The sequence below is a fragment of the Triticum urartu genome, chromosome 3A (assembly GCF_056163025.1).
Source record: "Triticum urartu cultivar PI428250 chromosome 3A, HENAU_Tu73, whole genome shotgun sequence".
NCBI classification, from domain to species: domain Eukaryota; kingdom Viridiplantae; phylum Streptophyta; class Magnoliopsida; order Poales; family Poaceae; genus Triticum; species Triticum urartu.
In genome coordinates this window covers 23259066-23331154 of record NC_141875.1, presented here as the reverse complement: position 1 = coordinate 23331154, position 72089 = coordinate 23259066, and the positions used below count along the sequence as shown (strand labels likewise).

The window sequence follows — 72089 nt, the reverse complement described above, 5'->3', positions numbered from 1 at the left end:
TACTTGTGGCACTGCCGCCTTGGTCACATAGGTGTCAAACGCATGAAGAAGCTCCATGCAGATGGACTTTTAGAGTCTCTTGATTATGAATCATTTGACACGTGCGAACCATGCCTCATGGGTAAGATGACCAAGACTCCGTTCTCAGGAACAATGGAGCGAGCAACCAACTTATTGGAAATCATACATACTGATGTGTGCGGTCCAATGAGTGTTGAGGCTCGCGGTGGCTATCGTTATGTTCTCACGCTCACTGATGATTTAAGTAGATATGGGTATATCTACTTAATGAAACACAAGTCTGAAACCTTTGAAAAGTTCAAGGAATTTCAGAGTGAGGTTGAGAATCAACGTGACAGGAAAATCAAGTTTCTATGATCAGATCGTGGAGGAGAATACTTGAGTTACGAGTTTGGCACACACTTAAGAAAATGTGGAATAGTTTCACAACTCACGCCGCCTGGAACACCTCAGCGTAACGGTGTGTCCGAATGTCGTAATCGCACTCTATTAGATATGGTGCGGTCTATGATGTCTCTTACCGATTTACCGCTATCTTTTTGGGGCTATGCTTTAGAGACTGCCGCATTCACTTTAAATAGGGCTCCGTCGAAATCTGTTGAGACGACACCGTATGAATTATGGTTTGGGAAGAAACCTAAGCTGTCGTTTCTAAAAGTTTGGGGATGCGATGCTTATGTCAAGAAACTTCAACCTGAAAAGCTCGAACCCAAGTCGGAAAAATGCGTCTTCATAGGATACCCAAAAGAAACTATTGGGTATACCTTCTACCTCAGATCCGAAGGCAAGATCTTTGTTGCCAAGAATGGGTCCTTTCTAGAGAAAGAGTTTCTCTCGAAAGAAGTAAGTGGGAGGAAAGTAGAGCTTGATGAAGTATTACCTCTTGAACCGGCAAATGGCGCAACTCAAGAAAATGTTCCTGAGGTGCCTGCACCGACTAGAGAGGAAGTTAATGATAATGATCAACATACTTCTGATCAAGCTCCTACTGAAATTCGAAGGTCCACAAGGACACGTTCCGCACCAGAGTGGTACGGCAACCCTGTCTTGGAAATCATGTTGTTAGACAACGGTGAACCCTCGAACTATGAAGAAGCGATGGCAGGCCCGGATTCCGACAAATGGCTAGAAGCCATGAAATCCGAGATAGGATCCATGTATGAAAACGAAGTATGGACTTTGACTGACTTGCCCATTGAACAGCGAGCCATAGAAAATAAATGGATCTTTAAGAAGAAGACAGGCGCGGATGGTAATGTGACCATCTATAAAGCTCGACTTGTCGCCAAGGGTTATCGACAAGTTCAAGGGGTTGATTACGATGAGACTTTCTCACCGGTAGCGAAGCTGAAGTCCGTCCGAATCATGTTAGCGATTGCCGCATTCTATGATTATGAAATATGGCAAATGGACGTCAAAACGGCATTCCTTAATGGTTTCCTTAAGGAAGAATTGTATATGATGCAGCCGGAAGGTTTTGTCGATCCTAAGAATGCTGACAAAGTGTGCAAGATCCAACGCTCGATTTATGGGCTGGTGCAAGCGTCTCGGGGTTGGAGCATTCGCTTTGATGAGATGATCAAAGCGTTTGGGTTTACACAGACTTATGGAGAAGTCTGTGTTTACAAGAAAGTGAGTGGGAGCTCTGTAGCATTTCTCATATTATATGTAGATGACATACTATTGATGGGAAATGATATAGAACTCTTGGACAGCATCAAGGCCTACTTGAATAAGAGTTTTTCAATGAAGGACCTTGGAGAAGCTGCTTATATATTAGGCATCAAAATCTATAGAGATAGATCGAGACGCCTCATAGGTCTTTCACAAAGCACATACCTTGATAAGATATTGAAGAAGTTCAATATGGATCAATCTAAGAAGGGGTTCTTGCCTGTGTTACAAGGTATGAAATTGAGCTCAGCTCAATGTCCGACCACGGCAGAAGATATAGAAGAGATGAGCGTCATCCCCTATGCATCAGCCATAGGTTCTATTATGTATGCCATGCCGTGTACCCGACCTGATGTAAACCTTGCCGTAAGTTTGGTAGGAAGGTACCAAAGTAATCCCGGCAAGGAACACTGGACAGCGGTCAAGAATATCCTGAAGTACCTGAAAAGGACTAAGGAAATGTTTCTCGTTTATGGAGGTGACAAAGAGCTTGTCGTAAAGGGTTACGTCGACGCTAGCTTCGACACAGATCTGGATGACTCTAAGTCACAAACCGGATACGTGTATATTTTGAATGGTGGGGCAGTAAGCTGGTGCAGTTGCAAGCAAAGCGTCGTGGCGGAATCTACATGTGAAGCGGAGTACATGGCAGCCTCGGAGGCAGCACATGAAGCAATATGGATGAAGGAGTTCATCACCGACCTAGGAGTCATACCCAATGCGTCGGGGCCGATCAAACTCTTTTGTGACAACACTGGAGCTATTGCACTTTCCAAGGAGCCCAGGTTTCACAAGAAGACAAGGCACATCAAGCGTCGCTTCAACTCCATTCGTGAAAATGTTCAAGATGGAGACATAGAGATTTGTAAAGTACATACGGACCTGAATGTAGCGGATCCGTTGACTAAACCTCTCCCTAGAGCAAAACATGATCAACACCAGAATTCCATGGGTGTTCGATTCATCACAATGTAACTAGATTATTGACTCTAGTGCAAGTGGGAGACTGTTGGAAATATGCCCTAGAGGCAATAATAAAAGCATTATTATTATATTTCCTTGTTCATGATAATTGTCTTTATTCATGCTATAATTGTGTTATCCGGAAATCATAATACATGTGTGAATAACAGACACCAACATGTCCCTAGTAAGCCTCTAGTTGACTAGCTCGTTGATCAACAGATAGTCATGGTTTCCTGACTATGGACATTGGATGTCATTCATAACGAGATCACATCATTAGGAGAATGATGTGATGGACAAGACCCAATCCTAAACACAGCACAAGATCGTATAGTTCGTCTGCTAGAGTTTTCCAATGTCAAAGTATCTTTTCCTTAGACCATGAGATCGTGTAACTCCCGGATACCGTAGGAGTGCTTTGGGTATACCAAATGTCACAACGTAACTGGGTGACTATAAAGGTATACTACGGGTATCTCCGAAAGTGTCTGTTGGGTTGACATGGATCAAGACTGGGATTTGTCACTCCGTATGACGGAGAGGTATCACTGGGCCCACTCGGTAATGCATCATCATAATGAGCTCAAAGTGACCAAGTGTCTGGTCACGGGATCATGCATTACGGTACGAGTAAAGTGACTTGCCGGTAACGAGATTGAACGAGGTATTAGGATACCGACGATCGAACCTCGGGCAAGTAACATATCGATTGACAAAGGGAATTGCATACGGGGTTGATTGAATCCTCGACATCGTGGTTCATCCGATGAGATCATCGTGGAGCATGTGGGAGCCAACATGGGTATCCAGATCCCGCTGTTGGTTATTGACCGGAGAGTCGTCTCGGTCATGTCTGCTTGTCTCCCGAACCCGTAGGGTCTACACACTTAAGGTTCGGTGACGCTAGGGTTGTGAAGATATGTATATGCAGTAACCCGAATGTTGTTCGGAGTCCCGGATGAGATCCCGGACGTCACGAGGAGTTCCGGAATGGTCCGGAGGTAAAGAATTATATATAGGAAGTGCTGTTTTGTCCATCGGGACAAGTTTCGGGGTTATCGGTATTGTACCGAGACCACCGGAAGGGTCCCGGGGGCCCACCGGGTGGGGCCACCTGTCCCGGGGGGCCACATGGGCTGTAGGAGGTGCGCCTTGGCCTAGATGGGCCAAGGGCACCAGCCCCTATAGGCCCATGCGCCTAGGGTTTCCATGGGGGAGGAGTCCCACTAGTGGAAGGCACCCCTAGGTGCCTTGGGGGGGGAGGGAAACCTCCCCTTGGCAGCCGCACCTAGGAGATTGGATCTCCTAGGCTGCGCACCACCCCCCCCTTGGCCCTCCTATATATAGTGGGGGAGAGGAGGGACTTCATACCCCAGCCCCTGGCGCCTCCCTCTCTCCCCGTTACGTCTCTCCTTCGTAGTATAGGCGAAGCCCTGCTACTGTGACACCCTGCATCCACCACCATGCCGTCGTGCTGCTGGATCTTCATCAACCTCTCCTTCCCCCTTGCTGGATCAAGAAGGAGGAGACGTCTCCCGTCCCGTACGTGTGTTGAACGCGGAGGTGCCGTCCGTTCGGCGCTTGGTCATCGGTGATTTGGATCACGTCAAGTACGCCTTCCTCATCCCCGTTCTTTGAACGCTTCCACGCGTGATCTACAAAGGTATATAGATGCATCCGATGACTCGTTGCTAGATGAACTCCTAGATGGATCTTGGTGAAACGAGTAGGAAATTTTTTGTTTTCTGCAACGTTCCCCAACAGGGAAAAGGCTAGCAGCAGCGCGGGTTTTAGGCCTATCAGCAGCGCGGGTGCCCGCCCTACCAATAAGGAGCTACAACTAACTCTTAGTAGTAGCGCTGCCTGTACCCGCGCTACTACTATTGACTATAGCAGTAGCGCTTTTCAGGAACGCGCTGCTATTAGTTAGCTATAGCGATTTCCTGGTCTCGCGCTATTGTTATATCTTTCACCATTTCCCCATTCCAGCTTCGATAAACTGCAATTTCCAGATATAAGGTACTACTAGATATCAATTTCATAAAGCATTATAGGTACTAGGTAAAACCACGACGAGTAATTTCGAACCGAGGGAGTACTAGATAACAATTTCATATATACTCAACATGCATCCTCAAGCAGTACAAGGTGACATCGACGACAATCATCATATTTAGTTCTAGATGATATCGACGATGATCATCATATGTAGTTCTACATGATATCGACGACGATCATCATATGTAGTTCTAGATGATATAGCCACACACACATATGTAGTTCTAGATGATATCGACGACGATCATCATCCTCAAGCCTGGGCGGTGGGTGTTCCTGATAGTAATTAGGATGGCCTGTCCAACACGAAGATTCTTGCCAACGAGGAATCTCTTCCACCCAACCGAGTTCAAGTGTGTGCGACCATCTGTGTCCATGCGGTAAGTACAGGTGGTGACGGAGTCCCTTGCGGTAAGGCGTAGTCCAACTGAGCCTTCTTCATCAGGATCGATACCACAACTCATAGATAGGTTCTTTGGCAATCTTTGAATAAGAAAAACATATCAATTAATAAATAGCCTCACACATACTCTTACAAATATATTTCTATTAAGTCTAGATTTCTACACTATCAAAAGACACAGTACTGCGTATTTGTACTAATTAATCATGAATTCTACTAATAAGTATATATGGATTATCTACACTATTAATAGTTCCTTGGATTCTACACTAATAAGCATGTGATCAGACTCTATACTAAAGTATATCATCGACTAGATTCCACAAAGCATATCATTGGACTCTACACTAAGCATATCATCGGATTCACTAAGCATATTATCGGATAATTTGCATTTGTAAGTATAACAATAAAGCATATATATATATATATCATCGAATTACTACATGCAGTACGTATAACATACCATTTCATGCCGATCGACCATGGTACTTGTCAGGCGGGTCACGAATGGCACCCCGACAAAGTCATCACGTGGCGGAATTATGTCCCATAGGTTGCACACCTCCTCCTCGCTCAGCCTCATTCTTTGAGCTATGATGGCTTCATGAAGTGGGTTCTCATCATCTTCATTGAGTGGGTCCTCATTATCTTCATCATCTTCGCCATCTTCATCATCTTCCACCAGGTTGATATAAATGACAACCAGCTTGGGTCTTTCTGCTCTGAAGGAGAATCTGATCAACTCACCACCAGTAAGACGCATGCGAGCAAGGAAACGGGCCCATCCATCTCCTCCAATCTGCGTCATATTGCGTCCTTTCTCGACCTCCATAGTGTATGGCCCCCCAGGAGCCTCAAATGTCACAGTGTCTCCTGTCAGCTTGTTGAATTTCAACCTCACATTGCATGGGACGATCTGTGTAAGAAAAGCAAAATGACACAATGCAGTAATGCCAACACTAAAAATAAAATAGTTGTTACATTTCATCTAATTTCTTACCGCCACATGACGAAAACTCGGATGGAAGTAGATGCCGAACAGCTTGCCAGTTGCAAGGCTGCTGGCGCACCTTGACTTGCACAATCGACATAGTGGTGCTGGTGGTGGCGCCATTTTCCTAAAACAATTTTATGGACAATTATAATCCTAATTTGGCCCCTATTGCCTAAGATAATTGTTTAAACAAACAAGTGGCAAATTTAACTAAATTGGCACCTACATTTTGCCAAAAAATAACTTATTACAAAAAAACTAAATCGAGCATACTAAATCAACTAAATCAACTAGCATACTAAATCCACTAGCATACTAAATCAACTAAATCAAAATGTTCTAAAGCAACTAGCCTACTAAATCAACTAAATCAACTAGCCTACTAAATAAACTAAATCAAAATGTTATAAATCAACTAAATCAACTAGCCTACTAAGTCAACTGAATCATATCAACTAAATCAAAATGTTACATATGAAAGCCTACTAAATCAAAATGTATCAGGGAGGAGGGACAAGGAGGGGCGACTCGAGGAGGGAGAAGATAGTAGGACGGAGGAGGAAGGCAGAGCGAGGAGGGGGCGGCCGGCGGCGAGTGGAGGGATGACGGATCGAGGAGGAAGGCAGAGCGAGGAGGGGCCGGCCAGCGGCGAGTGGAGGGAGGACGGAGGAGGAGGCCGGTACCGAGTCCAGCGAGGAGGATGAGGCGACAACGGCGCAGATCGGGGGAGGGGCGACGGGGGAGGACCGGCGGCGCGGGGGGTGAGGAGGAGACCGAGTGAGTGTGTGTGAGTGTGATCTGTGGATGAGGCTAGTGAGTGGGGGGGGATGGAATGGCATAGCAGTAGCGCGCTATAGGGAAATGCGCTACTACTAAACGACCTATTAGTAGCGCCTTTCGGCATGAACGCGCTACTGCTATGTGTCAGTATGTAAAAATAGACATAGACATAAAAAATACATTGATCATCAATGGTATTTTTGTGTACAATCTGATTTGTCAATAGGAATCCTTGCCGGTTGGTTTAAGAACTGGCGAGGATTCCTATTGCGGCCACAGATCCTACACATAGAGTTCAATGAAGACCAAGTGCTTGTGAAAGTTGTAGAAGAAACATATTTAAGGTGGGTAAAACTCTCTTCATGGAGCGAGGTGGGACTAAATTTTTGTAGTTAATTTAGCAGTAGTGATTATTGCCTGAATGCGCTACTGCTACATTATGTAGCAGTAGCGCTGTTTAGTTTAACGCGCTGCTGCTATAACTGGCCTCACGGCGGCGTCGTGGGAATTTTAGTAGTAGCGCTTGTTGGAGTGCACGCGCTACTGATTAACTTGTTTCAGCAGCGAGTTTCTATGGCCCGCGCTACTGCTACTTAGCAGCGCCTGATTTTAAAGCGCGCTGCTGGTAAGATTCTGTGTATAGGCTTTTCCCTAGTAGTGCCTGGTAATGCTTGAACCCGCTCTACCCTCTTTCCCTCCTCCTGTTATCTTGAACTGGTTTGTATTTCCGTTCTTAGTAATGGAAAGGGGTAATGCCCGGTTCAAAAAAAATATTATTTCTAGAAGCAACACAACAGGGTTAAACACCAGAATCTTGAGTTTAATTTGATTAAGCTGCATTGTCTTGAGGCCTGGCTTACTTGTCTTTGTCTATCAGCCAGCTCATGCATGCATGGGCATCTAACTCACTGGTATCAGATCTGGTTATTAACAGAACAACAGGAGAAAAAAGAAAAAAAATCATATAGAAGCACATATGAGAAGATTCATCGAATCTGATGACTTCACAGAAAAGATACCGTTACCTGGCACCATCATGTTTGTTGGACAGAAAGAAGAAAATCAACCTCTTGTTAATGTTTAATTATCGTGCAGCTCTGTTAGGCATGCAGTGCTGCTGTACTACTTAGGTACACAGACAGTACGATTCTCCTTAAAATGCACCTATTTTTTTCCTTACAAAAGTAACTAAAACATTTTTGTCAAAAGAGCACTACTACTGAAATAAGATGTTCTGCATGCATAGAAAATGAGGATTAAACATACTCAAGTCAAGCATTGTGACAGGTTCTCAACATGAACATGAACATGCAGTGACAGTCATATCACCTGGGCTGGCCACCATGCCACTGCCCTAATTAAACCCTAAAATAAACATTTCTCTTTCCCCTCCCCCCTCATATCCCTCTCTCTCTCTTTCCCAGCTCCAACCCCAAACACAAATTAAACCCTATATTTACTTGTAATTAAGATTCAGCCCTGGATAATCAACATACTCATCTTGAACCCTATATTTACTTGTAATTAAGAGTCCATATCTCTTGACTAGAACCACACCAAACCCATCTTGTGTTATGTATCACAGCAGATGCCTCTGATGTGTGGTGTGCCAACTGTTCATGTTCCACTTCTAGTGCATGTATTGAATTTGCAATGTGGACTTCCCAATCATGGGATGGTTGAGTTTCTTAGACACAACTGTATTAATTCCTTGTGGACAAGTTTCTTTGGGACTTGAGGGAACGCCTTTAAGGCTACCTCCTTGTGGACGTGTTCATCATCGAGTTGTCCAGCTTTCTGTAACCCCTTTGGTTCTGAACTTGAAGTAGTTAAGAGGACATGTTCTGGTTATGTGGGGCTTCTAGGCACATCACTGAGTTTGTTCTAGCAAGCGACAGTTTTATGTGAGCTATATGTGGTTCATAGCTGAATGTGGTTCAGTAGAGGCAGGTGCTCATCTGATAATGATCACCAGCTAAAGATGCCACTGCTCAAACAGACCAGCAACTGAATACTGGGGCTTTAAGTTGCTTGCAGAGACTAGATAGCTCTACTCATTCTCAGGAGCCAGCACTACATACTTTATCCTATATTTTATTTTACTGGGATATAATAAAGAGCACGGTTTGCAATTAGTCTGTATCTAGTTGCAAACAGGACTGGGTCCAGTTTTAGTCCTACATGTCTCTTACCTTGCAGGACAGTGGTAGCAGCACACTGCTTGCAATGGTTAATGTCCAACAGAGTAGCAGAGAAGATGGAAAACTCACAGGTGTGAAGATGCAGTTAAAACAAGGTTACAGCATACACAACTATATTCTCTAGTGCAAAATAACTCATTTTCATCTATAAACCATGGACAAATACATGATACAATGCATTTTTCTTCAGTGTGTCCAGTGCATTTTTCCGTCTATAAACCATGGACAAATACATGATACAGTGCATTTTTCTTCAGTGTGTCCAGTGCATTTTTCAGTGTGTCCAAATCTTGCAGGTACCAAGTACTCCAATGCACATGGAGTACTAATTATTCATGTTTGCTAGGCACTACTCCCATAATTTTTTGAACCTAATTTGACCTAAATTCGAGAGGGATTTGACCTAAACCTAGCAAAAGAGAGAAGAAGAGGGCATGGCCGGGAGGGAGGAGAGGAGGAAGAGAGGAGAAGAGAGGCACAGGGAGGAGGGTTACCTGACCACGATGAGGTAGTGGCCGGAGCGGAGACGGCGAGCTTGGGGAGGCGGGGATAGATGGCGGGGAAGTCGCGGGCCTCCTCTCCTGGTGGACGTGGGGCGGCTCCGAGGCTCCAAGTCTCCGGCGGCTCCGAGGCTACAAATCTCCGACGGGTTTCTAGGGTTTCGAGGGAGGCGGCACTCGGGGGGAGGCGGCGCTCGAGGGGGGGGAAGGGGAGAGGAAGGCGGCGGGGGCGCGTGGGCGGCTGTGGCGCAGTGGGTCGGGGCAGCGGCGGCCGCGGCGCGGTGGAGGGAGGGACGAGAGAGGGAGCGGCGCGGTGGAGGGAGAGGGACGAATTGTCTGGCGAGAGGGAGGGACGAGGGAGGGACGTAGTGTATGGATGGGGGAAGATTACTAATGGCGCACCCCCTGGCGGTGCGCCATTAGAAAGTTTTTTATAGCAATGGCGCACCAGCGAGACCGTGCGCCATAAGTATTCTTTTTTTAGATAGCAATGGCGCACCAGCCAGCTGTGCGCCATAAGTAAGATTTTTTTTTATTATTATTTTGTTGCATCTAATAATTTTTTAGAAAATGAATATGAATATGAAACAGTAATAAATTTTTATAAAAACAGTAATAATTTTATAAAAAATATCATCAGATTTGTTATTTGAAAATATTTATGAATATAAAAAATATCATCAAATTTGTTATTTGAAAATATGATGTTTTTTGAAAATATAATCAAATTTGTTTTTTTGGATTTTTAGTTGCATTCATTTGTGACGGTGGAGCGGGGGAGGGTACGGGGGTCGTCGGCGGTGGTGGAGCGGGGGAGGGTGCGGGGGGTGCTCGGTGGCGAGGGGGATCTGGCAAGGGGGATCTGGCGAGGGGGGATAGCGATTGAGATGGAGGGGGATCGAGAGTGTCCTCATGAATATTCAATATTTTTTCATGAATTCAAAAAGTGCCCATGAAATTTAAAAATATTCATGATAGTTCAAAAAGTGCCCATGAAATACAATCGAGAAATGAAGACTACAATTTAAATACCATCGATCTTAGCTAGCTAGCTATATGTTCACAATCTTCTTGCCCTTCTTTTTCGCAAATGGAGTTCTTCTGTGGAACGGACGTCCTTTAGGTAGGGTGGTCCTGCTTCTTCTTGTGGTGTATGCTGCTACTTCATCGTCGTCGTCATGTTCGATCTTCGGGTCGCCGTACTTGTCGAAGTCTTGCTCATTGGCTACTCCATCCATTCTGATGATCTTCCTTTTGCCTCTCCTCACGACAACACGACTGGACTTTGACGGGTCGGTAATGAAGAAGCATTGGTCCACTTGGGAAGCCAGTACCCATGGCTCATTTTTCGCGGTGACGTTTGCGCCCGCGGTCTTGGATTTGGCTTCGGGTATAACCATGGTGGTGAAATACCGGTCTTCTTTTGGGACGCTCTTGGCCCATCTGACACGGAACATCGGGACCTTCTCTCCAGCGTAGCTCAGCTCCCAGATCTCCTTGATCCTTCCATAGTATATGTCCTTGTCGTTACCGGTGTAGGATTCCATCGTTACCCCGGAGTTCTGATAACCATCGCTCTTCATGTCCTTGTCCTCGGTGTAGAATGTGTAGCCGTTGATATCGTACGCCTCATAGGTCATCAGGTTGTGCTCGACGCCCTGTGACAAGGCGAATATGAGTTGTTCTTCCGCGGAAGAATCCTCATGTAAAGGGTACGACAGAAGCTTCTGCTTGAACCAACGCGTGAAACATGAGTTGTGCTCTTTGATTATATCTCCGTCCGTCCTCTGTTGGCCTCGGTCATTGTACATCTTCTCAATAAAGGTTTTGTGCTCTACCACCCAAGGATCGACCACGTCTATGTGTTGTAGCGCGACTAGGTTTGCTCTTTCAAAGTCGGCGAGTCGACCCTCGAAGTCGACATGCATTTCGCGGCAACCCTCACGGTGACCCCATCCAGCGAGCCTGCCGAGGTGCCTGTTGACGGGCAGACCAACGGGGTTCTCGATGCCTAGATAATTCGTGTAGTAGGAGATGCACTCTTCGGTCAGAAAGCCCCTGGCTATACTTCCCTCTGGACGTGACATGTTGCGAACGTATCCTTTGATGACACCATTCATCCTTTCGAACGGCATCATGCTATGCAGGAACGTCGGCCCGAGTTGGATGATATCCTCCATGATATGGACCAGCAGATGCACCATAACATCGAAGAATGCGGGCGGGAAGTACATCTCAAGCTCGCGTAGTATCATCACGATCTTTTCCTGTAGCCTTCTGAGTTGCCTCACGCCAACTGACTTCTGAGAGATGACATCGAAAAAGTTGCATAGGACAAATAGCGTTTCACGGACGTGCGCGTCCATGATCCCACGGATTGCAACTGGAAGTATCTGCATCATCAGCACGTGACAGTCGTGAGACTTCATCCCGCTGAACTTCTGCTTCGCTGGGTCTAGGTATCTGCTTATCTTCCCCGCGTAAACGTAAGGAAGTTTTATTCCTACGAGGCAGGTGAAAAACTGCTCGATCTCCTCCTGACTTAGAGTGAAGCACGCGGGAGGGTAGTCATTTCCGGTCTTCTTGGCCTTTTTGCCTTTGCGACGAATTTCTGTGTCCTGCTTCACCTCATCATCATCATCATCATCATCATCATCATTAGCGTGAAGCTCCTGCCTGATGCCCATTGATTTCAAGTCTGCCCTTGCTTTCGGCCCATCTTTGGTCCTCTCTAGCATGTTGAGCAGGGTACCAAGAAGACTCTCGCACACGTTCTTCGTGATATGCATGACATCAAGGCTGTGAGGCACACGGTGGATCTTCCAGTACGGCAAGTCCCAGAAAACAGACCTCGTTTTCCATACCTTCAGCAGTGGCTCTGACGCCTTTCGCTTCTTTCCCGGCTCTGGCGCCTTTTACTTCTTTCCCGGCAGTGGGCAATCTTTCCAATTTTTCAACAGCTCGTCTATTTCCTCGCCGCTCCTCGTACGCGGGCGTCTTCGGGGTTCGGTTTCACCATCAAACAGATCCTTGCGTTTCCTCCACGGGTCATCGTCGCGAAGCCACCTTCGATGTCCCATGAACACGGTTTTCGAAGACCCGGGATCTCTATCTAGCTGGCGATACGTTGTGTCATCCATGCACCTGACGCATCCAGAAAATCCGTGGACCACCTGCCCCGCGAGATATCCGTAACCGAGATAGTCGTGCACCGTCGTGAGCAGTGCGGCTCTCATAGGGAAATATTCTTTCTCTGCGGCGTCCCACGTATTGGCTGGCGTTTTCCACAGCGTGTCTAGCTCCTCTTTCAGCAGCCCCAGATACAGATTGATGTCGTTCCCTGGTTGTTTCGGCCCTTCAATTAGCATACTCATGTGAATGTACTTCCTCTTCATGCACAACCAGGGGGGAAGGTTGTACATCCACACAAACACAGGCCAGGTGCTATGTGTGCTTCTCTGGCTGCCAAACGGATTGACTCCATCGGTGCTCGCACCCAGCACGATGTTCCTTGGATCCTTCCCAAATTCTGGGTCTTCGAAGTTCAACGCTTGCCACTGGCTCGCATCCTTAGGGTGACTCGGCATCTTGTCTTTTTTATTTATCTCTGGATCATTTCCGTCATCTTCCCGCTTCTTCTCCTCCCTATCCGCGTGCCAATGCAGGAGCTTTGCTACCTTAGGGTCCGTGAAATACCGCTGCAGACGAGGAGTGATCGGAAAGTACCACACCGATTTTCGAGGAGCTTTCTTCCTCTTCTTGTATCGAGTGACGCCGCACACCGGACATATGGTAGACTCCGCGTGCTCGTCCCGATAAATGATGCAATTGTTCATGCACACATGGTATTTCACGTGCGGTAAATCCAGAGGACACACGATTTTCTTCGCCTCCTCGAAACTGGTCGGGCACTTGTTCCCCTTGGGAAGACGTTCGGGCTAGAATGACATGTTCTCGTCGATGCATGCGTCGGTCATTTTGTATTTTACCTTCATCTCCAGAGCCATGAGCGTTACTTTCAGGCGGGAATCCTCGGGCCTGCATCCTTCATACAATGGAGTAATCGCGTCTATCTCCAGTTGATACAGCTTGGCTTTCTCTCGGGCGGCAGCTCTTGCGTTATCCGTCTACTTGAGAAGCAGCTCTTGAATATGAGGGTCCTGCACCCAGCCTCCATCGTCGTCTGCTCCGGCATCTTCATCTTCATGATCATGCCCTTCGTCTTGATCTTCCTCATCATCATGTCCGGCATCTTCTACATGATGACTGTGTACAGCATCACCGTCGTGATCATGTCCTGGAGATTCTTCGTCTTCTCGCCCGCCCTCGCTGCGGTGGTTGTCTTGCTGCCCTTCCTCATTTCTTGCCCGGCCCCCATGGACGACTTCATAGTCATCTTCATCACCTTGCCATCGATAGCCATCCATGAAACCACGCAAGAGCAGGTGGTCCCGCACCTGCCCGGAATCCGGATCCGCAATAAGGCTCTTCAGCTTGCATCTTCGACACGGACATCTTATCTCCGTCTCGTTCTTTTGAAGCATCTCGGCCTTTGCGGAGCTCAAAAACCTATTCACGATGCCTTCGGTCATCATGCGGACCATGGTCGCCTGCGGGGTAGAGCAAAACGATATTTTAGAACCAAGAAAAAATTTGGCATGACTTTCCCTAAAAATAGGACCCAAAAAATGCATAGTGCCAAAATTCTCGCCGAAACGGAAATGAATCAACATTTCGGCAAAATATTGGCAACTATCGCATTTCAAATACCGGTACCTGCAAACACAAACATATATGGAACACCACAAACATATGCAACACCACAAACATACATAGATCTAGCTAGGCCGCAAAAAGTGCACATGCACGTTGTTGGAGCGAGCTAGGGAGAAAAAAGTAGATCTACAACATAAAGATAGCTTTCCCCTTACTTACCTATCAAAAAAAGGTAATTTAACCACTTAATTTTGATGAATCTATGGTGCAAATGAGGTGAGGAGGAGGAGGCAGCCGACACAAGCTTGGAGAAGGAGGTGGAGGGAATGAAGTGGGGAAAGTGAGTGTGTAGGTGTGGCTGTCCAAAATATTTAGCTGGTCCCAGGTTACTAATGGCGCACCACACAATCATGCGTCATTAGTAACCATACATACTAATGGCGCACCTGTTGGTGGTGCGCCATTAGTAGTTTTGCAAAAAAATAAAAAAAAAATATATACTAATGGCGCACCGTGGCATAGTGCGTCATTACTAGTTTGTGCGCCATTAGTAGTTTTGCAAAAATAAAAAATAAAAAAATACAATAGTGGCGCACTGTTTGGCTGGTGCGCCATTACTAGTTAGAACTAGTAATGGCGCACTGTGCTAGGATGCGCCATTAGTATGTTTGAAAAAATGAAAAAAAAAATTGTTACTAGTGGCGCACCATGTGCCTGATGCGCCATTAGTATATAGTAATGGCGCACAGCATGTCTGGTGCGCTATTAGTGTCAATTTCATCTATAGTTCTTTTCCTAGTAATGTAGTCTAAGTTACTTCCCACTATACAAGTAAATACATGCATATCATGGACCCACAATCGACAACAACATCTAGAAAGCTCTGTCGCTTCACTCTCCCGTCTTAGGGCAAGCCTCCACGATGCAAAAAAAAACACCCTTTCCAAATAGTTTATAATAGACAGATACTTGTACAATGTCATCAGAAATACTTCTCCCACAAAATAAAATAAGTCGTCAGAAATACTTCTCCTGGAAAATACTAAATATGACTAATTTGCAGACAAGGACCCGCCATCTGACAGGCCTTGTTTTTGGCCCATCAGTGGTATGTGCATACCACTGACAATAGTTCTTAGCCCAGCCGATGGAGATAAAGTCCCAAAGCCCACTCCATTCGATTTCCACCTCCTCGTCTCCTCCCCGAGAGAATATCACGTGATAACATGGTTTCGATGTAAACCGATGGAAGACATGTCAAAAACTAGGTTTTAAAGTTTAAAGAATTCTAAAAAAATACAATATGTTAAGAGTGTGATGTTTTTTTAGCATGTGAAATTCTACGTTCAAACTAAATTTTGTTTGAGGTACAGAAAAATCAGCATTGAATTGTGTCGAACATGAAAAGTCACCATTGTTGAGTTAGTATTTTTCATAGCTCATAAATGATTTATGTTTGAAGTTAGAACTTTGTTGGGTGTAATAAGCCGCAGCGTCGAGCCTGGCACGGCTGGTGCGTGTATGGGCGCGCACCGGACGCATCGGGCGCGCCGGATCCGTGGGTGTGTGCGTGCGTAGGTGTGTGTGTGTGAGAGTGCGTGAGCCAGCGCGTGTGTGCGCGGGGGCCATGCCATGCTGTTAGCGAGCAAACAGGAGGGGCAGACGGCGTCGGGCGCGCTGGGAGGCCGTGGCGATCACGTACGGGCGCGGTGCCTGGACGCGGCCAGAGCGCGGAGGACGTGGGAAGTGGGTGGGCGTGTAGGTGCGAGGCGTGGGCTTGCAGGCCGGTGCTCGTGGGCATAAAACCCTGGATCCCTCCTGTAACTTGTTGACACGGTCGAGTTCGTGCTCGAGGAAAGAAAAAAAGCGTTCGTGCGCTGGAAAAAACCGTGTGTCCACCACTACTGTGATCTTCTTCTTCCTCTGTCTTCTGATCGAGCCACGGCAGGCGAGAGTGAGTTGAGCGAGAGGGAGAGGAGAGCTAAGGCTAGGGAGTGGCGGTTCCAACAATTGGCATCAGAGTCACGTAAGGATCAGGGCGCGCCGGCGATGTCGATCGTCCCCTACGGTGGCGGTGCGGGCGGATCACTGCCGCAGCTCAACGGCGACAACTACATGGCATAGGCCATCAAGGTCGAGGCGAATCTCGACACGGTCGGGCTGTGGGAGGCAGTGGTCGTGCCGGAGGACGCGGCGGCGGCCGTCATCGCGAAGAAGGACAAGCCCGCGCGCGCCTACCTCCTCAGTGCACTCGCGGAGAACTTGCTGATGTAGGTGGCGTCGAAGAAAACCGCGGGGGAGTGGGCGAGCCTCAAGGCCAGGTACGTCGGAGCTGATCGTGTGCGGGCGGCTCGGCTGGGCACGCTGCACGGGGGGTTTGAGCTCCTGCGCATGGCAGACGCCGAGACCCTGGATGACATCGCCGGCAGGCTCGGTGGCATGGCTGCGCGCTACGTTGCGTTGGGCTCGACCCTGGAAGACACGACACTGGTCAAGAAACTGCTCGACTCGGTGCCGGACTGCCTGTACGCGGCGGTGGCCGGGATCGAGCAGTTCTGTGACGTCGACACAATTGCGTTCGAGGACGCGTTGGATCGGCTGAAGGCCTTCGATGAGAGGCTGCATCTGCGCGGGCAGGACGGAGGCAACCATGGCGGCGAGCAGCTGATGTTCACTGCGCCACAGTGGCGAGCGCGGGAGCGGCAGCGCGGCGAAGCTCGGGACGACGACGATGGGACGCGCAGCGAGGCGTCGGGCTTCAGCCGCAATAGACGAGGCAGGTGCTACAAGTGCGGCGAGCGGGGTCACTTCAAACGTGACTGCCCGCAGTGGAAGAAAGCACCGGCGGCGGAGCGTGCGTTGCTGGTCAACGGCGACGTCGAGTACGCTGGCCTGCTCTGAGCCGCGGCTTAGGGCGCGAATGTTGGGTGTAATAAGCCGCGGCGTTGAGCCTGGCACGGCTAGTGCGTGTATGGGCGCGCACCGGACACGTCGGGCGCGCCGGGTCCGCGGGTATGTGAGTGCGTAGCTGTGCGTGTGTGAGTGCGTGAGCCAGCGCGTGTGTGCGCGGGGCCACGCCATGCTGTTAGCGAGCAAACAGGAGGGGGAGGTCGCGTCGGGCGCGCTGGGAGGCCGTGGCGATCGCGTACGGGCGCGGTGTGTGGACGCGGCCAGAGCACGGAGGACGTGGGAAGTGGGTGGGCGAGTAGGTTGGAGGCGTGGGCTTGCAGGCCGGTGCTCGCAGGTATAAAACCCTGGATCCCCCCTGTAACTTGTTGACACGGTCGAGTTCATGCTCGAGGAAAGAAAAAAGCATTCGTGCGCTGGAAAACCCCCTGTGTCCACCACTCCTCTGATCTTCTTCTTCCTCTGTCTTCTGATCGAGCCACGGCAGGCGAGAGTGAGGTGAGCGAGAGGGAGAGGAGAGCTAGGGCTAGGGAGTGGCGGTTCCAACAAACTTCACATGGCAATATAACATCACCCACTTAACATACTGTATTTTTTGTAAAAAAAATGGTAGAAACTTGCAAACACGATTTCGATGAAGTTTTCATTTACACTATTAGGACAATTTAGATCAAACACTACAGCAATTCAACAAATATTTTTACAAACCATGAATCTGAATACATCAAATAAGCTAAATTAACAAATAATCCAGATGCAACAAATATCCCAATCAAATAAAATATTCAACTAAAATACACGAATTCAAAAGAAATATAAATACACTATCTCCCAGCTAGCTGGCAATGATGTCCAATGAGAATCTCCTTCAACAAATGATGGGAGTCCTAATCTTCAGTCTTTCCAGTACACCTCAAGAAATGTGTGAATGTGGTTTGTGTGCCTGCGAGGCCTGATGATTGGGCAAATACTTTCATAGTCACTGGGTCTTTGCATATTCCTCTCATCCTCGATAAGCATCTTGTGTAGGATCACACATGTCATGATATTTGTCAAAGCATCCTTTTTCTAGAAAAGTGTAGGCCCCGGAAAATTTAAGACCTTGCTTGTGGCACTTGAAATGCCCTCTCAATGTCCTATCTCTGAGCTACTTGCGCCTTGGTGAAATGCTCAAGTTTTGTGGTTCTAGGATTAGAAATTGACTTCAAAAATGTTTATCAAGATGGATAGATGCCATCAGCCAGATAGTAGATTTCTTCATACTAATGGCCATTCAACATAAAGTTGTAAGGTGGAGAAATACCATCAACTAGCCTTGAAAACATGTGAGCTCTCTGCAAGACATTGATGTCATTGATCCTGACAACCCCAAATGGCTATGGCAAATCGACAAATCTTTGGAAGCAACAACTTCAAAAATAATTTGTTGGATCATGGCAGTGCCTGTGAATTGTTATGCCAAGTTGCACGGGAAACTATTCCACCTTCGGTGCATACAGACAACACTCCCTAGCATCCAAGACCGATATTTTTGCTTCATGCGTTGATAGAATCCTTGTTGTCTCCCCGGCATGGATGCTTGCAAATACCGCTCTCCATAAACACTCGCCACAGTTTTAGTGAATACTTTCCTGCACTTTATGATTGCATATTTGGCCATCCAAAGATACTCCAATGCATCTGCAGGAGTGTGATATGCAATCATCCAAATTGTTGCGATCACCTTTTGACAAGGGGGGAAGTCAAGGATACCGGCAACATTCCCCCATTTCTGGAAGAAAAGTTCATTGGCTTCCATGTCGTCAGCAATTCAACGGAACAACCTTTCGGACATCCAGAAGCATCGCCGCAACACATACAATGAGAAGGTATGAACCGATAGAAAGTAACAACACATGAGCTTTTCGAGCCCTTCAATTTTGTTTCGGTGCATTGTCGCACGACCAGCCTGCGACCCTGCATGCTTCATCTTCTTTCCGATTGCCACTATCCATTAATTGAAGAACCATCAATGTACTTCGTCTTTTTCGTCATCCATGACTTCACTCTAGGATTTGGAGCTCCAATCCGACGATGAATCATCAAAAAAGTTGTGTGATTTTTTAGGAACTATTTCCTTCTTACTTGGATATTATCGGTTTAAGTGAATAAAATTTTCAACCAACTAAAATTGGAAGTGGCATTGGTCCACAAACTAGTCAAGGCAAATTAATTTGCCCAAACCATATCTGTGTATGGCATAAAATTATTTCTTTTTTGCGAGGGATATGGCATTATATATTATCTATCATGCCATTTGAAATAAATGTTTGAAAAGTACTTTTAAACATTTTTTTTCAGAAACGCCAGAAGATATATATTAAAATCATATGTATATTGTTTAGTAAAATTTCTTCAAACTTTGACCAAGCTGTATTTTTGTATTCCAAACTTTACATTGTATTGTTGTTTTTAGCGGTACTATTTTGCATTGTTGCTGTGGCGCAGATTTTAAAATTTTTATGAGGGATGCTGTGGCGCAGCAACTACAGTAAACTGGCCTGCATGTCACCGTCTCTCGAACGAGAATGGCCTGCCTTTCGAACGATCGATTAGCCACAACGTGGGTCACGTGAGGTACGGTGTGGGCCCGCAATTGGTGCATTGGATCCAGTCGATTTCGTTGTCATGTGCAATCAAGGGAGAACGTGGGTCACGTGACCGCATGTACGGCTTCTGTCGACACTTTTGTCCATCTGTCTAGTCATCAGACACGCATATGTGCACGTGTCCTTATCTGCTCGCATGCAGCGATGTCCGCTCGTTAGGTGATCCATCGGTGTCCCGAGGCTACATATACGGCTGGCTGCTATCTAGCCAGCTTCAAAGCAAACGCACGCAAGCTCAGTAAGCACGCCATGGGAATGAAGCGATGCGTCGTTCCTAGCATCCTGCTGATGCTTGCACTGCAGGCAGCCCTCCTCGTCGCCGGCGACGTGGACGCCATTCTCCTGCCGAGCCAAGGCCAAGGTACGCGTGCGTCAACTCCTTTCTTCTCTAGTTCATGGCTTCAGGCGTCCATGAAAAACTGATTAACCGAGGGCTTGGGCTTGCAGACGAAGCAGCCATGGCGGCCAAGAAGAGGCCGTGGAAGTGCTGCGACCAGGCGGTGTGCACCAGGTCCATCCCGCCGATCTGCCGCTGCATGGACCAGGTCTTCGAGTGCCCCTCCACCTGCAAGGCCTGCGGGCCGTCCGTGGGCGACCCGTCCCGCCGCGTCTGCCAAGACCAGTACGTCGGCGACCCCGGGCCCATCTGCAGGCCCTGGGACTGCTGCGACCTGCCCCTGTGCACCAGGTCCAACCCGCCGACGTGCCAATGCATGGACGAGGTCGACAAGTGTGCTCCGACCTGCAAGACCTGCCTGCCGTCCAGGTCGCGCCCTTCTCTCCGCGTCTGCATCGACCGCCACTTTGGACCCTTCCCGCCCGCGTGCACGCCGTCAGAGGCTGTTGCCGCCGGCGGTAACTAGCACGCTCACGCGTTGATCACCCGATCAACGCCGTCGAGTGTCCTCTCCCGCCCTGCTGCAGCAGCAGTGTCTAAGAATAAAATAGAAATGGATGGCCTATATGTGTGGTGGACACACAATTATGAATAAGACAACGTGGCAATGTTCAATCTTTATCTTTATATAAACGAACGGTGCTGTTTTCTTCCGCTTCACATAGACTCTTTTCCTAAGAGGCAACGTGAACATATATTTTTGAGTTCTTTTATGATCAAAGTTTTAGAAACACACTAATAGAAATTAAAAAATGCATCGAAAATCCAGGATGCCGAAGACTTTTTCCTCTTACAACCATCGATAGCTGTGTCATGAGTAAAATTTGTTGGTTTAGTCCTGGCCTCCATTTCAGCAGAGCAAACTTGTTTAGCCAAAGGATGAAGATGCACAACCACGTTATCCGCTCCGCATGCAGGCGTGTGAGCGGGCTCTCCTTTCCTTTCCACCGGTCAAACGTGTCTCCTTCCCTTTCCCCACATACAAACATTAAATACTAGTGCTAGTTTACAACCAATCTATTGTGCTAGTGGGCTTTTATGATGGCTTTAGGTGACATGGTATTGGTATATAGCTAGCAGCAGACTTTCTTATTAACCATGCTCTAAGTGGACGAATGCACTAAAGGTTGTTCAAACTATTCAGGAAAAGACTCTCATGATTACAGTCCGGATATTTATGAAGGATTACAAGCTATTAATTTTGGAATTAGGATCAAACCTAAGTAAAATGAAATATAATAATATGAATATATCTTGCTCTATTTTGAATTGACCGATTTTACATGGTGAAATCTCTTTAGAACCTCTATTTAGCATTCCAATATTATTAGGAACCTACAATAGTTATTCCATATATTTTTGAGTAATAAATCACATACTTACAGTTCAAACCCATTTAATCATTAAATGAAATTAAATTTCAAATAAAATACAAATATAATTCAAAAAAGGTTTTCAAGGGATGGCGGGGGTTGATGAGGGCTAACGGTGACGACGACCACACCGGAATGACTTCCATGCACGATGCATATATATCGTTGGTGTAGATCTCCGTAGCCGCGATTCAACATATGCATGTGATGTATGCGAAGAATCTGATGTATGTATCATAGATACACCAGCTACTTACTCTACCTTGGTAGTTAGTGGCACCGACCCGTGGGACCGTGATGTCTGGGATCACTCACCATCACAAAAGCACGAGACACACACCCACACTTGAGACATTTTGCGCTGGAATCTCTAATGGGAAACCGGATAAACAAACTACCGCCATGGCAACCAAATAGCGTTGTTGTGGCGTAAAAACATAAAAGCCTAGTATATGCCATTTTTTTCTCCTAAAAATACATAAAATCCAAATATATCACTGAACTGAAACCTCGTTAGCATTCCTCTTTACTTCTTGCAATCCCTACTCACTCAAAATTTATGGTTGAGCACAATCTCTATTTTCTTTCTTGCAAATCATAATCAAAACCATAGCCCACCATACATGAACTGTATAAGATGTCTAATCTCATTTTACCACCTATGAATGGAGTGTGCAGCCTCCTAGAAACCATCCCTTATTATAAAATAGGAAGATTGCACTTTGCACGAACATTTTCCTAAATCGGCCAGATCGGACCTATCTCATGTAAAACCTAGATCCCATCTCCTATATAAGGAGGGGGCGAGGGGGGCTCTCATTCCTATCTACATCTGTAGAACCATACTCTCGGTAGACTAATACTTCATTCCCATTGTAACCCTCGCACGAGGTACTCCACCATGAATACAAACACAAATCAGGACGTAGGGTGCTACTCCTTCCCAGATGCCCGAACCTGAGATAAAACACTCGTGTGATATCCGATCTGGTACTTCCAGCCACGTTCGCCACACTCCTGAGGGCACTGGTGGGTTTATGGCTTTATGCACCGTCGCCCGCCATCTTCAAGTCTAGCAACCAGCCACCCTATGGCAAGTACCACTTTCGCTGCGTGGACTGCTCACTCTGCCGGACATCGCCACTGTTAGCCCTCTTCAACGACCGACACCACACCGCACCACTCATGCGACATAGGTGACCACTCTAGTATGACTTCCATGCACGCTGTAGGTATATCATTGGCGTAGATCTCCGTAACCGCGGTTCGACATATGCATGTGATGTTTGCGAAGTATTTGTTGTATATATCATAGATACACCGCTAGGTACCTCTATCTTAGTAGTTACTGGCACTGACCCATGGGACCCAGATGGCCAGGGTCACTCGACATCTTGCGCTGGAATCTCTAACGAGAAACCGGATAAACAAACAACCACCATGGCTGCCAAATAGCGCTGTAAACGTAAAACTCCTATTATATGTCAAATTGTTATGAAAATGCATAGTATCCAAATATATTAAGGCAAACCTCGTTAACATTCCTCTTTACTTTTTGCAATCCCTACTGAGTCAAAACCTATGACTGAGCAGAATTTCTATGTTCCTTCTTGCAAATCATTATCAAAACTGTAGCCCAGCATACATGAAATGTCTAAGATGTCTAATCTCATTTTACCACCTATCGATGGAGTGTGTAGCCTCCTAGAGACCATCCTTTATGAAGCAGGAAAGTTCTGATGAAAAGACTGCACCATGCATGAACATTTTGCTAAATCCATGGACATTTTTCATTCATAAAACATTTTTCTGAAGTTCACAACTATTTTCTAAACATTGCATGAACATACTTATAAATACATTACCATTTTTAAAATTCATGTTTCTAAAATTTACGATTTTTTTTAAGATTTAATTATACTTTTCTAAAAACGTGAATATTTTTCAGATATCCATGGGCACCTTTAAAATTCATGGCTTTAAAAAAATTTATTAATTATTTTCTTACAAGTTTCGAGACTGTTTTTTGCGAAACAGTTTTTAAATGAAAAACTAAAGCAAACAGGAAATCCAGAGGAAAAAGAAAAAGCTAGAAAACGGGATGAATGTGCCGACGTAGACGCCAAACTGGGCCGGCCCTCACAGCCTCGCGTCTGCGCTAGCTGCTACCTCGAGATCTGCCGCATTGAGCGCTCCTCCCTGTTTGGGGTTGGGCCCCGGCGGCGGCGAACCACCCGAGGCGGCACGCGACAAAGGCCGGCGAGGGCGGCCGCGTAGCCGAGGCCTTTGGTGCCGTCAAGGTCCACAAGGAGGGCAGCGTGGCGTTGCCCCAGATCTGGCGCTGGGGAGGATGGATTCGGCGCACCTGTCAGCTTCCCGGACCCGGGCAGGGCGCCCGGCCGCACCATGGCCGGCGATTGCTGCAGAACTGCGGCCATTGCTGCTCGGAGCGTGCCGATCGTTTCTGGTTAGTTAATTCCTCTTTCAATCATCTCACTTACAGCACTTATTTCTCTGTTTCCCCATCGTTCAGAGTAACCAAATACACTTGCTGCTGATCGATATTAACACTTAGGATTGCACATTTCTACTGCACACATCTAAAGCTACACATAATCACTTGAACCAATGAAATAAACCACTGTCAACCCAGATTAAAGACCATCATATGCGCATTGTACAGTACAAGTAAGGGAGTAACGTCACACAGTACAAGTACAAGTTTATAAACTGAAGTTTTGCAGGGATGTCCACAACCGATTTAGTCCAGATGACGAAACCATCGTGCAACAAGGAGAAACTAACTTGTCGTAACCGCACAAAATGCTCAAATTATTCAGGGTAAGACCCTCATGATTACATCCCAATGTATCAAGGGCCGTATGCATCGTTCTGATGCAGAGGCCGGGGTGAACCCCCTTTTCGAAAAAAAACATCCCAATGTATCAGAATAACAAAATAATATTAAAGTCTTACATTTACCACAATAATTTAACAATAGTAAAGTTATAAATATATCAGAAGAGCTAAACATCTTCATCTTTTTTTTTTGAGTCGCTAAAATCTTCATCTTTATTTAGAGGTAAAACAAGACACACGATATTAACATTTGCTGCTGCAGATCATCCACACCCTGGTTAATAGTCAAGAGCTCTTCTTCAATGGATTGCAGCACAGACACTGCCTCCTTCGGAGAAAACGCTTATTCTACGGCTGTGTTCTCTGCAAAGCTTGCCCACTTCACGACCACAAAGACATAGACTTGATCGTACACCTTGTCAAAGAGCCGGAAGTAAGCAATTCTCCATGTCTTCTTGAACAGCAGTGCACAAAACACCATCCAGAGTCCCACCACAAATCCAAGCACAAGACCAAAGTAAAACGTCAGTGGATCAAATTTTTGGTTGCTGTTGGCGACATCTCCCTGGATGAAAGGATCATTTCCTGAACAATTCTTGTGGACAGGAGGCCCACAAAGTCCATTGTTGCCAATGTACATAAGTGACGGGTTCTCGGAATTGAGGGTGTCAAGTTGGCGGCCAGAGGGTATCCTTCCAGACAAACTGTTGTAGGACAGGTTCAGGGCGGCCAGAGATGTCAGATTTGACAAGCTCGATGGGATTTCACCAGAAAGCTTGTTCTGAGAGAGGTCAAGAGATACCAGTGACTGCATGGTGCCAATCATGCTTGGAATTTCTCCACTCAATTGGTTTGATGATAAGTTCATATTCATTAGTGCAGCAAGCGAAGTGATGTATGTAGGAATTTCACCAGTCAGGGAGTTGCATGATAAATCAATGCTCACAAAATATGCAAGTGTTCTGCCAAATAAGTATATAAGTTGCTGCCCTTTTGTCTGTACTGACAATATATGTCCTAGCTGTTCAACATTCAGTATGCTGCTAGTGCGTAATTTTGTGGTTCCATGAGATTCAACAGAACCATCCATACCAACGGATTCCTGTTGTAATGTTCTCATAAATGTTAGGTTCAACAGATGCTGAGGTATTGCACCAGAGAAGCTGTTGCCTGATAGATCTAAGTATCGAAGATACCCAAGCTCTATTATGTCAACTGGAATATTATCAGAAAAATTATTGTGGCTCAGTATGAGAAAATGTAAATTCATCAGCTTTCCTATCCATGCAGGTAATCTTCCAGAGAACTTATTCCATGACAGATCCAAGAACTTCAGACCTGTGTTGTTCTGCAAAAATGCTGGCATTTTTCCTGATAAACTGTTATTGCTGAGTATAAAAAATTGTATGTTGGGGATTTCAAAACATTGGGGAATTTCACCCTCCAAAATATTGTTCGACAAATCCAGATACACCAACCATTCAAGTTTGCAAATAGACTCTGGAATATACCCACCAATTTGATTTGAATGCACAGACAATACTTCAAGTAGTGAGGCTCCAAGGTTTGATGGTATTGTTCCTGAAAATTTATTGTTGGAGATGTCTAACCATGTGATATTATTTGGCAATGCAGGTATTGGGCCAGTAAACCGGTTTGAATTGAGAATGAGTTTCTTAAAAGCCATGCGATCCAGATCTGCTGGCAAGCTGCCACTTATTTGGTTGTTAGAGATATCCAGTGATGTGGCATGTGAAAATGCAGACCAAAACCAATCAGGAAACTCGCCCTTCAAACCGTTGCTTGAAATGTCAAGCCCAGTGGTTTTCAGCTGCTGAAGCCAAGGTGGAAACAGAGGACCCATCTGGCAAGATCCAAATGATGCATACTTCAGAGTAACGGGAGGACGCCAATCAGAACTCAGTACAATCTTCAAATTATTGGAAGAGATGTCTATTGCCCTTAAACTTGTTAGATTTATGAAGTGTTCTTCCGTGATCACTCCAGTGAAGTTATTTTCCCTTAGGGCCAGAGAATTCAGATTAATAAGAGAACCTATTTCAGTGGGTACAGTTCCACTGAGAAGATTGCTTGAGAGGAGAAGTTCAGTCATATACATCAATTTCCCAAGATTGGCTGGTATACTTCCCGTGAGCTGATTGTTATAGAGTGCAAGGGAGGTTAGAACTGTCATATTCCCAATCTGTGGTGGTATAGTTCCAACAAGGCTGTTTGAATAGAGGTATAGTATGCTCAACCTAGTGAACTCACTAATAAAGTCTGGCAGAGTTCCAGTGAAATTGTTGATACTAAGATCCAGCTCCTGCAATTTTTTCCAGGTGCATTGTGGCAAACTCTTCATAAGCACTGCTATGTCGCCATTTATGCCATTAACAGAGAGGTCGAGGATTTCCAAACTGCAAAGATTCTTATAGTATCCTGTCATCATCATGTTCGTGTTCTCATTGCGTGAAATATCAAGGACTTGAAGGTACGTCATGTTTCCTAGTGTGTCAGGGAGCTGGCCGAATAACCTGTTATCCCCAAGATCGAGGTACTTCAAGGTTGTCGCTTTCCAAAACCAACCATATGTGAGTGAGTGCTCAAAATCATTTGAGGACAGGTCAAGCTTCTCAAGTTTTGTGAGATTAAGGTGCAGAAGTGATTGGTTTGCACTATCAAGTGAACAGGAAGAAAGATGAATAACCCTCAAAGGTGGAATCATATTGAGGGTATGAGGCCAGTCAGCTATCCCTGAGAGCTGGACTCCGTTCATGCTAAGGAACTGCAGGAAAGGTAGCTTCGCCAGCCAGGTGATGTCCATTGAGTACATCATAGAATTACCAGTTTGGGCAAGGTCAAGATACTGCAACTTAGACAGATTTCCTAGCTGAGAAGGCACTCTACCGGCAAATGGTATACCAGAGAGGTCAAGGTATCTCAAGTTCGTCATGGAGCCCATTAAATTAAGAATTTTGCTATTTGGCCCTGGTAAACAGTTCATGCTAAGGTCCAGGTGCTCTAAATGCTTCAAGGAAAGTAGAGAGGGACTTATCTCGCCGAACAAAGAATTGTCATGTTCACATGGATCATAGTAGCCCCAGGGGTTGTCCTCCACAATTGTACTGCGAAGGTGAAGCTTGACGACATGGCCAGTTCGATTGTTGCAACCGATGCCTCTCCACCGGCAGCAATCTTGGCCGTCCCATGAGATGAGGAGGTTGGCGCTGTCGCTTGTAATGCCCTTTTTGAAGGAGAGCAAGGCAGCCCTCTCGGCCGGGATGCAGCCACCCCCATGGGCATGCGGATGCTGGGGTTGTAGTGCATCATTTGTGAAGAACGAAAAGATGCTTATGCTGATGAGAGCGAGCAAGAGATTGATTGTGCGACGCATGGTGAATGAATGATTGAGTTGTCTAGCTGGGTGTTAGTATTTAGTTATGTACCAGAGGTATATATGTCCATAACTTGTCAAAGTCCCCGTGGATGCTTGTTCAATCATACAATATACAATATTGTATCATACAACTATACAATATTTTGTGCCCATCTGTGATGGGAGTCACCAACTACTCCACTAGTTGGCTGACTCCTGACTGCAACCGCACTGTACCGTTGGCATCAAAGTCAATTGATCCTGCTGTATATGTGGCGTGCACTCGACTAGGTACTACTCCAAACCTGACCAAAATTTTGTTTTGCAATTTCGCTGAAACCCTATAGTTTTATATGTTTAAACTGGATTGCAAGGAGCATTAGTAGCACAAATTAGCTGGTAAGACTATAGCTTCTACGATAGTTGGCCGGATTTTGAAGCATGCCCTTGGTCCCAAACAAAAGAAATAAATGTTGCTAGAAGAAAGAAGTTGGTTGCTGCATTGGATGGAAAATTATGCAACTGTTAGTGAGCGCTGGAATACGTGTTGAGCTTCTTTTTTATTTGAGGTTTATACTGATTGAGCTTTGCAACTTACTTAATGGCACGGGCATTGATATATTTAGCAGGCCCAACACGAAGCTAATGACAGGGGTTATTTTAGCCTGAATTTTATAAGGTCCTGTTTGGAGAAACATCGAAGAATCAGATCTATGGAGCACCCCCAAGCCACAAGCCCACAATCATCAAAAGGTGCCGTCAAGGCAGCTGTCTGCGCCATGAGCTTTGGAATACGTGTTGAGTTTTTTTTTTTTTTGAAGTTTATACTGATTGAGCTTTGCAACTTACTTAATGGCACGGGCATTGATATATTTAAGCAGGCCTCTGCCTCCCCTACTTTGAATCTGAGTTTTATAAGGGTCCTGTTTGGAGAAACATCGAAGGATCAGATCTATGGAGTAGCCCCTAGCCACAAGCCCACAATCATCAAAATGCAGAACTTATTTCTGGCTAGCTAATGACAGGGGTTATTTTAATCAAAAATAGGACAGGGGTTACTATTTTAGTATGACCAATTAAGAACCAACCTTGCTGAAGGAGAATGAGCGAGTAACTAGTGGTTTGTGGTGAGCTGTTTTCCTGTTGCATATGGAATGAAGATTTCTCTTCTTCACCTGCTAGGTGCTACCACTATGCTAGCTCTATATTTATAAGTTCCCATTATGTGGAACTTGTAGTCAAGTTGCAACAAGTAGAAGGCTTGATGATGGCACCTAAGCAAATAAATATTGACCAGTATGTATGATTTTTCTTCTTCTTTTGCATGTGTATATAAACTGTTGTTTGTTTGATGATTGTTGTGCCAGTTTGGATACGGGACACTGCTGTTTGTTACATACTCTATTTTTGTAGAATACCTGTTGGCTAAATTATTCTTATGCCAAGATCCAGCAAGCAAAAAGGGATTGAAAGGAGCATTAGTAGCACAAATTAGCCGGTAAGACTGTAGCTTCTACGATAGTTGGCCGGATTTTGAAGCATGCCCTTGGTCCCAAACAAAAGAAATACATGTTGCTAGAAGAAAGAAGTTGGTTGCTGCATTGGATGGAAAATTATGCAACTGTTAGTGAGCGCTGGAATACGTGTTGAGCTTCTTTCCTAAGTTATTTCATCACATATAACACATATATTTTTGGGGTAATTTCGAAACTGGAACACACACCTTGACTATAAGAAATCATATAAACTGAACTGAGATCGTAATGTTTCCTGATTGTGTATCTTGCTGTATGGTTGCCTATTGGTAGTCTTAAGACCCAATATGTGTCCATAGTCATCTATCCATAGTCCTAAGCCCCAACAACTGAATCTTCAGATTGCTGATTGTAAAGATATGCTTAATTATGTGAGCTTTCAAACTAATCGCCATAGGTTTCCACTCATACAGATACTCTGCCTCGGAAATTTCTTTGTTTTACTAAATGTTTTCTTATCAAAAGTCCACAGTATTAGATTACATGGTATGATCGTTGCTTATTTTATATACATCCATTCTCCTTGGTTTGATTACATGTTAAAAGGATTTTATTTGTTTTGGTTCTAGTCGTCTCACTAACATCATCTTGGTGCAGCAAATATATGGTCTTGCTTTATCTGTTATCATTTGTTTGTTGGCGAGCCATTACTTGATGACTTGATTTGGGCTCTGCGGATTGGCTTCATGAGAACGTTTTTCTCAGTTTTGGTTATGCGTTACTAATTAATTTGTGTTAGCAGATTGACTTTTTACTGAGTTTATCTTAGCGGGACTTGTAATTTTCTAAACAGTAGGCTTTGGGCTCTTTTACATAAGGGTTAGGTTTCTTCAGATTCATGTACCCTGGCGCTACAGCATTACACCATTGATAAAGCTTCTATACAATGGTGTTTAAAGCTTAAATTAACAATTTCATCAGAGTTCAAGCATTACACTCTGTTATGTTTCTTGCCAAGTGCTCTATGTAATGCTTTGTAGTCCCAGTGTGACTTCTCTGTTTTCTTACCTGTCAGGTGATATTTTATATTCAGTCTGATCATGGAAACAATGTAAAATATTTCATCTTGACCTATTGCATCCATTTTTTCTGTTTTAGTACAGTATATGTATGGGTGCGCAAAATATACCTATTTACCCTGTTTGAGGTGTAGTGTAGTAGTAGAAATTTTTATGTACAGTCAACTATAATTGATTAACCGCAAGGCTTCATACATGTGTACGAAAATAAGCTAGTACGTAATATAAATGCAAAACTTTTGAATGCCGTAATCTTCGTTTCGTTGTATGACCTACAGTTAATGCACATTCTTACATCACAATAATGACATACCTCAGCCGGTAAAACTGTAGCTCCAACACTAGCTGGCCGAATTTTGAACCCTGCTCTTGATCTCAAACAGAAGAAAGAAACGCTGGTAGAAAGAAATTGGCGGATGGCTGCACTGTATGCAACAATTATGCTACTTAATGGCACAGACATTGATAAGTTTAATCAAGTCTCTGCCTCACTATGAAGCCTGATTATTAGAAGTGTCCTATTTGCAGTCTTAATTAATAACTGACCTTGCTGAAGGGGAACGAGTGAGTGACTACACCAGAACATTGTTTGTTAGATGATTGTTGTGCCAATTTTGGTTTGGAAGTTGGTGCACAGGATGATGGAAAACCCAATTTCGGAAGAGATAGCACCTTCTGGAGCAATTGCTGGTTACTCCCTCCGTTCCTAAATATAAGACCTTTTAGATATTCCACTACAAACTACATACGAATGTATATAAACATACTTTAGTGTGTAGATCCATTTATTTTGCTCCGTATATAGTCTATAGTGAAATCCCTAAAAGGTCTTGTACTTAGGAACAGAGGGAGTAGCTAATTTCTCTTCAATCATTTCTCTTACTTATTTCTCTGTATACCCGTCATTTAGAATAACAAATTACACATGCCCGAGTCTAAATCTTGTTAAATTCAACATTTTGTGGATTGCGCACTCAATGATATTTCTACTGCACACATTTGGAGGCACCCCAGACTAAGTACTCTCGTACTCTCGTACTCTCACCCCAGCTGGCACGCAGCCCCACACCCTCACCTAATTAACTCACACACACTTGAGTTGCGCCAACGTACAGCATCAGGCGTGACACTTCATTGCATCTTTTGTTAAGGATAAGCTTCACCCGTAGTTAGTCACTTAAGCTAGCTACTTCACTTAATTGTCAGAAGCTTATCCATCAGGCAGAATAACACAGCAATCGCCACCAAAGTCAAAGTAGACTGAAAAATAATCGCCACCAAAAATAATTGCCCATGCACCGTGTCGGGATTACCTTTTCTTTTTGACAAAGGATTGCTCCCCGATTTCCCTTTTTGCGTCAAATACTTGTATTACTCATATGACAGGTTAAATTCAGTTTGACCACCTAACAAGACGACAGTGCGCTGTTGAGTTCTACCATAGATCACCAGTATATAGCTTTACAGAGTTTTGACATCAACGCACATGAGTAATACTAGTGTTCTGTCCTGCCATGCTGTGTCCGAATTCATGAATTAAGAAAGCAAATCTTCATCTATCTCTGTTTCCAAACAGTCTGAGTCAAGTTGAGTCACTCAACTACAATGGGAAGATTACTCCATTATCTAGCCAGCGCCAAACTTTCAATTAAAGCAGAATCTCTGCCTCCAGTGCATCGTGACATGATAAAAGCTGATGGCAAGATGTGAACATTATGGCCCCTGGCCACTGCTGAGTACCATATGTGTTCAGTTTCACCCATCATTGTTACTCCTACTTAACTAGCATCAGTTTGTTGCATTCTTCTTCATAAATAGTCCTTTTAGTATTTGTCTTCTTCAGATTATCCGCTCTTCAGGCCATCAACTATTTAATCTGAGGGCAGGCCCCGGCTGTCGCTCCCCAAATATTACGGTCCAAAGTTTTTCATCAGGCTCCTTTAGTTGTATTCAACTCTTTTGTCCGCTCATCGCCTCATCGGCCACCTTTAGTTGTATTCAGCAGTGGCGGAGCTATGTTGAGGCCAGGGGGCCGCTGGAATAAAGTATCACAGATTACAGCTACAAGTTTATAAACTGAAGTTTTGCAGGGATGTCTACAACAGAAAAGTGTTGAAATTATTCAGGGGAAGACCCCCATGATTATTACAACCCAGAAGAATAGTAAGGTCCTACATGTATCTGAATAACTAAACAATTCTGAGGTCTTACATTTACCACAATAGTTCGACAATAGTAAAGTCATAAATGCGTCACAACAACTAGACATCTTCATCTTATTTAGAGGGTACAAACAAGGCGCACGATATAACATATGTTGCTGGAGGTTTTCCACACCCTGGTTAATAGTCCAGAGCTCTCATTCAATACGTTGCAGTACAAACACTACCTCCTTAAGAGAAATTGGTTAGTCTTCATCTATTTTCTTTGCGAAGCTTGCCCACTTCACAACCACAAATACATAGACTTGATCGTACACCTCGTCGAAGAGCCGGAAACAAGCAATTCTCCATGTCTTCTTGAACAGCAGTGCACAAAACACCATCCAAAGCCCCACCACAAATCCCAGCACAAGACCAAAATAAAAGGTCAATGGCTCAAATTCTGCCTTGCTGCTTTCGAGATCGCCACGGATGGAAGGATCATTTCCTGAACAATTCTTGTGCACAGGAGGCCCACAAAGTCCACTGTTGCCGATGTACATAAGTGACTGGTTTTCAGCACTGAGGGTGTCAAGTTGGGGGCCAGAGGGTATCCTGCCAGACAAACTGTTGTAGGACAGGTCCAGGTAGCTCAGAGATGTCAGATTTGACAAGCTCGATGGGATTTCACCAGAAAGCTTATTCTGAGAGAGGTCGAGTGATTCTAATGACTGCATGGCGCCAATCATGTTTGGAATTTGTCCACTCAACTGGTTTGATGATAAATTCAAATTCACTAGTGCATCAAGTGAAGTGATGTCTGTAGGAATTTCACCAGTCAAGGAGTTGCATGATAAATCAATGCCCACAAAATATTCAAGTGTCCTGTGATATATAAGATGCTGGCCTTTTGTATTTACTGACAATATTTGTCCTAGTTCTTGAGGCCCAATTCCGATCGCAAATTCACTGGGATCATGTAGGAGAAGATCATACGTATCCATGTATTCCTCTTGTAATGTTCTCCTAAATGTTAGGTTCGACAGATGACAAGGTATTGCACCAAAGAACCTATTGCCTGATAAATCCAAGTATTGAAGGCGCACAAGCTTTGTTACGTCGACTGGAATACTATCAGAAAATTTATTGTGGCTCAGTATGAGAAAACGTAAATTGGCCAGCTTCCATATCCATGTAGGCAATCTTCCAGAGAAGTTATTCCATGCCAGATCCAAAAACTGCAGACGTGTGTTGTTCTCTAAAAGTGCTGGAATTTTTCCTGATAAACTGTTGTTGCTGAGTATTAGATATTCTATATTGTGGATGTCAGGACATTGAGGAATTCCACCCTCCAAATTATTGTTCGACAAATCCAGATACTTTAGTTGTTCCAATTTGCAAATGGATTCTGGAATGTAGCCACCAATTTGATTTGAATGCATACACAATACTTCAAGTTGTGAGGCTTCAAGGTTTGATGGTATTGTTTCTGAAAATGTATTGTTGGAGATGTCTAATAGGGTGATATTTATTGGCAAAGTAGGTATTGGTCCAGTAAGCCGGTTGGAACTGAGATAGAGCTGATCGAAAGCCATGCCATCCAGATGTGTTGGCAAGCTGCCACTTATTTGGTTGTTAGAGATGTCCATATATGTGGCATTTGAAAATGCAGGCCAAAACCAATCAGGAATCTCGCCCTTAAGAGCGTTGCTTGAAATGTCAAGTGCATTGGTTTTCAGCCGTTGAAGCCAAGGTGGAAAAAGAGGACCAATCTGGCAAGATCGAAACCATGCAAAGTCCAACGTAAAGGGAGGGCACCAATCTGAATTCAGTACAATCTTCAAATTGTTGGAAGACAAGTCTATTTTGTTTAAACTTGTTAGATTTGCAAAGTGTTCTTCCGTGATTGTTAGAATTGTGTCGAATATTATTGTACAAGTTAGGTTACAGTTGGACTTGGAATCGTACGGTGTGTAGACAGGATATGGAGTCGTGTCCTAGTAGGACACTTGTATCCTAGGCCTCTCATATATAGCGGGGCTAGACACACGATGTAACCTATGCCAACATAATAGCACCGAAATGCAGGGGAAGCCGGCGGCATGTGCCGGTGTCCAGGGCGACCGGGTGCGGTATTGTAGCGGTGTCATGGGGAGGAGCGCCCATAGTCAGGCCCCGGGGATGTAGCCATGTCGGTGAACCTCGTTAACAAATCTCGGTGTCGTGCTCGTGTGATTGCTTGGTCCTCGGATGATCGACGGTATGCCTCGGATTTATTCTAATAGTGATCACACCAATAAATCTATTGTTCCTTAGGTCCAGATAGATCAGATTAATAAGAGAACCTATTTCAGTGGGTACACTTCCATTGAGATGATTGTTGGAGAGGTCTAGATAGGCTAGGCTAGTTGAATGCATAAGCTCTGGTGGTATAGGAGCAGTGATGTTGTTATTCGAGAGGTCAAGTGCAGTCAAATACATCAAATTCCCAAGCTCAGCTGGTATACTTCCGGTGAGGTGATTGTAGCTGAGCTCAAGGTAGGTTAGATAGGTCAAATTTCCAAGATGTGGTGGTACAGGTCCAGCAATTTTGTTGGCCCGGAGGTAAAGAGTGGTCAAAAACCTCAAATTCCCAAGCTCGGGTGGTATACACCCGGTGAGGTCGTTAATACTTATGTCCAAATAAGTCAAAGTGGTAAGGGCACCGAGTTCAGGTGGTATATTTCCATTGAGGTGATTGTTGGAGAGGTCTAAAGAAGTCAGACATGTCAAATTCCCAATCTGTGGTGGTATAGGTCCAACAAGGTTGTTTATGGAGAGGCTTAGTATGCTCAACCTCATGAAGTCACTGATAAAGTTTGGCAGAGTTCCAGTGATATTGTTGGAACTTAAATCCAACTCCTTCAATTTTTTCCATGTGCATTGCGGCAAACTCTCCAGCAACACCTGAAAGACTCCGTTCATGCAAATATCAGAGAGGTCAATGATTTCCAAACTGCAAGGAGTCTTAAGTTTTCCTGTCATCATCAAGTCCACGTTCCAATTATGTGAAACATCAAGGACTTGAAGGGACGTCATGTTTTCTAGTGTGTCAGGGAACTTGCCGAATAGTAAGTTCCACCCAAGATCGAGGTAGTTGAGGCTTGTGGCTTTCCAAAACCAGCAAGATCCAAGTGAGTGCTCAAAGTAATTCCAGGAGAGGTCAAGCTTCTCAAGTTTTGTGAGATTAAGGTGCGGAAGTGATTGGTTTGCACTATCAAGTGAACAAGCAGAAAGATCAATAATCCTCAGAGATGGAACCATATTCAGGGTATGAGGCCAGTCAGCTATCCCTTTTAGTGTTATTCCCCTCATGCTAAGGAACTTCAGGAAAGATAGCTTTCTTAACCAGGTGATGTCTGTTGAGTACACATCTGAATATGAATATTCACCAGTTTGGCCAAGGTCAAGATACTGCAACTTAGACAGATTACCAAGCTGAGAAGGCACTCTACCGTTGAATATGGTATGCCAGAGAGGTTAAGGTATCTCAAGTTCCCCATGGAGCCCAGTAAATGAGGAACTTGGTTATTTGGCCCTAGTAAACAGTTCATGCTAAGGTCCAGGTGCTCTAGATGCTTCAAGGAAAGTAGAGAGGGACTTATCTCGCCGAACAAAGCATTGGCATCTTCATATGCATCATAGAACCCAGTGGGGTCGAACGTCACATCCGGATTGTGAAGATGAAGCTTGATGACATGGCCAGTTCGGTTGCTGCAACTGATGCCTCTCCACCGGCAGCAGTCCAGTCCGTGCCACGAGGCGAGGCGGTTGGCGTTGTCGCTTGTAATGCCCTTTTTGAAGGAGAGCAAGGCGGCCCTGTCAGCGGGGATGCAGCCGCCACCATGGGCATGCTCATGCTGGTTTTGTACTGCACCACTTGCAAAGAATGAAAAGATGCTTATACATATGAGTGTGAGCAAGAGATTGGTTGCGCAACACATGCTGGATGAACGAGCTGTCTCGCTGGAAAAGCAGTGCATACAGACTCATGGTGTCTATGGCAAAAGTACCCATCCTTCAGGGAATTCGCTCAAGTCTGGTTCATACAAATTTGTGGCCAGACTCTGGAGGGAGTCACCAGCCACTCAACTAGTTGCCTGACTGCAACCACACGTACGGTACTGTCAAAGTCACTCAATTATGTTCTATATGTGGCCAAATTCTTAATCTGACCAAATTCTTTCTGGAGCAGGGCTGGTTACTATTCCTAATCTGAACAAATTCTCTCTTTCGTTGAAACTCTCTAGAGTTTTCAACATCAAACAACATACAGGAGCAAAAAGGGATTGAAAAATTCATAAGTAGCAGAAAATAGAACTGTAGCTCCAACGCTAGCTGGCCGGATTTCGAACCCTGCTCTTTGATCTCGAATAGAAGAGAAAATGTTGGTAGAAGAGTGCAGTGGGTTACTGAAGTGTATGCAACAATCATGCAGCTCTTAGTGTGTGCTGGAATACGGATCGACCTTCACAATTTACTTAATGGCACAGGCATTGATAAATTTAAGCCTGGACTTTAGGAGAGTCCTGTTTGGAGAAACATCAAGCAAAGAATCTGATATGTGTGGAGCAATCAAAATGCAGATCTTTTTTCTGGCTATTAATAATGGCATGAGTTACTATTATTGTAAGACCGATTAAGAACCAACCTTGCTGAAGGAGAATGAGTGTGTAACTAGACCAGTGGTCTGTGTTGAGCTGTTTTCTTGCTGCATATTTGTTGCAGATTTCTTTCCCTGACCTGCTTGGTTGCTACCACTATGCTAGCTCTGAGCTACTTATATTTATATGTTTCCATTTTGACAAATTTGTAGTCAAGTTAGAAGGTTAATGATGGCACCTGAACACATTAATATTGACCGGTATGATAAATTATTCTTGTGCCAAGATTCAGTGAGTAGTCCTTGTGGAGTTGAACTGAAGACGCTGCCGCTTCTACATTTTCTGCACTTGGAGTTTATGTTTTTGGGGAGTTTGCCTCTATGTGGTCTCAGGTTTACATTTTACTTTTGCTGCTTCACTAACTGAACTTTGAGCTCTAAATAAAAAGCTGGGCTGAAGCTTTTGTCCCAAAAATTTTTTATATTGAACGAGTGGTATTAGGCGATGGGGCACAACACTTTCTGACAGTAGGCCATTTTTATTTATTTTTGGCACTAAGGAGGACGGGCGACTATGCTGAATATAAAACATACAGCGAATAAGGTAAGGAGTACATCGTTTTGCTATGCCGATGTTTTTCTTTTCCTGTGTGCAAATTTTTTAGATCACAGCATTTCTTGAGGCCAAGAAGAAAGATTGAGATATGACTTATCCATGTTGGTTCCACGCACAACCACACAGGTCGTAGAGACTGGTCATGTCAGCACTGTTCAACTGAAGACTGAAGATGCCTCAAGTGTCGAATCTGACGGCTGTCCTCGCTTCTCCGTCTTCACCGCTGCTCGGACGGTCTAGATCCCTTCCTCACGCAGTTACCGTTAAGGCGGTGCCGTAGTTAGTCACTTAAGCTGGTTGCTTAACTTGATTCTACCTGCAAAGAGGCTGGGTTCTCTGAATTGTCAAAATCCTATATAGTCGTATATATACACCATATGTGCGATTCTCATCTGACAGGGGCTGAATTCCCCAATTTCCTGTCCGAATTTGAGTGTGGTTTCTTCCCTTGCTTGTCGGATTAGTAGTAAGGTCTGACAGGTCTGCACACGCATGGACCTGTCATCTGTACGAGACTCCACGGTTTTGAAATGCTAAGTGGCATCCTGTGTTGTTACTTGTTACCGTGGAATTCTTGCCCATGAACTTGTGTTGAGTAGAAGCTGACATTTTTTGCTCTGTATTGCAGATTACGTATGGACAAACAAAAAAAAAGATCCAGATCTGCCCGATCTGCTGGACATTAATGGTGATGTACTGGTGTCACGAGCTGAGGCTACATATACCGGCCAAACGCAAAAGCGAGGTTAGTCAGCCGATCGGTGGGACGTGTGTGTGGCATTGCTCAAGCACAACCAGGCATGAAGATGAAGAGATGCATCGTTGCTAGCATCCTGCTCATGAAATGCTTTGGTTCCTCATCAAAAAAGAGGAATCTCCTTGTTTGATGAAATGCTACTTACAGATGATCTGGTCCCCAAGGACATTGCCATGGATTTTCTCATAATGGGATACTCGAATGTTTGGATGCAAAGAAATGATAAAATCTTCAGAAAGTTCCCCCAAGATAGTAGCATACAGATCAAAGCAAAGGAAAGTAGATTCCCTCAACACTTGGATCAACAACAACTTATAATCCTTTCATGGAATTTCTCTAAAATTTATTCTTGTTCATGGCCAGAATACTTGGATCTTCAAGTCAGAAGCTTTGCATTTTAGCCCCCCTTTAATAATTCACACAAATACATCACAAGGGCCCTTTAATCTCCTAATGTCATCCAAAACTGAAGTTCCACGTTGGTCCCTGCAAAAAGAAAAAAAAACCTTATCCAGGTTGGTTGCACCACGCACAACCACACAGCTCGTAGAGGCTGGTCGTGTCAACACTGTCTAACTGAAGACTGAAGATGATTGAAGTGTTGAATCTGATGGCTCTCCTCGCTTCTCTGCCTTCACTGATGCTCAGACGGCCGTTTCCTTACACTGTTACCGTTAAGGCATTGCCGTAGTTAGTCGCTTAAGCTAGCAACTTCAGTTGATTCTACCTATAATGAGGTTGGGTTCTCTGAATTGTCAAAACCCTGTATACTCTTATACATACACCATATATGCGATGCTTATCTGAGCGGGCCGAATTCCCCAATTTCCAGTCCCAATTGTCAGATCAGTAGTAAGGTCTGACAAATCCGTACTCACGGGCTTGTCATGTATACAGTATATGGCACTACTATGTCATTTTTTTTTGCGAGGGTAAAGAGTTTTATTCCATAAGAATAGGGTTACAATCGAGAGGCAAAAGTTCCTCTATGCACGGTGGTCCACGATCTAGCCATACAGGAGTCGCATTCTCAATACTACTATGTCATTGTCCAGATCCAGATCTGCCCGTTAACTTTTGAAATGCTAAGTGGCAGGTATATTTATACTTGTTAATACTAAGTGCAGGTTAAATTCAGTTTAGTTTTATTTTTGACAAATGATTGCTCCCCAATTCTCCTTTTTGCGACAAATACTTGTATTACTCATATAACAGGTTACAGTTTGACTACCTCATCAGGTATTCAGGTACAGACCATAACCAGACGACAGTGCACTTTTGAGTTCTACCATAGTTCACCAATATATATAGCTTACAGAGTTTTGACATCGACGCACATGAGTAATACAAGTGTTCTGTCCTTCCATGTTGTGTCTGAATTCTTGAATTAAGAAGGCGAATCTTGATCTACCTCTGTCCCTGTTCTTTATCAAGTCAATTGCCTCCAAACAGTCTGACTCAACTAGAATGGGATGATTACTCCATTTTCCAGCCAGCGCCAAACGTTTCGTTAAAGCAGAAAGCTCCGCCTCCAGTGCATCGTGACATGATAAAAGCTGATGGCAAGATGTGAACATTATGGCCCATCCTAGCATTGTCTGAGTAACACATTTCCGGTCACTGCTGAGTTATCAGTTGGATCGAGTAACCACCCATCCTTGGCCCGGTGGCATGCAGGGAATATTACACATCGCTGGCGCTTTTACTTGGTGGTGTCTACAAATGCAGAATCTGAATCTATAAGCATTGTCACTCCTACTTAACTAGCATCTGTTTGTTGTATTCTTCTTCATGAACAAATTCCTTTTAGTATTTGTTTTCTTCAGGTTATTCACTCTTCAGGCCATCAACTATTTAATCCGACTCCGTCTTATAAATCATATAAACTTCCCATAGTTGATATAGGTGGCAAAGATATGGCTGCTGGTGATGACAAAGGTGCTGCTGCTGGTACGTGTGCATGCATGACATGGAACCCGTGGACTGGATTCTTGCTGGGAGGGAGAATGATGCCACGGTGCAGAAGTTACACAACCGTGATAAGGGCCAGTTCTTTTGACTCGATTCTGAAGAATCGCTGCCTGGAAAATCACAATCGCAAAATAGCTCATATCTACCCCAGGAATCGTCTAGAATCACCCCCAATTGAGAGTGCATTTCAGAACCGTGAAAACTTGGCGATTCTGGCAAGCCCCTCAAAACAAAACGATTCAGTTTTAGCAAATACCCCTATTGGACCTAGAAATTACCCCAATATGCCACTCGGGCCAGCCGACCAACAGAGGCCCAAGTACTCGATTCATCCCCCTCCAGTCGCGCGTCCCCCCTAGTGGCTCGTCACCATCCAGAACAAACCCCGTCGACCTAGGGTTGGCTCCACCAGTCGGATTCCCTGCCCCGACATTGCGAGATTCGCTAATGATGCATACATGCAACCTCCACATCCATTTACAGGTGCCAACGCTTTACCACCTGAAGATGATGGTACCAGGGTCGCTACACGTGAGGCTATTGCTATCAGTCTTGTACCTTGAGATCGTCCATCTATTTGTAGTCTGCAACTCGCTTTGAACTTGTAGTATTAAGCACTATATAATATTTCCACTCTGGTTCTAAATTCTAATACTAAGCACTTTATGATATTTGCAACTTGCTTTCATGTTCAAATTAGACATGAAACCTTTAGAAATAACCAAGTGTTACCAATTCATCACTCACTTTGGTCTAGGGGCATTACAAACATTTCAGCGCACAACTTATACAACAATCACATGCTAGAATTACAAAAAAGAACCGGACAGACGATTATGTGGGCAGTTTCCTAAGGCTTGGTTTCAAGCAAAGACCTTTTTTACTATATGATGGTACAGTATGATCACCTTAACCATGAGAATTTGATCGTCTTTCTTTCCTAATTTATTGCATCACATATAACTAGATAAACAATTTGGTAAGTTCGAAACTGGAATACACACTTTAACTACTCCTTCAGTCCCAAAATAAGTGTCTTAACTTTAGTACAAAGTTGTACTCAAGTTGAGACACTTATTTTGGAACGGAGGGAGTATAAGAAATCGTATGAATTGAAGTGAGATCGTGCAGATTGAATTCTCTCGGAGTAATGTTTCCTGGCTGCTGTATCTCGCTGCTTGGTCGCCTGTCCGTAGTTTTAAGGCACAAATGTCTGCATAGTCATCTATCCATAGTCCTAATTAAGCCCTAACAACTGAATCTGCCGATTGCTGATTGTAAAGTTATATGCTTATGTGAGCTTTCAAACCAAGCGTCATAGGTTTCCACTCATACAGATACTCTGCCTCAGAGATTTCGTATAAGTGTAGGATTATCGAGGGAAGGTTACATAAAACTTGACGTAAGCCTTTGTGTAAGTGTTGGGTTACTGGAATATAATTACCGGTCGTAAGAGTACCTGACATCGGGAGAGAGGCGCTGCTTTGTCTGCAGGCTTTCGACGAGATTCTTGGACGAGACACACGAGGACGGCATGCACCTCGTGTTGTCGCCCCTCGCTTTGTCTGCAGGCTGCAGCAGGAGAGGAGCCTATATAAACTAGCAGCTCGAACCAACAGACATGTGAAAGCAAAGAGCACAGAGCAGGCTTAGCTAGCTGATCAACGCAAGCACGGCCTCAGTTGCCACTTGCCATGGCAAGCACGACCAATGCCGCGGTGATTTTCGGCATCCTAGTTTTTCTGCAGGTGTCGTGCGCCTTTTCCAGGCACCCCGCGGAAGGTAAGTTCGAGCTTCGACAGAACGTTCCGGCGGTGATGACGGTGAACGGCTTCCAGGAAGGAGAGGGGGGCGGCGGGCCGGCATCTTGCGACGGCCAGTACCACAGCGACGATGAGTTCGTGGTGTCGCTGTCCTCGGAGTGGTACGCAGGCGGGGCACGGTGCGGCAGGACGATCCGCATAGTCGACACTTCCAATATCGGCTTAAACGCCAAGGTCGTCGACGAGTGCGCCGGCTGCGACAACGAGGTGGGCGCCTCGTCCCATATCTGGAAGAGCTTCAATCTTGACACCAGCCAAGGTGAGGTCAACATCAGATGGTCCGACCTGGACTTTTAATAAACTGCAGAAAAGCATGCATGAGGACGATGTTGATGTTCACGGAGTATTTGCTTTCAAGTGTGTAATAACTGGGATATGCATGAATCCCTTAATGTGTCAGCGTCGTTTATTGGTTTCCCGGCCGTCTACGAGGCAGAAGTCACTGAATAATAATGCGATAACCTACATGCGTACATGCATGTATATGTGGTAATTTCTATACTTATTCGTGAACGTTAATGAACGTATGTTTGTAAGTGTGCAAGTCAGACTAAGGTGATCTCATCTCGCCGTTGTTAGGATTATGTGTCCTGCAACTATATTCAAATACTTATTATCATTAATATTCAGAATACCTCATATGGAATTATACATGTGTTTTGTGCATGGAATTACTCTTGCTGGAATGTACTTAAGTGTTGCATGCTTAAGGAAGCCGGTCAATTATCGGTGGAATACAATATGCTTTTTATATTGGAAAGACTATCCGGGTACGCTGATAATTGGAAGAAACTAGATCGTGTAATTAGATTACGACCCTAATGTTGATCTACATAATTAGAGGAATTTATACTCTATTATGACGCGTTGCTCACAGGCGCGTGCTTCAGGGACTCAACGGATAGGATCCACTAACAGATAAATTATATCGTGGTTGGTAGTTTGATCTGGACTCTATCCGGAAACTAGTTTAAAGACTAGGAATCTTATAACTGTATAACATGCGGACTCTTTGGAAACGCAGTATAAGAAGGTCCCTACCCCCTAGCCTCGGATATGCGATTGTGAGCGGCACCACGGAAAAGCGCGGAGGAATAGGGGGTAGACCACAACATATTTCTAACATTGGTATCAGAGCTCATGGAAGAAGATAGGAAAACTTCACAAGGGAAAGAGAGACACTCACATCATCAGGAGTTACACCTTGGTGAAGATAGGAGGCGTTGGCAGAAGAAGAATCAAGGAGGTGATTTGAGGGACAAAATCAACAGGAAGAGAAACTGGGAAGATCATAATGGAAGAGGTCCAAACTCTAGTTTTGATAAGAGGAAATTTAGATGTCATGGTTGTGGAGAGTATGGGCATTTTAGAACTGAGTGCAAGAATAAGAAGCCTTATAAACAAGATGACAAGTCTAAGAAGCAGCATCAGGGCAACAAGAAGGATAACTCTTCTCCTGATGGTACGTACAATCTATTTGTTTGTTCTGAATCATTGTTTACTACTTCAGCTTCAGATCATTGGGTAGTAGACTCTGGTTCCACTTCGCATATTGCAAGGAATAGTGCTGGTTTCACCTCTTTAAAACCCATACCGAAAGGAACTAGATTTATTTATCTAGGAACAACTGCAAAAGCTGATATCTTGGGCATAGGTGATTATACACTCAAACTCCCCAGTGGAGGAAAATTAATTTTGAAAGACACAGTCTATTCCCCTAGCATGAGAAAGAATTTAATCTCTGTTTCTAGACTGGAATCTATAGGTTTTAAGGTCTTATTTGGAGATGGCAAAGTTAAAATACTGATGAATGGAAATTTAGTTCAATCAGGAAATAGATTTGATGGTCTCTACTATATTGAGGATCTTATGGACATCGATAGGATGGACTATATGGTGACTGAACAGAACTCGGTAGTGAGGAATATAGATGGAAGCAATAATTGTTCAGAATCATATCTCCGGCATCTTCGTTTGGGTCATATCTCAAAGAATAGAATTAAAAGGCTAATTAGTTCTGGAATTTTAAACTTCAAGTGGGAAGACTACGGCATTTGTGAGGCATGTGTTGTAGGAAAAATGACCAGGGCGCCTTTTCCTAAAGCGTCAAGGTCTACTGAACCACTTGCTATTGTTCATTCAGATATTTGTGGTGAGATGTCTGTACCTACATTTGGGCAGAAGGTCTATTTCATTACTTTTATAGATGATTTCTCTAGATACGACTATGTTTACTTAATTAAGCATAAGTCGGAAGGTTTTGACATGTTCAAGTTATTTAAAGCCGAGGTAGAAAATCAGTTGAACAAAAAGATCAAGGTGCTTAGAACTGATCGTGGTGGTGAATACACATCAGGAATATTAGATGATTTTTGCAAGGAAAATGGAATTATTCACCATTATACCTTACCATATACTCCTCAGCAAAATGGCGTAGCTGAAAGGAGGAATAGAACTTTAATGGACATGGTTAGGTCTATGATGGCATATTCAGATCTTCCTTTATCATTTTGGGGAGAGGCTCTTCATACTGCTGTTTACTTGCTTAATCATTCACCTTCTAAATCTGTTAGTTCTACTCCTTATGAATTATGGAAAGGGAGGAGATCATTGCATTTATTTTAAAATAGTGGGAGGAAATTTTACACACTTGTCACTTTATGTTGATGATATACTTATTGCTTCTAGTAGTAAGGAAATGTTGGTAGAAGTTAAAACTTGGTTATCTTCTACATTTGAAATGAAAGATATGGGAAACGCTTCCTATGTTCTAGGAGTGGAAATACTTAGAGATCGGAATAAAGGTACTTTGGGTTTGTCTCAAAGGAATTATTTAAAATCTGTTCTTAAACGTTTCTCTATGGAAAACTGCAAGCCTGCTTTAGTGCCCATGGCTGTAGGAATTAAACTCAGTGAGGGTATGTGTCCTAAAACTCCTGAGGAAAAGAAGAGAATGGAGAAGACTCCATATGCTTCTGCCTTGGGATCTTTGATGTATGCCATGTTATTCACACACCCTGATTTGTGCTATACTGTTGGAGTGTTGAGTAGATATCAAATGAATCCAGGAATTGGGCATTGGAATCAAATTAAACATGCTCTTCGTTATGTTCAAGGAACACTGGATTATTCACTCTGTTTTAACCAAACGGATCTACAGTTGCAGGGCTATACTCATGCTGATTGGCAGGGTGATGTGGATGACCGGAAGTCTACATCTGGGTATCTATTTAAATTAGCTAGTGGCGCTATATCTTGGAGTAGTAAGAAGCAAGATTCAGTGGCATTATCTTCCATGGAGGCGGAGTATATTGCTGCGTCGGAAGCTGTGAAGGAGGCGGTGTGGCTGAAGGAATTTCTTTGGACTTTGAAGATTGTTGAGAGTGCTAGCAAACCAGTGGTGGTGTATTGTGATAATCAGGCTGCAATAAAGGTTTCCAGATATCCCAAGTTCCACAGCAAGATCAAACATATTGAGGGAAGGTATCACTATATACGTGATGTAATTAATAGACTTAAGTCTGTTTCTTTAGAGTTTCTACCTAGTACTGATATGGTTGCTGATCCCTTGACTAAGTCACTTCGTCAGGTGGTATTTGGTAAACATGTTCAAGCTATGGGTTTATGAATTTTTGAATGATCGTTTTGGACAAGTGGGAGATGTTAGGATTATGTGTCCTGCAACTATATTCAAATACTTATTATCATTAATATTCGGAATACCTCATATGGAATTATACATGTGTTTTGTGCATGGAATTACTCTTGCTGGAATGTACTTAAGTGTTTCATGCTTAAGGAAGCCGGTCAATTATCGGTGGAATACAATATGCTTTATATATTGGAAAGACTACCCGGGTACGCTGATAATTGGAAGAAGCTAGATCGTGTAATTAGATTACGGCCCTAATGTTGATCTACATAATTAGAGGAATTTATACTCTATTATGACGCGTTGCTCACAGGCGCGTGCTTCAGGGACTCAACGGATAGGATCCACTAACAGACAAATTATATCGTGGTTGGTAGTTTGATCTGGACTCCATCCGGAAACTAGTTTAAAGACTAGGAATCTTATAACTGTATAATAGGCGGACTCTTTGGAAACGCAGTATAAGAAGGTCCCTACCCCTAGCCTCGGATATGCGATTGTGAGCGGCACCATGGAAAAGCGCGGAGGAATAGGGGGTAGACCACAACATATTTCTAACAGCTATCCCCTATGAGGCTATGAGCACTGCATACCCAGGGCATCTCATGCCTTAAAACGCCCGCAAATGTTCGGGCCGACACGTTCAAATCTTTTTTGCCGTCCAACATGGTGGCAAAAACATTCGCGGACGCATTTGGGTTCCAAATTCCCGCGGACCAGACGCTATGTCAGGGGAGGTTTAGGAGAAGGGGCGGTGGACAAGATGACGCATACACTAGTAGAAAAATGGTCATTTGTCCTGGTTCGTAAGGCCCATCTGTCCCGGTTGGCGAACCGGGACTAAAGGGTCGTTACTAATGCCCTAGGCCTTTAGTCCCGGTTCTTACACGAACCGGGACAGATGGGCCTCCACGTGGCCGCTGCGGCGAGCCCAGGCAGGAGGGCCTTTGGTCTCGGTTGGTGGCACCAACCGGGACCAAAAGGCATCCACGCGTCAGCAGCTGGCAGGAACTGAGGTTTTTGGTTTTTTTTAAAGGAGGTGGTTTTGGGGTTTTGGGGGTTAATTTAGGTTGTTAGCTAGCTAATAGAGAGAACTGTCCTCTCTTATCTCCATACTTGGTTTGCAAACGCTATTGGTATGCCTAAACATGGCTTAGATTGAAGTGAAGGCAATATGTGGTGCATGTCGAAAGTAATACTAATCCTAACTTGATCAAGTTTGGATTGTACTACTTTCGACATGCACCATATGCATGTTGCCTTCACTTCAATCCAATCCATATTCATTTCACCCACTGATATATAATAACTCTTCATGCTCACATCATGCATCATCATAATAACAAGTCCTACTAATCATCATCATACAACTTCTACTCGTTATTAATAACAAGTCATACGATCATCATCCTCATAGTCATCGAACCAACCCTACTTAATTGTTCTTAGCACATGATCATCAGTATTAGGTAGGACCTAAATACCCCCTTTAAGGTAAAATAACATAAAACAATATAGACCCTGACTCTCCATTATGGAGAATGGAGATCATCCTGTCTCCAATTCTTGCGCTTCGCTTTTTTTGTTTCCAAGAACCTCCTTACAATTGTCCATACATTTTTTCCATTATTTGATTAGCATGTCTCCACTTATTTTAGAAATCCGGTATGGACAGTTCAAATTTGTAGGATGATTCTGATACATCAAATGAGGCAGACAATCCATCGGGATTCTCTGTTGAAAAACATAGTAATAACTTCATAGTTAGCAATGATGTACTAGTTTTAGAAGTATGCAAAAGATGCACGGATGTCGTAATAGTAAAAAATGTTACCAGGGTATCTCCATGGTAGTTACCGTGGTTCAGCACGTGCACTAGTGGCACGTATTGACCATAATGTTGAGGAGTTTGATTGTAGATATTGTAATTCTCAATATCAGTACAAAATGCGATCAGATGATTTTTCTCCTGATAAGTTAATTCGGAGCCATCGGTGTAGTGGGTTTTGTCTACCATCTTCCGCACATTCTTTGAAGATTAAAAATAAGCTGTCAATGGAAATAAGCTGTCAACTATTTTTAAATAAACAATATAAATTAGTTAATAACTATGTTTGAGAAACTCACATAGCGGTAGAATTGGAGGCGTATCAACAAGGACCCAAATTTCCATATTGTCTTGCTCGATTTCAGGATCACCAAGATCCATGATGACAAGCATATCCTCATGAAAAACCATACATCTTGCAAAGTGCTTCCCATTTTTTGCAACCAAAATGGGTTACACTCTCAGAATTGTACAGTTTTACTTCGAAATCCATACCATGGTGGGTCCTTATGTGAATTTTCTTTGTTTCCATCCGTTCATGGTCTTCAAAACCCATCCTCTCCAAGACATAGTGTCTTGCATGGCATGAGATAAGCTAGTCGAATTGTAAAAGATGAAAATTATACGTTGAAATAGTTGAAGTCGTGCTTAATTATGAAAAAAAACACTTGTCGTCATTGCGTACCGTTTCAACATCGAAGGTCTCCTCGAGCTTACTGCTGAAGTGTCGATCTTCGTCTAGGCGAGGCCTGTCACACAGACCTCGGTCGTCGTGGCACCAGTCGCACTCCCCCGGGAGACTTTCGTCGTCCGAGTACGACATTTCCTATGTTCATAATTCAAATATTAAACTTGTAAAATTAAATATATGTACTAAAAAACCTAAATTAGATCATTATTATTCATCACGGGCTGACTATCGGTCTGTCGAGTCTTTTTTTGAAAACTCTCAGCTCACGTGGTGTACATATTCGACCGTCGGTGATGGTAGCTCCTCCTTTCATTCCCGAGTGCATTACACCAAATTGTCTAGCACACTGGAATGAAGGAGAAGCTACCCCCACGACAACAGTCGGGATTCTTCGTCCTCTCATATATATATGGTGGAGACTCTCCTTCACTGATTCCTCTCTGACATTTGCGACAGTCGGTGATGGTAGCTCCTCCTTTCGTTCTCGAGTGCATTACACCAAATTTTCTAGCACACGGGAACGAAGGAGAAGCTACCCCCACGACAACAGTCAGGATTCTTCGTCCTCTCATATAGGGTGGAGACTCGACAGACTTAAAGTCAACCCGAAATATCGTTTAATTATCTTTCTAAAAAAGGACATATCGAGCGCCTGAAATTTGCCGGAACGGAAATATACATGTTTTATCTACATCATATGAGCATTCAAACTTGATGGCCATTACATTTCAATGTTTTAAAATATGAGCAAAAACATTTCAAAATATCTTATAGGACTCATGTTGACATGGAGATTTGGCTGGTCTCACTTCGAGGTCGGAGGGGGGTCGGTGACGGGGACGACGACGGGGATGATGGAGGGGGCTCCTAGATTTCTGCAAAAACAAAACCCTATAAGCTATCAACTAATCAAATGCATACACCTTTGATAACCCACAAGTATAGGGTATCGCAACAGTTTTCGAGGGTAGAGTATTAAACCAAAATTTATTGATTCGACACAAGGGGAGCCAAAGAATATTCTCAAGTATTAGCAGCTGAGTTGTCAATTCAACCACACCTGGATAACTTAATATCTGCAGTAAGGTATTTAGTAGCAAAGTAATATGATAGTAGTGGTAACAATGGCAAAAGGTAATGGTAGCAAAAGTAATATTTTTGGTGTTTTATAGTGATGATAACAATAGCAACGGAAAAGTAAATAAGCGAAGAACAATATATGGAAAGCTCGTAGGCATTGGATCGGTGATGGAGAATTATTCCGGATGTGGTTCATCATGTAACAGTCATAACATAGGCTGACACAGAACTAGCTCCAATTCATCAATGTAATGTAGGCATGTATTCCGAATATAGTCGTACGTGCTTATGGAAAAGAACTTGCATGACATCTTTTGTCCTACCCTCCCGTGGCAGCGGAGTCCTAGCGGAAACTAAGGGATATTAAGGCCTCCTTTTAATAGAGTACCAGACCAAAGCATTAACACATGGTGAATACATGAACTCCTCAAACTATGGTCATCACCGGGAGTGGTCCCAATTATTGTCACTTCGGGGTTGCCGGATCATAATACATAGTAGGTGACTATAGACTTGCAAGATAGGATCAAGAACTCACATATATATTCATGAAAACATAATAGGTTCAGATCTGAAATCATGGCACTCGGGCCCTAGTGACAAGCATTAAGCATAGCAAAGTCATAGCAACATCAATCTCAGAACATAGTGGATACTAGGGATCAAACCCTAACAAAACTAACTCGATTACATGATAAATCTCATCCAACCCATCACCGTCCAACAAGCCTACGATGGAATTACTCACGCACGGCGGTGAGCATCATGAAATTGGTGATGGAGGATGGTTGATGGTGACGACGGCGACGGATTCCCCTCTCCGGAGCCCCGAATGGACTCCAGATCAGCCCTCCCGAGAGAGTTTAGGGCTTAGCAGCGGCTCCGTATCGTAAAACGCGATGAATCCTTCTCCCTGGTATTTTTCTCCCCGAACACGAATATATGGAGTTGGAGTTGAGGTCGGTGGAGCTCCAGGGGGCTCACGAGGCAGGGGGGCGCCCCCACCCTCGTGGCTAGGGTGTGGTCCCCCCGGCCTTGATTCTTTTGCCAGTATTCTTTATTATTTCCAAAAATAATCTCCATGGAGTCTCATGTCATTCCGAGAACTTTTGTTTCTGCACATAAATAACACCATGGCAATTCTGCTGAAAACAACGTCAGTCCGGGTTAGTTCCATTCAAATCATGCAAGTTAGAGTCCAAAACAAGGGCAAAAGTGTTTGGAAAAGTAGATACAACGGAGACGTATCAACTCCCCCAAGCTTAAACCTTTGCTTGTCCTCAAGCAATTCAGTTGATAAACTGAAAGTGATAAAGAAAAACTTTTACAAACTCTGTTTGCTCTTATTGTTGTAAATATGTAAAGCCAACATTCAAGTTTTCAGCAAAGATTATGAACTAACCACATTCACAATAACACATAGGTCTCATGTTTACTCATATCAATGGCATAATCAACTAGCGAGCAATAATAATGAATCTCGGATGACAACACTTTCTCAAAACAATCATGATATGATATAACAGGATGGTATCTCGCTAGCCCTTTCTAAGACCGCAAAACATAAATGCAGAGCACCTTTAAAGATCAAGGACTGACTAGACATTGTAATCCATGGTAAAAGAGATCCATTCAAGTCATACTCGATGTAAACTAATCAGCAATGAATGCAAATGACAGAGGTGCTCTCCAGCTGGGGCTTTTTAATAAAAGGGTGATGACTCAACATAAAAGTAAATAGATAGGCCCTTCGTAGAGGGAATCATGGATTTGTAGAGGTGCCAGAGCTCGATTTTGAAATAGATATGAATAATATTTTGAGCGGCATACTTTCATTGTCAACATAACAACCAAGAGATGGCGATATCTTCCATGCTACACACATTACAGGCGGTTCCCAAACAGAATGGTAAATTTTATACTCCCCCCTCCACGAACAAGCAGCAATCCATGGCTTGCTTGAAAGAACGAGTGCCTCCAACTAACAATAGTTCCGGGGGAGTTTTGTTTGCAATTATTTTGATTTGATTTGCATAAAGCATGGGACTGGGCATCCCGGTGACCAGCCATTTTCTCGTGAGTGAGGAGTGGAGTCCACTCCTCTTGAGAATAACCCGCCTAACATGGAAGATACAGACAACCCTAATTGATACATGAGCTATTCGAGCATACAAAACAGAATGTTTATTTGAAGGTTTAGAGGTTGACACATACAAATTTACTTGGAACGGCGGGTAAATACCACATATAGGTAGGTATGGTGGGCTCATATGGAATAACTTTGGGGTTTATGGGATTGGATGCACAAGCAGTATTCCCGCTTAGTACAGGTGAAGGCTAGAAAAAGACTGGGAAGCGACCAGCTAGAGAGCGATAACAGTCATGAACATGCATTAAAATTAATATACATTGAGTGCAAGCATGGGTAGGATATAATCCACCATGAACATAAATATCGTGAAGGCTATGTTGATTTTGTTTCAACTACATGCGTGAACATGTGCCAAGTCAAGTCACTTAAATCATTCAAAGGAGGATACCACCCCATCATACCACATCACAACCATCTTAATAGCATGTTGGCACGCAAGGTAAACCATTATAAGCTCCTAGCTAATTAAGCATGGCACAAGCAACTAGAGTAACATCACATAAGCATCTCATATACTAGTGGGAATTTTTCATTATAGAACTTGGCTTGTATATTCCAACAATGGGCCTCCTCAAGTGCCCTAGGTCTTTGTGAGCAAGCAAGTTGGATGCACACCCACTAGTTTCTTTTGTTGAGATTTCATACATTTATAGCTCTAGTGCATCCGTTGCATGGCAATCCCTACTCCTTGCATTAACATCAATTGGTGGGCATCTCCATAGCCCATTGATTAGCCTCGTTGATGTGAGACTTTCTCCTTTTTTTGTCTTCTCCACATAACCCCCCTCATTATATTCTATTCCACCCATAGTGCTATGTCCATGGCTCGCACTCATATATTGCGTGAAAGTTTATAGGTTTGAGATTACTAAAGTATGAAACAGTTGCTTGGCTTGTCATCGGGGTTGTGCACGATGAGAGCATTCTTGTGTGAGGAAAATGAAACATGACTAAACTATATGATTTTGTAGGGATGAACTTTCTTTGGCCATGTTATTTTGAGAAGACATAATTTCTTAGTTAGTATGCTTGAAGTATTATTATTTTTATGTCAATATGAACTTTTGTCTTAAATCTTTCAGATATGAATATTCATACCACAATTGAGAAGAATTACATTAAAATTATGCCAAGTAGCACTCCGCATCAGAAATTCTGTTTTTATCATTTACCTACTCGAGGACGAGCAGGAATTAAGCTTGGGGATGCTTGATACGTCTCCAACGTATCTATAATTTTTGATTGCTCCATGCTATATTATCTACTGTTTTGGACATTATTGGGCTTTATTATCCACTTTTATATTATTTTTGGGACTAACCTATTAACCGGAGGCCCAGCCCAGAATTGCTGTTTTTTGCCTGTTTTAGGGTTTCGAAGAAAAGGAATATCAAACGGAGTCCAAACGGTATGAAACCTTCGGGAACGTGATTTTTAGGAAGATTATGATCCGGTAGACTTGGATCCTACGTCAAGCAAGAAAAGAGGAGGCCACGAGGTAGGGGGGCGCGCCTACCCCCCTAGGCGCGCCCTCCACCCTCGTGGGCCCCCTGTTGCTCCACCGACGTACTCCTTCCTCCTATATATACCTACGTACCCCCAAACAATCAGATACGGAGCCAAAACCCTAATTCCACCGCTGCAACTTTCTGTATCCACGAGATCCCATCTTGGGGCCTGTTCCGGGGCTCCGCCGGAGGGGGCATCGATCACGGAGGGCTTCTACATCAACACCATAGCCCTTCCGATGAAGTGTGAGTAGTTTACCTCAGACCTATGGGTCCATAGTTAGTAGCTATATGGCTTCTTCTCTCTTTTTGGATCTCAATACAAAGTTCTCCCCCTCTCTTGTGGAGAACTATTCGATGTAATCTTCTTTTTGCGGTGTGTTTGTTGAGATCGATGAATTGTGGGTTTATGGTCAAGTCTATCTGTGAACAATATTTGAATCTTCTCTGAATTCTTTTATGTATGATTGGTTATCTTTGCAAGTCTCTTCGAATTATCAGTTTGGTTTGGCCTACTAGATTGATTTTTCTTGCAATGGGAGAAGTGCTTAGCTTTGGGTTCAATCTTGCGGTGTCCTTTCCCAGTGACAGTAGGGGGCAGCAAGGCACGTATTGTATTGTTGCCATCGAGGATAACAAGATGGGGTTTTCTTCATATTGCATGAGTCTATCCCTCTACATCATGTCATCTTGCTTAAGGCGTTACTCTGTTTTTAACTTAATACTCTAGATGCATGCTGGATAGCGGTCGACGATTGGAGTAATAGTAGTAGATGCAGGTAGGATTCGGTCTACTTGTCTCGGACGTGATGCCTATATACATGATCATACCTAGATATTCTCATAACTATGCTCAATTCTGTCAATTGCTCAACAGTAATTTGTTCACCCATCGTAGAATACTTATGCTCTCGAGAGAAGCCACTAGTGAAAATTATGGCCCCCGGGTCTATCTTCATCATATTAATCTCCTACTACTTAGTTATTTCCTTTTCTATTTACTTTGCCTTTATTTTACTTTGCATCTTTATCACAAAAATACCAAAAATCTTATCTTATCATATCTATCAGATCTCACTCTCGTAAGTGGCTTTATAGGGATTGACAACCCCTATTTGTGTTGGTTGCGAGGATTTATTTGTTTTGTGCAGGTACGAGGGACTCGCGCGTAGCCTCCTACTGGATTGATACCTTGGTTCTAAAAAACCGAGGGAAATACTTACGCTACTTTGCTGCATCATCCCTTCCTCTTCGGGGAAAACCAATGCAGTGCTCAAGAGGTAGCAGCTCATCATCAACATCACGCATTGCAAGCTTGGGTCCTTGTTTCCTTGAAGAACCACCTTGGTACATTTTCCTAAGCATATTTTTTTCCTCTGAAAAATTTCTGAAATTTTTAGTAACTTCAAATAAAAGTAAACCAAACTCAACAAAATTGGTAGCAACTACTCCTACAAGTTCCTAGAGCCTATATCATGCATTAGAACTACTTGGAACCATATAAATTTGACATGCAAACTCAAGAACATGGTCACCTAGGCAGCACAAATTTGCAATGAATAAAGCACTAGAACCAAAACTAATTGGACCAATGGAGGAGTCACATACCAAGGAACAATCCCCCAAAGCAGTTTTGTGAGAGGTGCTTTGAGCAAGGAGATCGAAAATCGCAGCAAAATGAGCTAGAACTCGTGCTTGAGATAGATGGTGATTTTTTGGGGAGGAAGAGGAAGTGTGTGGGCGCAGGAATAAGTGGAGGGGAGCCACCGTGGGCCCACGAGGCAGGGGGCGTGCCCTGGACCCTCGTGGCCAGGTGCTTGCTCCCCTGCTCTGTTCTCAGTGCCAGATATTCTCAAATATTCCAGAAAAAATCATATTAAATTGGCAGGGCATTTGGAGAACTTTTATTTTCGGGGTATTTTTATATTGCACGGATAATTCAGAAAACTAACAGAAAATACTATTTTTACTTTATTTCAACTAAATAACAGAAAGTAAAAGGAGGGTACAGAAGGTTGTGCTTTCTAACTTCATCCATCTCATGCTCATCAAAAGGAATCCACTAACAAGGTTGATCAAGTTTTGTTAACAAACTCATTTCGAGTAACATGAAACCGGAGAAATTTCGAATGCCACTATGTTACCTCAACGGGGATATGCACATCCCCAACAATAGGAATATCATATTTCTTCTTGACAGTAGGAAGAGAAAATTCAAAACCTCCAAAAATAATCGATGGAATTTTTCCAATAGAATTGATACTGTGGACTTGAGGTTGTTTCCTTGGAAAGTGTACCGTATGCTCATTCCCATTAACATGAAAAGTGACATTGCCTTTGTTGCAATTAATAACATCCCCTGCAGTATTCAAAAAAGGTCTTCCAAGAATAATAGACATACTATCGTCCTCGGGAATATCAAGAATAACAAAGTCTGTTAAAATAGTAACGTTTGCAACTACAACAGGCACATCCTCACAAATACCGACATGTATAGTTGTTGATTTACCAACCATTTGCAAAGATATTTCATTAGGTTTCAACTTATTCAAATCAAGTCTACGATATAAAGAGAGAGGCATAACACTAACACCGGCTCCAAGATCACATAAAGTAGTTTTAACATAGTTTGTTTTAATGGAGCATGGTATAGTTGGTACTCCAGGATCTCCAAGTTTCTTTGGTATTCCTCCCTTAAAAGTATAATTAGCAAGCATGGTGGAAATTTCAGCTTCCGGTATCTTTCTTTTATTAGTAACAATATCTTTCATGTACTTAGCATAAGGATTCATTTTAAGCATATCAGTCAAACGCATATGCAAAAAGATATGTCTAATCATTTCAGCAAAGCGCTCAAAATCCTCATCATCCTTTTTCTTGGATGGCTTAGGAGGAAAAGGCATGGGTTTCTGAACCCAAGGCTCTCTTTCCTTACCGCGTTCCCTAGCAACAAAATCTCTTTTATCATAACGTTGATTCTTTGATTGTGGGTTATCAAGATCAACAACAGGTTCAACTTCTACATCATTATCATTGCTAGGTTGAGCATCAACATGAACATTATCATTAACATTATCACTAGTTTCATGTTCATTATTGTGTTTCAGCATCAGAAATAGAGATATCATTGGGATTCTCAGGTGTGTCAATAACATGTTCACTAGAAGCATGCAAAGTCCTATCATTTTTCTTTTTCTTCCTCTTAGAAGGAGCAGGTGCATCAATATCATTTCTTTCAGAATCTTGCTCAATTCTCTTAGGATGGCCCTCAGGATACGAAGGTTCCTGGGTCATTTTACCACCTCTAGTCATAACTCTAACAACATTATCATTTTTCTTACCATTTAATTCATTGAGCAAATCATTCTGAGCTATAAGTACTTGTTCTACTTGAGTGGTAACCATAGAAGCATGTTTACTAATGAGTTTAAGTTCACCTTTAACTCTAGACATATAATCACCCAAGTGTTCAATCATATAAGCATTTTTTTCAATTGTCTACCAAAATAAGCATTGAAGTCTTCTTGCTTAACCATAAAGTTATCAAACTCATCCAAACATTGGCAAGCAAACTTAGTAGGAGGGATTTCAGCTTTATCATATCTATGGAGAGAATTTACCTTTACTACCTGTGTTGGGTTATCAAGACCATGTATTTCTTCAATAGGTGATGGATTAAAATTATGCATTTCTTCGACAGGCGGTAAATTAAGACCATGTATTTCTTCAATAGGAGGTAAATTCTTAACATCTTCAACTTTAATACCCTTTTCTTTCATAGATTTCTTTGCCTCTTGCATATCTCCAGAACTGAGAAATAGAACACCTCTTTTCTTTGGAGTTGGATTAGGAATAGGCTTAGGAGCTGGCTCAGAAAGTGTCCAATTATTTTCATTTGTCAACATATTATTCAATAGAATTTCAGCTTCATCTGGTGTTCTTTCTGTTGGGGAACGTAGTAATTTCAAAAAAATTCCTACGCACATGCAAGATCATGGTGATGCATAGCAATGAGAGGGGAGAGTGTGTCCACGTACCTTCGTAGACCGAAAGCGGAAGCGTTAGCACAACGCGGTTAATGTAGTCGTACGTCTTCACGATCCGACCGATCAAGCACCAAACGTATGACACCTCCGAGTTCTACACACGTTCAACTCGATGACGTCCCTCGAACTCCGATCCAGCCGAGCTTTGAGGGAGAGTTCCGTCAGCACGACGGCGTGGTGACGATGTTGATGTTCTACTGTCGTAGGGCTTCGCCTAAGCACCACTACAATATTATCGAGGTGGACTATGGTGGAGAGGGGCACTGCACACAGCTAAAAGATCCAAGAGATCAATTGTTGTCCCTATTGGGTGCCCCTCTCCTCCGTATATAAAGGAGGGGAGGAGAGGGCCGGCCAAGGGGAGGAGGCGCGCCCAAGGGGGGAGTCCTACTCCCACCGGGAGTAGGACTCCTCCTTTTCCTATTTGGAGAAGGAGAGGGAAGGAAGAGGAAGGAGGGAGGAAGGAAAGGGGGGCCGACCCCCCTCCCAATTTGGATTGGGCTGGGGGGGCGCCCCCCCCCTTGATCCTTTCCCCTCCTTTCCACTAAAGCCCATTAAGGCCCATATACCTCCCTGGGGGGTTCCGATAACCTCCCGGTGCTTCGGTATTATCCCGATCTCACCCGGAACCATTCCGGTATCCAAATATAGTCGTCCAATATATCGATCTTTATGTCTCGAACATTTCGAGACTCCTCGTCATGTCCGTGATCACATCCGGGACTCCGAACTACCTTCGATACATCAAAAACCATAAACTCATAATATAACCATCATCAAACTTTAAGCGTGCGGACCCTACGGGTTCGAGAACTATGTAGACATGACCGAGACACGTCTCCAGTCAATAACCAATAGTGGAACCTGGATGCTCATATTGGCTCCTACATATTCTACGAAGATCTTTATCGGTCAAACCGCATAACAACATACGTTGTTCCTTTTGTCATCGGTATGTTACTTGCCCGAGATTCGATCGTCAGTATCTCAATACCTAGTTCAATCTCATTACTGGCAAGTCTCTTTACTCGTTCCGTAACACATCATCCCGCAACTAACTCATTAGTTGCAATGCTTGCAAGGCTTAAGTGATGTGTATTACCAAGTGGGCCCAGAGATACCTCTCCGGCAATCGGAGTGACAAATCCTAATCTCGAAATACGCCAACCCAACAAGTACCTTCGGAGACACCTGTAGATCACCTTTATAATCACCCAGTTACGTTGTGACGTTTGATAGCACAAAAAGTGTTCCTCTGGTAAACGGGAGTTGCATAATCTCATAGTTATAGGAACATGTATAAGTCATGAAGAAAGCAATAGCAACAAACTAAATGATCAAGTGCTAAGCTAACGGAATGGGTCAAGTCAATCATACCATTCTCCTAATGATTTGATCCCGTTAATCAAATGACAACTATTTGTCTATGGCTAGGAAACATAACCATCTTTGATCAACGAGCTAGTCAAGTAGAGGCATACTAGTGACACTTTGTTTGTCTATGTATTCACACATGTATCATGTTTCCGGTTAATACAATTCTAGCATGAATAATAAACATTTATCATGATATAAGGAAATAAATAATAGCTTTATTATTGCCTCTAGGGCATTTTCCCTTCAGTCTCCCACTTGCACCAGTATTGTCACAAAAGATTTTCATTGGACCCGATGCACTAGGTATGACACCTAGATCGGATATGAACTCCTTCATCCAGACTTCTGCAGTTGCTGCTTCCGAAGTAGCTATGTACTCCGCTTCACATGTAAATCCCGCTACGACACTTTGTTTAGAACTACACCAACTGACAGCTCCACCGTTTAATAAAAACACTTATCCGATTTGCGATTTAGAACCGTCCGGATCAGTGTCAAAGCTTGCATCGACGTAACCATTTACGACGAGCTCTTTGTCACCTCCATAAACGAGAAACATATCCTTCATCCTTTTCAGGTATTTCAGGATGTTGTTGACCGCTGTCCAGTGATCCACTCCTGGATTACTTTGGTACCTCCCTGCTAAACTAATAGCAAGGCACACATCAGGTCTGGTACACAGCATTGCATACATGATAGAGCCTATGGCTGAAGCATAGGGAACATCTTTCATTTTCTCTCTATCTTCTGCAGTGGTCGGGCATTGAGTCTTACTCAACTTCACACCTTGTAACACAGGCAAGAACCCTTTCTTTCCTTGATCCATTTTGAACTTCTTCAAAACTTTGTCAAGGTATGTGCTTTGTGAAAGTCCAATTAAACGTCTCGATCTATCTCTATAGATCTTGATGCCCAATATATAAGCAGCTTCACCGAGGTCTTTCATTGAAAACTCTTATTCAAATATCCTTTTATGCTATCCAGAAATTCTATATCATTTCCAATCAACAATATGTCATCCACATATAATATCAGAAATGCTATAGAGCTCCCACTCACTTTTTTGTAAATACAGGCTTCTCCAAAAGTCTGTATAAACCATATGCTTTGATCATACTATCAAAACGTTTATTACAACTCCGAGAGGCTTGCACCAGTCCATAAATGGATCACTGGAGCTTGCATACTTTGTTAGCTCCCTTTGGATCGACAAAACCTTCCGGTTGCATCATATACAACTCTTCTTCTAGAAATCCATTCAGGAATGCTGTTTTGACACCCATTTGCCAAATTTCATCATCATAAAATGCAGCAATTGCTAACATGATTCAGACAGACTTAAGCATCACTACGGGTGCGTGAGAAGATCTCATCGTAGTCAACTCCTTGAACTTGTCGAAAACCTTTTGCAACAAGTCGAGCTTTATAGACAGTAACATTACCATCAGCGTCAGTCTTCTTGAAGATCCATTTATTCTCGATGGCTTGCCGATCATCGGGCAAGTCAACCAAAGTCCACACTTGGTTCTCATACATGGATCGCATCTCAGATTTCATGGCTTCAAGCCATTTTGCGGAATCTGGGCTCACCATCACTTCTTCATAGTTCGTAGGTTCGTCATGGTCTAGCAACATAACCTCCAGAACAGGATTACCATACCACTCTAGTGCGGATGTTACTCTGGTTGACCTACGAGGTTCAGTAACAACTTGATCTGAAGTTTCATGATGATCATCATTAACTTCCTCACTAATTGGTGTAGACATCACAGGAACTAGTTTCTGTGATGAACTACTTTCCAATAAGGGAGCAGGTACTGTTACCTCATCAAGTTCTACTTTCCTCCCACTCACTTCTTTCGAGAGAAACTCCTTCTCTAGAAAGGATCCATTCTTAGCAACGAATGTCTTGCCCTCGTATCTGCGATAGAAGGTGTACCCAACAATTTCCTTTGGATATCCTATGAAGACACATTTCTCCGATTTGTGTTCGAGCTTATCAGGTTGAAGCTTTTTCACATAAGCATCACAGCCCCAAACTTAAGAAACGACAACTTTGGTTTCTTGCCAAACCATAGTTCATAAGGTGTCATCTCAACGGATTTTGATGGTGCCCTATTTAATGTGAATGCGGCCGTCTCTAAAGCATAACCCCAAAATGATAGCGGTAAATCAGTAAGAGACATCATAGATCCCACCATATCTAGTAAAGTACGATTACGACGTTTGGACACACCATTACGCTGTGGTGTTCCGGGTGGCGTGAGTTGCGAAACTATTCGACATTGTTTCAAATGTAGATCAAACTCGTAACTCAAATATTCTCCTCCACGATCAGATCATAGAAACTTTATTTTCTTGTTACGATGATTTTCAACTTCACTCTGAAATTCTTTGAACTTTTCAAATGTTTCAGACTTATGTTTCATTAAGTAGATATACCCATATCTGCTTAAATCATCTGTGAAGGTGAGAAAATAACGATACCCGCCGCGAGCCTCAACATTCATTGGTCCACATACATCAGTATGTATGATCTCCAACAAATCAGTTGCTCACTCCATAGTTCCGGAGAACGACGTTTTAGTCACCTTGCCCATGAGGCATGGTTCACAAGTACCAAGTGATTCATAATCAAGTGATTCCAAAAGTCCATCAGTTTGGAGTTTCTTCATGCGCTTTATACCAATATGACCCAAACGGCAGTGCCACAAATAAGTTGCACTATTATTATCAACTCTGCATCTTTTGGCTTCAACATTATGAATATGTGTATCACTACTATCGAGATTCATCAAAAATAGACCACTCTTTAAGGGTGCATGACCATAAAAGATATTACTCGTATAAATAGAACAACCATTATTCTCAGATTTAAATGAATAACCGTCTCGCATTAAACAAGATCCAGATATAATGTTCATGCTCAACGTTAGCACCAAATAACAATTATTTAGGTCTAAAATTAATCCCGAAGGTAGATGTAGAGGTAGCGTGCCGACGGCGATCACATCGACTTTGGAACCATTTCCCACGCGCATCGTCACCTCGTCCTTAGCCAGTGTTCGCTTCATCCGTAGTCCCTATTTTGAGTTGCAAATATTAGAAACAGAACCAGTATCAAATACCCAGGTGCTACTACGAGCTCTGGTAAGGTACACATCAATACCATGTATATCACATATACCTTTGTTCACCTTGCCATCCTTCTTATCCGCCAAATACTTGGGGAAGTTCCGCTTCCAATGACCAGTCTGTTTGCAGTAGAAGCACTCAGTCTCAGGCTTAGGTCCAGACTTGGGTTTCTTCTCCTGAGCAGCAACTTGTTTGCTGTTCTTCTTGAAGCACCCCTTCTTCTTCCCTTTGCCCTTTTTATTGAAACTGGCGGTCTTATTGACCATCAACACTTGATGCTCCTTTTTGATTTCTACCTCCGCACCCTTTAGCATTGCGAAGAGCTCGGGAATTGTCTTATTCATCCCTTGCATATTGTAGTTCATCACGAAGCTTTTGTAGCTTGGTGGCAGTGATTGAAGAACTCTGTCAATGACACTATCAACAGGAAGATTAACTCCCAGTTGATTCAAGTGATTATGATACGCAGACATTTTGAGTATATGCTCACTGACAGAACTATTCTCCTCCATCTTGCAGCTATAGAACTTATTGGAGACTTCATATCTCTCAATCCGGGCATTTTCTTGAAATATTAACTTCAACTCCTGGAACATCTCATATGCTCCATGACGTTCAAAACATTGTTGAAGTCTTGGTTCTAAGCCGTAAAGCATGGCACAGTGAACTATCGAGTAGTCATCAGCTTTGCTCTGCCAGGTGTTCATAACATCTGGTGTTGCTCCTGCAGCAGGTTTGGCACTTAGCGGTGCTTCCAGGACGTAATTCTTTTGTGCAGCAATGAGGTTAATCCTCAAGTTACGGAACCAGTCCGTGTAATTGCTACCATCATCTTTCAACTTTGCTTTCTCAAGGAACGCATTAAAATTCAATGTAACAACAACACGAGCCATCTATCTACACTACTAGGAAAAGGCTTATTAGTAGCACAGCTGTTTTGGCCATTAATGCCGCACTACAGGTGCGCCACTATCATCGCGCCACTAGTAACATATACTAATGGCGCACTCCTGGTGCGCCATTAGTATACCAGACTATAGTGGCGCACCAGGCAGTGTGCCATTAGTAAGTCACACGGTGCACCATTAGTATGCCTCCCAGGGGGCCATATTTACCTTGTGCTCTGGGTTACTAATGGCGCACTAACATATAATGCACCACTAGTGTTTTTATTGAAGTGCGCCACTAATGTTCTGTATGGTGCGCCACTAGTATGAATATTAGGAATTTTTTTCTTTTCTGATATTTTCACAGGTTACAAAATATATTACTACACAATATAGACATCACAACATATAAACAGCAGATTCATCAAATACAATAGAAGATTAGACTCCGAATACAATTCATCATATTAGTCTCCGAATTCAAAAGACCGAACAAAGTTAGAACATTACAAGTCTCGAGACCGTGAGTAGCAAGTTTGTGTTCACATTACAAGTCGATATCGATCATCTAAACTACCATCACATAGAAGAGAGCTGCGGTCATCACGATGAGCATCATCGCGATGAAACTAGTCTTCATCTGGTTCCCCCTCCGTTCCCTCCTCTCTCCCGCTAGATAGCGCGCGTATCTAGCTTCTGCCTCCGCCCTAGTGGTGTACCCTTTGTAACTGTTACCGCTGAAACGGTGAACCTGTCTCCGACACTCCTCCCAGTCGTCGTAGACTCCGGGAACCTTACCCTTGTACACGACATACAACGGCATCTCTATGCACTAGCCAAACAAAATGTTAGTAGAAATTCACAGACAATACATAAGAAATATATAAGTATGCAACAAAAGGATCGGAAGAGAAAAGCAAGACATTAATAGCACTATTCATGGTCCTACTAATAAATAGCATTGATTACATATAAGTTGAACGACTGTCCAAACCAAAGAGACATACACGTTCATTAAAGTTTAATTACAATATGAGCTAATCGATATTTCAGAACTACACATAGCATCACTACTTTCGACTCGACTCAGGGACCGGAGCATGGATGAAGCCGCTGTCTTTCGTGATGGTCATGAAATCGCGGACGTTGTCAGCCTCCATTTGTAGTGTTGTGTCTATCTCACTGTTGGACGGTTGATATCTGAGGTAGAACTGCCCCGAGGTACGAAGGACATCTTGATGGATGATTTCCGCAAACTCCGACTAGATGCGAAAGAATTCTTGTCTGATGTCCGCGTCCTGGATTGCCGACAAGCTTGCGGCCCAATCTTTGAGATTATTTGGTAGCAGAAGGTGATTATGGTCCCGTACGATCGCCCGCATGTGATGGAGGGTGTAGTAGGCATCCTTATGACCGCCAGGCGGCTGCTTGACGCAGGGGAACGTCGTAGTGTGGGCGAACACGTGCTTGCCCTACCTACGAAATGGCTTGGTGAATGTGCCTCCAGATCTGGCGTAGCTGGGGAGAACATCATCAAGAACTTTCTTGATATTTGTGTAGTCTTTCTTCGACTGACGGTCTGAGTCGAAATACGTGGCCATGGAATATTTCGGGCTTAAGAGGATGAGTGTGCAATGTGTGTCACTGCACAAAACACGGAATGTTAGAAAAAAAGAACGATCAAAATCTAAGAAATCATATGCTACGAGGCGGTGAGGGATGACTTACTTGGGAAAGTAAGGCACGAGGAAGTTATCCTTATCTGGGTTTGCCAGAATGACGCCTTCGAGGTATGAACTCGCGACTTGCCGGTCCCTAGCGCTGCCCAAGATCTTGGCACGCATGTAGAAGGGGTTGACTATCACGATGTCTGGGGTCTTGTCTCTAATGATCTGCATCTCCATACTCAATGAAAATAGCCGAACGAAGGTGTAGTGCAGCGTATGAAGGTTAAACATAGCGAAGATGTCATCAAACCGCAGGGACGATCATACCCTCGATGGCGCTGTCGACAAAGCCATTGCCCCCTGGCACCTTGGCAACGAAAACCGGGTATGCCACATCATTCTCGGAGAGACGCTGCTTCTCCAAAGAAAGAACACTGTCATGCAGACTCCGCATAGCACCGGTTGCAGCATTGAGCAGATTAGTTGGTAGCATCGGCCTACCCGCCACATGCACCCTCCTCGAGATATCCTTAGATGTAGGTGGCCCGTCCTGAGCACAGATCATACTCGGTGCCGGCTGGCTCGCACCCTTGTTAGTATTTCTTTTTTGTCCCTTCTTCTTCTGCTGTAATGGGATCGAGTTCTGCTCACAGACAACCTTCTTGAGTGTGTTGGGGCTGATAATATTTCGCACCTCGGCTATCTGAGGCTCGGTGAAGGCGGCATCTGGAGGCGTCTCCTGAGAACTGAATGCCAGACGACGCCTGTTGCAACTGGGTTTCTCCGCGGTACCAGCTAGATCGTGTTTTGCAGGGTTGGGTTCTTGAGAAGGAGGCCCCAAGAATTCGTCACCGTACCCATGTTCATTGAAGTACTTATCGACGTTGGTAAATGTACCGTCGTTGTCGTCATCGGCGTCGTCCGGATCCTGTGCCATATGCATGCCCGGATCCTGTGCCATATCCATGTCCGGCATGTCCGGTAGCGTTGCGTGGGTCTTGCCATGGCTTGGCGCTGGCACGACTAGCGGTGTTGTCTGTGGGGTGGTGTCCCCCGCCCCCAAACGAATCTGGCTCTTCGGCCAAAGCATGGGCCAGTTTATGCAGACGTTGAGGGTCATCACATCATCTTCGTCAGCCCCATGGGGTCGATACGGAGGTAACATGTCGTCGAAGCCCGGCAGCACCCGAACCAGTTGAACCCTATAAACGGTGGGTGGCATCTGATTACCGTGGAGCACGCGGCTGCCCGGTTGAACGATTATGTGCTTGGCGACATCGACCAACTCGTTGTTCATGAAGTGCAGGAGAGTGCACGGAACGTCGGCGGCGCCCTGCGAAAACATGTAGGGCGTCAGGGATGCCCAGTCCAAGGTAAGGAGATGAAGTCATCGGCCGAGAGGCTTAATTAGTTACCGTGATGGCGTCGAGCTCGGCTAATGTCGAGGCACCGCCAACGGCGGGCGTGCAAGTGATGGAGGGGCCGCTTGCTGCCGAGGTGTCGGCCGGCGTATTCTTCCCACACCCGGGTGTATTAAGCTGCAATGCCGGTGCCGCCATGGGAGACACCTATGCCGCCTCCGCCGGAGACACCAATGGCTCCGCCGGCGCGTTGCGCGAGTTGCTGCCCGTGAAGCTGGGAATCGGGGGAGGCCCTTGTTGGTCGCCCGCAATCCACGCCTGCGGCCCAGAAACCAAGATAGGCATAATGGCGGTGATCGTCTCTCCCAGTTGGTCTCGCACTTTCTCTTCGATGATCTCCGGAATCCGTGCCACTTGTGCCTTGAGTTGTTGAACCTCGCGCTCCTGGCTTTCCGAGCTGGTCTTTCTCTCCTTTCGCCCAGCGGTATAGTACTCTGACCATTTCGTGGACAAGCCTTTGCCGGCCACACGACCAGCTGATGACGGCTTACTGAGCTTATCCTTGTTTTTCATTACGTTCAACGCCCTATTTAAAGGGGTTTCGAAAGGGGAGCTCTGAGATGACCCCGCGCTACTGCTTTCAGTTTCCCGCGAAAGGAACGTGAACCATTTAGAAAATTGGCTTCATTAATTAGAATGCAACCATATGGAGCTAATTATGCGGGGGTGTATTCCTTACCAGAACACGCTCAAGCGCCTTTGTCTTCGGATTCGTGGTAAGCTCCTTGGTTACCGGGTCCACCTTGTACCGGGCCCTGACATAGTTCCTGGTCTGCTTGCCACGATATTTCTCGAAGAGGGGCGGTAGGCCTTGCTCAGCACACTCCGCGTCCTCCTTGTCCCATATAGGTTCCGCCACTCTATAACCGCCGGGACCGAGCTTGTGGACCCCTAAGTTCAAGTCCCGCATATCTTTCCCCCACTGACTTGATTCCACGGTTGCGTCGCTCTTGCACTTGATCTTGAACTCCAAGTAGTCATCTTCGCTGATCGAAGGATGTTTCTCCTTGATCTTCTCATAACTATCACCTTTTTCAATCATTCTCTTCACCGCAGCTCTCCAAGTAGCCAGGGCCGTGCTCATCTTCGTGAGGGCGGCACTGTTCACTTTATTCCCTGAGAGGCGTGTGTTTGCGAAGTCACCGGGGAACTTGTATCGTTCGTGCAGCTTCGTGAAGAGGAGGTTGCGCAAATTCCCTCGGTCATGATGCCTTAGGTTCTCGGTGTTGATCGAGACGGTGCTCCCGATAATGCACCCGAGCTGTCCCCCGTACCCCTTGACTATTTTTGGGGGCGCCGCTGGATGCCCGTCGGAGGACACTTCAGTAAATTCCTCGACGGTGCCGAGCACGTTCGGGTGCCGGTCCTTCCGTTGCCTCTTCGGTTGGCTGCCATTTGTGCGTGCGCTGGCATCATCAGTGGTGTCATCCTCGGCGGCACCATCAGTGGTGTCATCCCCGACGCCACTAGGGGTTGTGTAGTCAGGATCGGTGTCTTCCGTGGCGTCCTCATAGCGGTGAGGTTCTTCCTCCATCTCCTGGGACATCTCCAGAATGCCTTGCCGCCCGAACCGCCGGACTCATCGTTGTGGGCCATGTTTCGCTCTAAATAGGAAAAAAGTTTGGTCAAAAAGTTGGTTATTGTCAAGGAACAAGATCTCATAATTTAGGGTTTGTGACGAATTATCATAGTCTCATCATTTAGGGTTTGTCGACATGGACGCATCCTAAAAGCTAAGCTTTTATCACTTAGGGTTTGTCGACGCGAGGCACCCTAAAAGCCTAAGCTTTCATCATTTAGGTTTTTATCGACACCGAGGCACCCTAAAAGCCAAGGTTTTATCATTTAGGGTTTTTCGACGCTGAGGCACCCTAAATGCTAAGTTAAGTTTTCATCATTTAGTGCTTATCGATGCCGAGGCACCCTAGGTTTACTGATATATATGGGTACTCTAAATGGCTGATCACATCGGCAGCATCGCCTACTCGAGTGCCTAGGAAAATAGCGCTGGTGCTTCCGATCATGCTACCCCCTCATAGCCAGAGAAACAGAGAAGGCCACTTGCAGGTTAAACTATCCCAAATAGAGTATTATATCACAGGCACACACATATGTATATATATCACACATACTTGAGTTAACACAGACTACAAAATGAAACAAGTTTACAAGGTTGGATACACATATATGGTGATAGATAGAGTAATAACTATGAGTTGATATCACACTTCTATATGTATAACACAAGAGGCAGTTGATCCTACTTAATTAAGTACTAAGATACCCCGGCCCATGCATTAGTCGCAAGTACCCCATATGTCCTATTTTTAGCAAAGTCATGCTAAAATTCACGGAAAATTTCAGCATGACCTTTGCTAAAAATAGGACATATGGAGTACCCGAATTTGCCAGAACGGAAGTTAATCGACATTCCGGCAAACTCAAGGGCCTCTCGGGGTACCTGCAAAATCATCATGACATGATGGTCGGAGACAAAACCCAGCAAACTAGCACCACAATGTGCCTCTACTTTCATATGGATGAAAAGGCCACAGACCATATGGTCCTCTGCTTTCATATGGACAAAAATCAGCTCAACTTGCAAACAAGAATCAGCCAAGACAAGAGAGGTGGCCATGGCCAGCAGCACACTGAACATCCAAACATCACTTCAGTGCATACTACACTTCAAAGCCAACTGATCATCATAGGCAGTATATGTATCAGCAGCAAAGGACAAACAATGCTATATAATAGGAAGAAGAATAATTGCAAACTAATTGTACATATAAAAAGGGCAAGAACACAAATATGATCATCTGAAATGAAGTTTGAATATAACAGCAGCAGACTAGAACTTTGTTCTCAAAGTGAGGTAAAAGTGCTAGTAAATGTAATTTCTTGAGACCACAATTGTAGTTCTCTTGCAGCACTCAACCAAATAAGCAAGCAGCAGGCAACCAAAAGTGCTCGTATATAACTAACAAGTGTAACATAGATAGAACTGGATTCTATGTCAGACTTTCAACAGGAACAGTTAATATCCATGACACGATAGACCAGTGAACTACATGTAGACCTTAAAGGTGCCAACAACACGATAGACCAATGGGCTACATGAGCAAAATTATTTAATAGTCATCTATGTCACCTAGTACTATCTTATTAAGCAGAACATGCTAACATGTGAATTATGGTTAAAAAAGTTACTCCTGAAAAAACACCTTACAAAGCTAGAGAGAGAGCACTACTTCTGAATGTTCTAAGAGCAATGAAAAGACTTGCTCACATAGCGGTATGGACTATGCACTGACCATAGTTAGCAACGACAGAATAATTATTTGGAGTGTGGAATTTGCAACCCATACAACACTCATTCTATATTTTTCCCAGCTCACCCAAAGCCTAAAAATATGTTGAGGAGACACACAACATACGAATCTACACATAGGTTTTCATGCTGGGATTTATCCATAAGAATTAGAAACATAGAAGCAGCATATGCAAGTAAGTTTACTTCTTTACCTCTGGTTACAGGGAGGAGGGGAAGAGCAGAGACTCAAGGCGTGCTCCTGCTGCTCGAGGTGGATGGGGATGGCGGATGCAGGCAGAGGTGGAGCTCCTGCTGCTCGAGGCGGACCCGGGGGCGGTGAGGCTCCTGCGTTGGCCGTTGGCGGTGGTTGACGAGGGGCAGCGCCGGTGGAGAGCAGCTGGGCGGCGGCCAGAGAAGACGGAAGAGGAGGCGGGCATGGGTGGAGCTCCCGCGGCGGTGGTTGAGGAGGGGCCGCGCCGGTGGCCTGCGGCGCCAGCAAACCCTAAATCGCGAGGAGGCCTGCTCGAGGAGGAAGCGCGCGAGGATGGTGGCTGCCGGTGGAGTGGCTCAGCGACGACAGTGCTCGACGGCGCTGCTCTGGAGTGGGGCGACGACGGTGGTAGCTGCTCTGGAGTGGGGCGACGATGGTGGATGGGTTGTTGGGGCGGCAGAGAGGATGGTGGAGGGGCTACCCTGATGGGGATTGGGGATTTTAGTCGAGGAAGGGATAGCAATGGCGCACCACCTAGCGGTGCGCCATAAGTAACTTTTTTTTGGATAGCAATGGCGCACCACCTAACGGTGCGCCATAAGTAACTTTTTTTTGGATAGTAATGGCGCACCACCCAGCGGTGCGCCATAAGTAACTTTTTTTTGTATATCAATGGCGCACCACCCGACGGTGCGCCATTAGTAATTTTTTAATTATTATTATTATTATTATTATTATTATTATTATTATTTGTTGCATCTAATACTTTTTTAGAAAATGAATATGAAACAGTAATATTTTTTTATAAAAACAGTAATAATTTTTTTAAAAATATCATCAAATTTGTTATTTGAAAATATTTATGAATATGAAAAAATATCATCAAATTTTTTATTTGAAAATATAATCAAATTTGTTATTTGAAAATATCATAAAATTAGTTTTTTTTGGATTTTTAGTTGCATTCATTTGTGAATTCGTAAAACATTTATGAATATGAAAAAATATCATCAAATTTGAAAAAATATTCATGAATTCAAAACGTGCCCATGAAATTTAAAAATATTCACGAGTTCAAAAAATATTAACAAATTCAATACTTTTTGTGAGTTAGAAATTCAATACCATAATAAACATAAATAAATATTCATGAGAACTAGAACAGAAGAAATATCATTTCAATATGTCGAATTACAATCAAGAAATGAAGACTACGATTTAAATACAATCGATCTTAGCTAGCTATCTTTTCACAATCTTCTTGCCCTTCTTTTTCGCAAATGGAGTTCTTCTGTGGAACGGACGTCCTTTAGGTAGGGTGGGTTCTGCTTCTCCTTGTGGTGTGTGGCACTTCATCGTCGTCGTTATGTTCCATCTTCGAGTCACCATACTTGACGAAGTCTTGCTCATTGGCGACTCCATCCATTCCGATGATCTTCCTTTTGCCTCTCCTCACGACAACACGACAGGGCTTTGACGGGTCGGTAATGAAGAAGCATTGGTCCACTTGGGAAGCTAGTACCCATGGCTCATTTTTCGCGGTGACGTTTGCGTCCGCGGTCTTGGATTTGGCTTCGGGTATAACCATGGTGGTGAAATACCGGTGTTCTTTTAGGACGCTCTTGGCCCATCTGACATGGAACATCGGGACCTTCTCTCCAGCGTAGCTCAGCTCCCAGATCTCCTCGATCCTCTCGTAGTATCTGTCCTTGTCGTTACCGGTGTAGGATTCCATCGTTACCCCAGAGTTCTAATAACCATTGCTCTTCATGTCCTTGTCCTCGGTGTAGAATGTGTAGCCGTTGATATCGTACGCCTCATAGGTCATCAGGTTGTGCTCGACGCCCTGTGACAAGGCGAATATGAGTTTTTCTTCCGTGGAAGAATCCTCATGTAAAGGGTATGACAGAAGCTTCTCCTTGAACCAACGCGTGAAACATGAGTTGTGCTCTTTGCACTACAAAAAAGGCACATCTGTGACATTTTGGGCCGAACAAATTTTTTTCTTGTTATACATATGACACTTCTATGATGATAATTGTGACAAAACCCGGTATCATCATAGATGTGGTGGGCTCCTACTTCTATGACAAAAAATCATGACAGAAAATAGGCTTTTCGTCCTGGGTCGGCCGGAGACGCAGCTGCATGACATTCTTTGGGCCGTCCATGACGGAAAAAACCGTGGTAGAAATGAGGGCGAGGAAAATTTTGGTGAGTTCCCGGTTACGGTGGGAGGTCGGGGGCCGAGCGATGCGCGTTTCTCTCGTACACGTACGCGCGTGTGTGCGAGGCGTTGGCTCTAACTGAACCCAAGCGAGGCATTGGGCTCTAACTGAACCCGAGCGATTGCACTGCAGTCTACGCGTTACTGAACCCGAGCAATCGATCGATGGCTGTTAACTGAACCCGATCGAGTGATTCCTTCGCTACTGCTGCGAACTGAAGCCGATCGATTGGATGAATAGTGAGCGTTGCGGGGGGGGGGGGGGGGGGTTGGATGAATAGTGAGTGGTGGCGTTGCCTCTGGATGAACAGGACCTCGTGGTGTGGTGGAGGGCTGGATGAACAGTAGACGGTGGAGGGGTGCCCGTGGAGGGGTGGTTGAACAGGACCCCGTGGTGTGGAGGGCTGGATGAACAATAGACGGTGGAGGGGTGGTTGAACAGTAGCCGGTGGAGTAGCGCACGGTGGAGGCTAGATGAACAGGAGCCCATGGAGGCTGGAGGAGGTCGACGGTA

At 44.1% G+C, this 72089-nt stretch overlaps 4 protein-coding genes, 1 long non-coding RNA gene and 1 pseudogene across 7 annotated transcripts; 4 read left to right on the top strand and 2 right to left on the bottom strand.

The window, feature by feature from the left end:
- The first annotated feature begins 16707 nt into the window (after positions 1–16707).
- On the top strand, positions 16708–17217 carry LOC147978019 (uncharacterized). Its single transcript, XM_087516496.1, has one exon. The coding sequence runs from the start codon at positions 16708–16710 to the stop codon at positions 17215–17217; it is 510 nt and encodes a 169-aa protein (XP_087372622.1).
- A 2843-nt stretch (positions 17218–20060) lies between these two features.
- On the top strand, positions 20061–20928 carry LOC125542453 (Bowman-Birk type trypsin inhibitor). Its single transcript, XM_048705499.2, has 2 exons — positions 20061–20232; positions 20319–20928. The coding sequence occupies exons 1-2, from the start codon at positions 20121–20123 to the stop codon at positions 20732–20734; spliced, it is 528 nt and encodes a 175-aa protein (XP_048561456.1). The 5' UTR covers positions 20061–20120; the 3' UTR covers positions 20735–20928.
- A 3915-nt stretch (positions 20929–24843) lies between these two features.
- On the bottom strand, positions 24844–27894 carry LOC125542452 (receptor-like protein EIX1). The gene has a single exon (XM_048705498.2). It carries the CDS (start codon positions 27892–27894, stop codon positions 24844–24846), a length of 3051 nt encoding a protein of 1016 aa, XP_048561455.1.
- Positions 27895–32523: 4629 nt separating this feature from the next.
- LOC125542451 (uncharacterized) lies at positions 32524–36638 on the bottom strand. Of its 3 annotated transcripts, none has more exons than XM_048705496.2 (2): positions 34862–36638; positions 32524–34479 (listed from the first exon to the last, which is right to left on the bottom strand). In XM_048705496.2, the coding sequence occupies exons 1-2, from the start codon at positions 35923–35925 to the stop codon at positions 32838–32840; spliced, it is 2706 nt and encodes a 901-aa protein (XP_048561453.2). In that variant the 5' UTR covers positions 35926–36638; the 3' UTR covers positions 32524–32837. The 3 variants fall into 3 exon arrangements, with proteins under 3 accessions (XP_048561453.2, XP_087402201.1, XP_087402202.1); XM_087546075.1 differs by having other exon boundaries at positions 32524–34482; positions 34937–36638; XM_087546076.1 differs by having other exon boundaries at positions 32524–34490; positions 35017–36638.
- A 5613-nt stretch (positions 36639–42251) lies between these two features.
- LOC125546519 (putative ripening-related protein 7 pseudogene) lies at positions 42252–42677 on the top strand (annotated as a pseudogene).
- Positions 42678–43522: 845 nt separating this feature from the next.
- Positions 43523–46117, top strand: LOC147978018 (uncharacterized). The gene is made up of 2 exons (XR_015599523.1): positions 43523–43842; positions 45541–46117. It is a non-coding gene; the product is annotated as an uncharacterized LOC147978018 (long non-coding RNA).
- The last annotated feature ends 25972 nt before the right edge of the window (positions 46118–72089 follow it).

Excerpts from the sequence above, each read along its gene's own strand:
- LOC147978019 (XM_087516496.1), top strand. The coding sequence starts at position 16,708 with ATGGCAGACGCCGAGACCCTGGATGACATCGCCGGCAGGCTCGGTGGC.
- LOC125542453 (XM_048705499.2), top strand. The coding sequence starts at position 20,121 with ATGGGAATGAAGCGATGCGTCGTTCCTAGCATCCTGCTGATGCTTGCA. Across the intron at positions 20,233-20,318 it reads CCTGCCGAGCCAAGGCCAAG|ACGAAGCAGCCATGGCGGCC; the intron begins GTACGCGTGCGT and ends TTGGGCTTGCAG.
- LOC125542452 (XM_048705498.2), bottom strand. The coding sequence starts at position 27,894 with ATGCGTCGCACAATCAATCTCTTGCTCGCTCTCATCAGCATAAGCATC.
- LOC125542451 (XM_048705496.2), bottom strand. The coding sequence starts at position 35,925 with ATGAGGGGAATAACACTAAAAGGGATAGCTGACTGGCCTCATACCCTG. Across the intron at positions 34,480-34,861 it reads AACAATAGATTTATTGGTGT|AATCACGGAAGAACACTTTG; the intron begins GATCACTATTAG and ends CACAATTCTAAC.